This window comes from Notamacropus eugenii, chromosome 2 (assembly GCF_028372415.1).
Source record: "Notamacropus eugenii isolate mMacEug1 chromosome 2, mMacEug1.pri_v2, whole genome shotgun sequence".
NCBI lineage: Eukaryota > Metazoa > Chordata > Mammalia > Diprotodontia > Macropodidae > Notamacropus > Notamacropus eugenii.
The window spans coordinates 429,211,387-429,283,475 of NC_092873.1; positions in this window are offsets into that span (position 1 = coordinate 429,211,387).

Genomic DNA, 72,089 nt, shown 5'->3' on the forward strand with positions numbered 1-72,089 from the left:
AGAAATAAGGGTTATATGAGTCAAAATGGGTTTTGCTAGTATGTGTCTAAGGCTGGATTTGAACTCAGATCTTCTAACACTAAATCCAACACACCACCCTTAATAAATGCATCCTGACTGCCTTAATGACTGTCTTTAATTCAGGTTTAGAGCACTCAGTATTCCATTGTTGACTAATGCATAGGCCCACTCTGGGATCAGATACACAGATAACATTTCTTCAAACAAAAAAGATTCAGGGAGACCCATGCTTTCTCCAACTTGCTCCACTTTATACCAAGAATGCCAGTCTTGGTCTGGTTCTGGGAAATAAAGTGATCCATGTAATCACAACCCATCCAATGTCCTCTATCCAGACTACAGAGTGATTTGACAGAGGCAGTTAAGGACTGTGTAGTTCTAAACTAAGGCAGACAAAGGGAAATGGGACATTTTACAAATGCACCAAATGCAGAGCACAGACACCACTGCAGATGCCAATCAATTTAGGCTCAACAGAGTGGTTGAAATAATTCATTTGATGTCCAGGAGGCTCCATTCAGGGGTTCACCAGTCACATTAGCTGTTTCTGTCTACTTGTTTTCTCTCCTCACAGAAGGAGAAAGTCTAACTAGCTTGTATCATAACCAAGTCACTATCCTGATAAAACATGCAGTGACTATTTCTAGTAAGATAAAATAAAATTCATTAACCTAGAAATTACCTCTTTACAATTTGTCTCTAGCTTTCTCTTTAGCCTCATTGCACCACACTACCCTTTATACATTCCACTTTGTAGCCAAATTGAACTAATACCCTAATACTTTCCTGTATTTTCTAAGGTGCTTTCACATCTGTGCATTCACAAAGATCACCACCCCCATATCTCCATTTGTTGAAATTATCTTCCTTTAAAACCTTGCTTAGGGGCTACCTCCTCCATGAAACCTTCATTATTTACCCAGGTGAAAGTGATTAATTCTAGTACAGGATAATGGAAAGATGGTTGATATTTGGAAGCAGAGGACCTAGGTTTAAAAACTAACTCTGCCACTTGCCAACTAAAGCTGTCTGGGCTTCCCAATCCATCTGGACGCTTTTATCTCTATGGTTGAGAAGAATGAGGAGATAAATCTGTGTGAAACGGGGCTTGATTAGGGGAAGAAGTCTGGGTTACTTTTATGAGTCTTCTCTCTCTACCTCCAGTAAACCTGATGAGATTGCAAGGCTTGGAGCTTTGTCTGATGAACGTCTCCCATACAAGGAGTCAAATGCTTTAGTTCCTTGTTCAGACGAATCAGGGAACTCTTCTGATTGACTCCCAGGGCCCAGGGCTGCTTCCAAAATGTTTGAAATCTGGGATTTAGGGGAATGAAGATGAAGTCTTATTGGAAGAATCTCCCTCTGCTGTTTATAAAATTGAGATATGAAAAGGTTCATCCATTAAATGTACATGTGCTTTTTCTTTCCCTTGGTAAAATACTCTAGATTTCCAAGCAAGAGTATATCAAAGTAAGTGGTAGGAGAGGTTTCTCCCTTTTCTTCCTCTGAATAGCAATTACATCTGAAGCATCTGAATGGGGAATTAGATACCCTGTTACCTGCATTGGGGAAAACTTAAGCCTGAGCTATATGTCTATACCTAAGATTTATTTTATCTATCTGTCTATCTATCTATCTGTCTATCTATCTATCTGTCTATCTATCTATCTATCTATCTATCTATCTATCTATCTATCTATCTATCTATCTATCTATCTATCTCTATCTGTCTGTCTGTCTGTCTCTGTCTGTCTGTCTGTCTATGTATTTTTTCCCTCAATCAACTGCAGGTGAGAGCAATGAGCCAAAGGGAGAGGTTGACCTTTTGGGACTAAACCTGTCCTGTATGGATTCAGAGATCCTTAGGGGATTCTGGGACATGTGTATCATCTTTAGAGAACTGAATGATGTCCTGTCCCTTCCCTCCTGTTAAGACTCTTAATTAGGGTTTCTCCATTGATAACAGCCTTTACCCCAAGACATGGGCTGTGATGGTGAGATGGGAGGAACATGGAGAGGGGCCCTCAGATAAGAAGGCTGATGAATTTCTCTTCCCAGACATGCTCATACTCTTTCTTCTCCTCCATCTCATTCTATTGCCATTTTTGGGACTTGAGAGGCACAGTTTCTTATTCATTCCATATCTTGTGAATCAAAATAACCATGAAAAGATGGTTCACAGCTTTTAAGCCTTATTAGACATTCTCATCTAAGCATAGACTTGCTTCATCGAGTGAGGCACAATTAACCAGAGTCTCATATTGCTTTATGAAATTAATAAACCAATTAAATAAAAGCTACAGCAGCATGGCAGTTTCACTGAAAAATTAGAGGATTGTGTATGGGGAGGGGGAGGAGGTACAAAGGAGGTTGACAATTGTTCTTTTCTATCAATAGCATTGAATTGCAGAAGAAATGTTAACCATGGTCCTTTCTCCTCCTTTCCTTAGTTTTACCAGAAACTAGGTGCAGTGGACAGAGCAATGGGCCTGGGTCAGAAAGATCTGAGTTTAAATCCAGCCTTGGTCACTTGCTAGCCATGTAATCCCTAAGCAAGTCACTTAACCTTTGTCTGCCTCAGTTTCATCAACAGAAAGTGGAGATGATAATAATAACACGTCCTCTAGGTGTATTGTGAGGATCAAATGAAATAATATTTATAAAGTACTTAGCACAGTGCCTGGCATATAGCAGGTACTTAATAAATCCTTATTTCTTTCTGTTACTCTAAGAGTTATTCAGATTAATTTCCAATTCCATTGATCAGGAGTATTTATCCAACTAAGGAAAAAATAAGTTTAAAAAACCCTATTCTTCAATCTTTCAAAAACGAGAAATCAAACATATAAAACTCTCATAGAATCACAAAATCATAAAGTCTTTTTTTAAAACTTTGAACCAGACTTTTGATTTTATTGGTATGGAGAACTCTTGGTAAGGAACTTCCTGTCCCAGTGCAGAGAGGCATCTGCTTTGTAATTTACAGTCTTATTGAGTTGCCTGTGGCACTGAGAGGTCAAGTGATTTGCCTAGGATCATACAGTCTAGGTGTGTCAGAAGCAGGACTTGAAGCCAGATCTTCTTGACTTCAAGGTCAGATTTCTATCCATTGTACCACAGTTGTTTCTCAGAATCATAAAGTCTTAGAGATGGAAAGGACCTAAGAGATCCTCTAGTTTAGTCTAGCATTCAACTCAATGCAGGAATTCTCTCTACAGAAACCCTGAAAGATACTCATTCTCACTTTCATCCTTATGAGGCCTTGAGATACTCTAGTTTCAGGGCAGGAATGTGATGAGGTTGGTAAGGGAAACTCATAATTTTCAGGGCATATACTGACAGAACTTGGTGATAGAGAGCTCTCCCTTGAGGGAGAAGGCCTCAAATTCAGAAAGGGAAATGGACAGGACTCCTACTTTTTCATGGTTCCACCAAAAGTTAGAGCCCTCTCTAAGTTTCACTTAAAGCCCACTTTAAGTCTCAGTTTAAGAACCTTATTGTGTTCAGTTTAAATATTTTAATTTCCATCCTTGGCTTCTAAGCTTTCTACTCTGTATTCTTCCCTTACTCTAAAATCTTCTCCCAGTTCCCTTTATGGATTCAGACTATACCTATTTTTAAAAATAATATTTTATTTCTCCCAATTACATGTAAAAGCAATTTTTAACATTTAGCATTTTAAAAAAATTTGAGTTCTAAATTCTATCCCTCCCTCCTTTACTTTCCCCCTCCCTGAGAGAGTAAGCAAAGTGATATAGGTTATGCCTATGGAATCGAGTAAAACATTTCCATATTAGTCATTTTGTGGAAGAAAACTTGAACCAAAAAAGAAAAGAAAGAAGGGAAAATAGTGCGCTTTGGTCTGTTTTCAGATGCCACTAGTCCTTTCTCTGGAAGAGGATAGTATTTCTCATTATGAGTCCTTTAGAATTGTCTTGGAACATTGCATTGATGAGAATAGCTAAATCATTTGCAATTGTTCATTGTACAATATTACTGTTACTGTGTACAATGTTCTCCTGGTTCTGTTTACTTCACTTTGCATCAGTTCATGTAAATCTTTTCAGATTTTTCTGAAATCAACCTGCTCATAATTTCTTATAGCACAATAATATTCCATTATACTTAGATACTGCAACTTGTTCAGCCATTCCCCAATTAATGGACATCCTCTCAATTTTGCATTCTTAGCCCCACAAAAAGAAGTGCTATAAATATTTTTGCACAAATAGGTCCTTTCTGCTCTGCCTTTTTATCTCTTTGGGGTACAGACCTAGCAGTGGTACTGCTGCATCAAAGGGTATGCACAATTTTATAGCCCTTTGGGTGTAGTTCCAAATTGTTCTCCTAAATGATATAATCAGTTCATACCACCAACAGTGTATTAGTATCCCAATTTTGATTTGTCATATTAGCCAATTTGATAGGTATGAGACGGTAGCTCAGAGTTGTTTAATTTACATTCCTCTAATCATAGTGATTCAGATCATTTATATTTTGTAATCTTCTCTGTCTCTTTTTTGGTCCCAAATTCTTCCCTTAGCCACGTATCTAACAGGCATGAGAGATGAAACCATGCCAACAGCCTTCAGACACCATTTCCGATACTTTCTCCATGTATCACCTTAGACAAGTCACAACCTCCCTAGATTTCAGTTTCTTCATCTTTAAAATGAAGAAGATTGGACTAGTCTGACACAGAATAATCTTATTCCTGGATTCTAGTCACTAGACTTTATTTGAACCAATATTTCACGCATTCCACATGAGAGTTTGAGTTTTTCTATCTTTCATGCTCTCCTAATTTGCTTATGTTATCACTCTTTATGTGTAAATCATATACCCATTCTAACCTTATCTTGGTATATAGTGTGAAATGTTGGTCAATTCCTAGATTCTGCCACATTGTTTTCCAATTTTCCCAGCAGCTTTTGTCAAATGGTGAGTTTTTGTCTCAAAAGTGTGGAGATGATCCCTATTTTCAATGAGACCTGCTTGCTCAAAGGGAGAGAAAAAGCGAATGGTGTAGCAAGAGTCTTGTCAATCAGTAAATATTTATTAAGTGCCTATTATGTGCCAGGCACTGTAAGTGATAAGCAGTGAGGACACACACACACACAAAAGGCAAACGATTGTCCTGTCCTTGTCCTCATACATTCTAATGGGGAAAAACACATAAAAAGAAACTGAAAAGGATGTGGTGGGGAAGGAAATAAAGATAAGTACCTGGTGGAGGGGAAGCACAATGAAATAAAAGAAATCAATAGGTCCTGATTTCTAGATGGATGGTTAGATAGGATATAAAGCATGATCTAGAATGGCTATCATGGGTTACACGTGCTGGTATTCATTCACCTAGCAGGAGAGTTCAGCACTACGGAGAGTTCAAAACTTAAGCTTAAATAGGAAAGAGAGAGGGGCCTTGGTCAGCAAAGTGGCTATTCAGAGTAGTGATGGGGAAATGTACTGCACTTGAATTTGGAATCTGTAAGTTCATTTCTTCATCTATTTTCCTGCTGCCCTGCTTCCTTTTGTCTGAAAGAGCCACCTTCCTGACTTGAACTATCCGTGGTGCTGAACTGTGCTGCTAGGTGAATGAATGAGTGAAAACTCATGTAACCCACTATAGCCAGCCCATATTAAGCTTTATATTCCATCTTGCCATTCATCAAGAAATTGGGGCCTACTGTGACATCATGCCATCTATCCCATATACAGTCTCAATAATCAATATCTTGCTTCAGAAATGGTAATCAAATCAACATTACCATTGCTTCTGGAAAAGGCATGAAAAATGATTGCCCTAAGACTCCACTCACAGTCCCTCTGACTCCCCACACCAAAACTCCATTTATTGGCCACTACTACACTATATATAGTGTTATATTAGAAGTTCCTTGAAGGCAGGGAATTCTTTATGTTTGTATCTTTATCCTCAGAGCCTAACAATGCTTGGCATGTAATTGATGCTTAATAAATGCTTTCCCATCCATTCTTGTCCTGATTGCATCTTACTAACTGTGAACCTATGCAAATAACTCTTGATTTTATTTGAATGTCACTTTCACCATTTTCGGAGTGAGGATAACGGTACTTTCACTACCAGAAGCTTGTTGTGAGGAACAAATAAGATGGAGTGTTCCAGAAGACTTTGTAATCATAAAATGCTATATGAATGCAGAATCATAGTTGTAGAGCTGGAAAGGTCCACAGAGACCTGCTAGTCCTACCTCTCTTATTTTAAAGATGAAGAAACTGAGGTCCAAGGAGGCTATGACTTGTCTAAGGTCCTGCATGTAGAAAGCATCAGAAGTAGTATTTGAATCCATGTCCTATGCCTCTAGAGACACCAATATTTCCACTGTACCATACTACTATCATTAGAAAAAACCTTGATTTTAGCAATGGCCAACATTTCCACATTGTTCCAGATGGTGATGCAGTCTAGGGTTGACTAATTTGTGGAAAACAAAGAAAAACTCAAACTCTCATGTGAAATGCGTGAAATATTGGTTCAAATAAAGTCTAGTGACTAGAATCCAGGAATAAGATTATTCTGTGTCAGACTAGTCCAATCTTCTTCATTTTAAAGATGAAGAAACTGAAATCTAGGGAGGTTGTGACTTGTCTAAGGTGATACATGGAGAAAGTATCAGAAATGGTGTCTGAAGGCTGTTGGCATGGTTTCATCTCTCATCTAACTCCTGGAGTTTCAGATCTACTTCTGAAGGCACTTAAGTGTCACTTAATGTAAGTGTCACTAAGTGTAAGCATCACTGATGGGGGTAGACTTTGATCTCATTGGTTCTGTCATTTGTCAACCTGAAGGCACCAACATTGGAGACTTCTGCAAAGGAAACAATGGAGATTTCTTGCTTCAACAGTTAGGAAGATAGAATAGGGACAGTGAAGTCATCTTTGGTGGACATTAATCAGGTATTAAACTGGAATAATGGCTGTTAGCAAAATTTGGAGCAACTGCTAAAAGTTGCTAAAGTGTTCTTAGACTGTTTTAATAGGAGAAAAATGCCCCAGACAAAGGAAGTAATAGTTTGATTGCCACCCACGTGGTAAATTTAAGGTTTGCAAAATGTTTTGCATGCATTTTCTGATTTGACCTCTATAGCAGTCTTCTAAAGTACCTACACACATTATTATCATTCCCATTTTAATGATGAGAAAACTGAGGTTTAAAGGGGTTGTCACTTGTCCATAGTCATGCAGTATTAAAAGCAGGATTTAGACCCAGGTCTTCTGATCTCAAGTCCACTGCTTTTTCAACTATACTCTTCTGCCTTGGTCTGCTGAACTCTGTCTTGGTCAACTCCCACCTTGAATACTGTATTTAGTTCTGGGAAATACATTTTAAGGCATGGAAAAGCTGGAGTGTGTCCAGTGAGGGAAAAAGGATGCTGAGAAGGCAAGAAAACCCATCATATAAAAATAGTCAAAGGACCAGAGGATGTATAGCCTAGAAAAGAAAAGACTTAAAGCGGTTGTGATCAATGTCTCCAAATCTATGAAAGTTTGTCATGTGAAGAGGCATTAGTTTTACCTGCTTGACCTCCAAGGGAAGAATTAGAGCCAATGGATGGAATTTATGGGAAGACAGATTTTCACTTAATATAATGAAGAACTTCCTAGATATTAGAGCTGTCTAAAAATGGAATGAATTTCCTGCTATTGGAAGTATTAAAAAACTAAGACTCGATGACCACATGATAGAAATTTTCCCCAGTGAGTTAGGGGCTGGATTAGGATTAGTTAATCTCTTAAATCCCATCCAAATCTAAGAGACTATGGTTCTAGTATGTATTAGCAAGGACCCTGATATACACAGGAGGGTTTGCTATCACAGGTTCTTAGATCTGCATTTGTAAAAGGAAAGCAACTTTCAAGGGGTCAACAATCACTTTAATCAACCACATGTATCATTCACTTAGTTCAGGGGAAAAAAGTCAGCACCCTAAACTTCAGAGAAAATACAGAGAAACCAAAGGTCAACAGACACACTTCCAACTGTCTGACATAAGCAATACATACATTATAAATCAATAGACAGATCCAACTGTCTGACCATTACATACATACATACATAGTTACCAGAGAGGGAAGCACCAACATCTGGATTTTCAAATGGTGGAGGGGGACTGCTTAGGGGATTCCCAGAGTCTTCTCTAGACAAACAAAACTTTTCCAGTCTGTAAGCCCCAAAATAAAACCTCACCTTCAGAGGATTTATACTTTTTTAGAGCCAGAGGGCTCTAAAACCCTTGAGAACCAGTGTCACATAAAAAACTTAACAAAAGGTGTGGACCTTCCTACAAATCTTCCCTAATCAAACTCCCCTTAATGGGCAGGAAAGCTCTTTAATCACATTAAAATAATTAACAATACAAATATACTGTTTCACAGAAGAACTAGAAGAATAAAGAATAAAAACTAGAAGAACAGTTTATAAGACCTCATTAATATGATTACCTTCAAGTATAAGCCAGCTGAAACAATTAGCTCAAAATAAAGGCATTTATTGAAATTGCATAGCATAAACAGCAGTAACAAAACATTCTTCGTAGAGACCTAGGGTTCACTTTCCCACAAATATACACAGTTAGTAGGAAGAGTGCCTATAGAGAACATTAATAGAAATGCATCTATGTAGGGAACATCTAGCTAAAGCAACTCATACCTCTTGTCTTCTGTGGTGTCCTCATACTTTTCTACCTGGGCACGGTGTCTCCACTGGGCTTGTCACTGTGTTGGGCTTCCTGGGCTTGCTCCTCTCTTTTTCACTGATCCCCCTTGGTCTGCTCATTACCGGGTTCAGTCTTGCCCACCAATCCCGAAAGGGGTGAATCCTTTATAAGGTGAAAATGGGCCATTTCAAATTCTGTTCTTTACAATTTGTGATTGTGTCTCTCAGCAGATAAGTCACTCAAGCTTTTATTTCTTTTTATAAGCTGTAAATATAATTATTCAAAGTCTAAAAGAGGAAAAACTATAATACTTCATTTTTTCTATTACCAGGGGATTCAGTTGATGAGGGAGTCCCCAGTAATACCTTTCCCCATATTTGTACCGCCTACTTCACAGGGCTGTTTTGTGGTAAGCCCCTTGTAAAAAATAAAGCACTACGTAAGTGAAAGGACTTTACATTTATCCTTATTATATCATTTTGTTAAATTTGTCCCAGCCTATTAAAATCTTTCTGCATCTTGATTCTATTATTTTGTATGTTGGCTGTCCTTTCCAGATTCATGTCAATCATAAATCTCATATATATGCCCATCATATTTTCATTTAATTTACTGATCAAAAGGTATACTGCCACTCTGATACACAGGTTTGATTTTGTCCCTCAGTTCTATGTCCTCTTCAACTGAGGACATAGAGCAGATCTTCTTCATTTCTGTATTCACTCACTGTGCCTAGAGCAGAGCCTTGCATGATGTGTGTGCTCCATAAATGTTTGTTGGTTCATTGATTTATTTTTTAATCCCATATTGATTTTCCCCTGTCATACAGAATTCTCTCCAGCATCCCTTGACATCCCCTATCAAATGTGTACTCAATGTGCAAAAATATTTTCATGTTAGGCTAAGTAAAAAATAATTAGAAGAGTAAATCTGTCATAGGTGGGAAAAATCATATCTTGCATTTTCATTCTAAACATAAACGAATTTTGCATTGTCCATCCTGTGTTGCAATCATTCTTATCCTAGTTTTATCTTCTTAGTGTGAACAATGAAGATAATAATAATAGATTACATTTATATGCCTTACATAAAGGCACATACATTTATCTGCAGCTTCAAAAATACTCAGTGGGAGTATGGACCGTTTATGAGACACACATTCTGCTACCTAATGCACAGTACAAATGAGAGATAGTCACACACACACACACACACACACACAAATTCAGGCAGCTGTCAAGACCTTGCTCCCTTGCCTCTCTCAATATAATGACCCCAGCCCTCCCTCTTGTCTATGACAAGATGAGTGAATTATTTTTACTTATTTTCCACCTTAAGTATAGACTATGTGCCTGCTCACAGGGACTGCAGTTCCTACTAAGTACTCCCCAACCCCGAAGATGAGATAAATTTACATACCCCTTTTTCACTGGCACTCTCTGCTCCCATCATGCCATGGGCAGCTAGTTCCTGGGCCATGTATGTATGCAGACGTGCATACAATGCATACATACATACATACATACATATATCAAGCTTTGATAAGGTAAGTACTGGAATGAGAGGAGCTCAAGCTGCCTGATGCAGCTGACAGCATTATAGTGAAGATCTTTGTCTCTCTCTCACCCAAACATTATCTCATTTTATTTTTCCAACAATCCTGGGAGGCAGTTACTAAAGGTATATCTATTTCAAAGATGAAGAAACTGCAATTCAGAGATTTTAATGGGATTGTTGGATTTAGAACTGTAAGGGATCTTAGAGATTACCTGATCCATCCCATTACAGAATGAGATATACATTTTTTTTTTCTTTTATTTTTTTTTTTTATTTATTTATTTTTTTAATGTTTAACAATCACTGCCATACAATTGCGATTTTATCCCTCCCCACCCACCCCCCACTACCTCCCTCCCTCCCCACGACTGCATACAATTCTGTATAGATTCTACATATACTTTCCTATTGAGTATATTTTCACTATAGTCATGCTATGTAGTCAGACTAAGATAAATGAAAGAATCCGTATAACAAATCAGAACATGATACACAAACAGATACACATACACAAACATGATCTGCTACATTATGTGAGTGACTTCCATATTTCTCTCTCTGAGTGTGGAAGGCATTTTGCCTTGAGGTCCACCATTGGGATTTTTTTTTTTTTTTCAGAAGTTCTTGTGTTATTACAAAAATCTAAGTCTACCAGAAAAAGCTCTCACACACTGTGGTTGTTGCTGTGCATAAAGTTCTCCTGGTTCTGCTCCTTTCACTCAGCATCAGGTCATATAAGTCCTTCCATGCCTCTCTGAAGTCTTCTTGTTCATCATTTCTTATGGCACAATAGTACTCCATTACATTCATATACCATAATTTATTCAGCCATTCCCCAATTGATGGACATCCCCTTGACTTCCAGTTTTTGGCAACTACATAGAGTGCTGCTATAAATATTTTTGTACATGTGGGACCCTTTCCCATTTTTATGATCTCTTGGGGATATAGTCCTAGTAGCGATATTGCTGGGTCAAAGGGTATGCACATTTTTGTAGTCCTTTGGGCATAGTTCCAAATTGCTCTCCAGAATGGTTGGATGCGCTCACAGCTCCACCAACAATGAATTAGTGTTCCAACTCTCCCACATCCTCTCCAGCATTTATCATTTTCTTGTTCTGTCATGTTTGCCAATCTTATAGGTGTGATGTGGTACCTCAGAGTTGTTTTGATTTGCATCTCTCTAACCAATAGTGATTTAGAGCATTTTTTCATATGATTATAGATAGCTTTAATTTCTTCCTCTGAAAATTGCCTGTTCATATCCTTTGACCATTTATCAATTGGGGAATGACTTGTATGATTATACATTTGGGTCAGTTCTCTATATATTCTAGAAATGAGGCCTTTATCCCCGAGCTTAGCTGTGAAAATTTTTTCCCAATTTACTACATCCCTCCGGATTTTGGTTGCATTGGGTTTGGTTGTGCAAAAACTTCTCAGTTTAATGTACTCAAAGTTATCCATTTTGCATTTCATAATGCATTCTATCTCTCCTTTAGTAAAGAATTCTTCCCTTCTCCATAGATCTGATAAATACACTATTCCTTGCTTCTCCAGTTTATTCATGGTATCAATCTTTATACCTAAATCATGTACCCATTTGGACTTTATTCTTGTGTACGGTGTCAGGTATGGGTCTATGCCTAATTTCCGCCACACTGTTATCCAGTTTTCCCAGCAATTTTTGTCAAACAATGAGTTCTTATCCCAGAAGCTGGGGTCCTTGGGTTTATCAAACAGAAGGTTGCTATATTCCTTGCCTACTGCATCTTCAGTGCCAAGTCTATTCCACTTGTCTACCTCTCTGTTTCTTAGCCAATACCAAGTGGTTTTGATAATTGCTGCTTTATAGTACAGTTTAAGGTTTGGTAGCGCTAGGCCACCTTCCCAAGCATTTCTTTTCATTAGTCCCTTTGATATTCTGGACCTTTTGTTTTTCCAAATGAATTTTGATATTATTTTATCCAGCTCTAGAAAGTAATTGTCTGATAGTTTAATTGGTATGGCACTAAATAAGTATATTAATTTGGGTAGAATTGTCATTTTTATTATATTAGCACGGCCTACCCATGAGCAACTAATGTTTTTCCACTTACTTAAATCTGACTTTATTTGTGCAAAAAGTGTCTTGTAATTGTGTTCATATAGTCCCTGGGTTTGTTTTGGCAGGTAGACTCCTAAGTATTTTATACTGTCTACCCTAACTTTAAATGGGATTTCTCTTTCTATCTCTTGCTGTTGAACTTTGTTGCTAATATATAGGAATGCAGAGGATTTGTGTGGGTTTATTTTGTACCCTGCAACTTTGCCAAAGTTGTTTATTAATTCAAGTAATTTTTTACTTGAATCTCTGGGATTCTCTAGGTAAATCATCATATCATCTGCAAAGAGTGATAACTTAGTTTCTTCTTTGGCTATTCTAATTCCTTGAATATCTTTATCTTGTCTAATTGCTACAGCTAACATTTCTAGTACCATATTGAATAATAGTGGTGATAATGGACAACCTTGTTTCACGCCTGATCTTATTGGGAATGCATCTAGCTTATCCCCATTGCATATAATGCTTGCTGAAGGTTTTAGATAGATACTGCTTATTATTTTATGGAAAGTTCCCTTTATTCCTACGTTCTCCAATGTTTTTAGTAGGAATGGATGTTGTATTTTGTCAAAAGCTTTTTCTGCATCTATTGAGATAATCATGTGGTTTTTGTTAGCTTTGTTGTTGATGTGATCGATAATGCTAATAGTTTTCCTAATATTGAACCAGCCCTGTAGTCCTGGTATGAATCCTACCTGATCATAATGTATTAATCTCGTGATAAGATGCTGTATTCGTTTTGCTAAAATCTTATTTAAAATTTTTGCATCTATATTCATTAGGGAAATTGGTCTATAATTTTCTTTCTCTGTTTTGTCTCTTCCTGGTTTGGGTATCAAAACCATATTTGTATCATAGAAAGAATTTGGGAGGACTCCTTCTTCCCCAATTTTCAAGAATAGTGTATGTAGTATTGGAATTAACTGTTCTTTAAATGTTTGATAGAATTCACTTGTGAATCCATCTGGCCCTGGAGATTTTTTCCTAGGGAGTTCATTGATGGCTTGTTCAATTTCTTTTTCTGAGATGGGGTTGTTTAAGTATTCAACTTCCTCTTCTGTTAATCTGGGCAATTTGTATTTTTTAAAATATTCATCCATCTCGTTTAGATTGTCGAATTTGTGGGCATAAAGTTGGGCAAAGTAGTTTCTAATTATTGTTTTAATTTCCTCCTCATTGGAGGTGAGTTCACCCCTTTCATTTTTAATGTTAGTAATTTGGTTTTCTTCTTTCTTTTTTTTGATCAGATTAACCAAAGGTTTATCAATTTTATTAGTTTTTTCATAAAACCAACTATTGGTTTTATTTATTAATTCAATAGTTTTCTTAATTTCAATTTTATTAATCTCTCCTTTGGTTTTCAGTATTTCTAATTTGGTATTTACTTGGGGATTTTCAATTTGTTCTTTTTCTAGCTTTTTCAACTGCAAGCCTAAGTCATTGATCTCCTCTTTCTCTATTTTATTTATGTAAGCATTCAGAGATATAAAACTTCCCCTAATAACTGCTTTTGCAGTGTCCCATAAGTTTTGGTACGTTGTCTCACTATTGTCATTCTCTTGAATGAAGTTGTTGATTGTTTCTATGATTTCTTCTTTAACCCAATCCTTCTTTAGAATTAGATTATTTAGTTTCCAATTGATTTTTGGTTTCTCTTTCCATGGCCTTTTATTACATGTAATTTTTAATGCATTATGATCTGAAAAGGATGCATTGATTATCTCTACCTTTCTGCACTGGATTGTGAGATTTTTATGTCCTAGTACATGGTCAATTTTTGTAAATGTTCCATGTACCGCTGAGAAAAAGGTATATTCCTTTCTATTCCCATTTAATTTTCTCCAAAGATCTATCATATCTACCTTATCCAGAGTTTTATTTACCTCCTTAACCTCTTTCTTGTTTATTTTGAGGTTGGATTTATCGAGTTCAGAGAGGGGGAGGTTGAGGTCCCCCACTAGTATAGTTTTGCTATCAATTTCTTCCTTCAACTCCCCCAACCTCTCCTCTAAGAATCTGGATGCTATACCACTTGGAGCATACATGTTTAGTAATGATATTGCTTCATTGTCTATGGTGCCTTTTAGCAGGATATAGTTTCCATCCTTATCCCTTTTGATTAGATCTATTTCTGCTTTCGCTTTGTCTGAGATTAGGATTGCTACTCCTGCCTTTCTTACATGAGCTGAAGCACAATATATTCTGCTCCATCCTTTGACCTTTATCCTATGTGTATCCCCCCGTTTCAAATGTGTTTCTTGTAAGCAGCATATTGTTGGATTATGGCTTTTAATCCATTCTGCTATCCGTCTCCGTTTTATGGGAGAATTCATCCCATTCACATTCACTGTTATGATTACAATCTGTGTATTTCCCTCCACCCTCTTTCCCACCATTTGTGCTTTTAACTCTCCCGTCTCCCTTCCCCTCCTCAATAGTATTCACTTTTCTCCCCCTCCTCCTGCAGCCTTCCCCTCCTTCTTTTAGCCCCCCTTCCTTTTAGTCCCCTTTACTCTTATTGCTTCTTTCCTCCCTTTTAGCCTCCCTCCCCTTTCTTCCCCCTTCCCCTCCTACTACCTATAGAGCTAGTTAGGCTTATCTACTTAAGATTATTGTTCCCTCCTTTGAACAAATCAGATGAGAGTACCTCTCAAACAATGCTCATCTCCCTCCCCTCCTTCCCTCTACTATAGTTTTGTACTTCTTCATGTGATATAATTTGCCATTTTCTGCTTCCCCCTTTCCACACCTCCTATTACATTCCCTTCTCATACTTAAATCATATTTTTGCCATGACATCATTTACTTTATGCCCGTTCCCTCTACATATATCCCTTTTATCATAATAGCTGCACAGTTCTCAAGATTAACAGGTATCATCTTCCCTTACAGGGAGGTAAACAGATTGCCCTAATTGAGTTGCAAGTTTTTGTTTTTGTTTTTTCCCCTCTGTTTACCTTTTTATGATTCTCTGGAGACCTGCATTTGAAGATCAAATTGTCTATTGAGTTCTGGTGTTTTGGTCAGGAAGCTCTGGAAATCCCTTATTTCGTTGAATGACTTTCTCCTTGCCTGAAATGTTATGCTGAACTTTGCTGGGTAGTTGATCCTCGGTTGGAGTCCCAACTCCTTTGCCTTACGGAATATTGGGTTCCAATTCTTTCGATCTTTTAATGTAGAAGCTGCAAGGTCCTGTGTGATCCTGACTGTGTGACCTTGATATTTAAATTGTTTCTTTCTGGCTGCTTGTAGTATTTTCTCCTTCACTTGATAGCTCTGGAATTTGGCAACTATATTTCTTGGGGTTTTGAGTTTGGGATCCCTTTCCGGTGGGGAACGGTGGATTCTTTCGATGACTATTTTGCCCTCTGAGTCTAGTACTTCTGGGCAGTTTTCCTTGATGATTTCCTGGAAGATATTGTCCAGACTCTTTTCTTCATCATGGGTTTCTGGCAGGCCAATAATTCTTAGATTTTCTCTCCTGGATCTATTTTCCAGGTCAGTTGTTTTTCCAATTAAATATTTTAGATTTTCTTCTATCTTTTCGTTCTTTAGATTTTGTTTGACTGATTCTTGTTGCCTCATTGAGTCATTAGTTTCTACTTGCCCAATTCTAATCTTGATCGTATTGTTTTCTTCAGTTAGCTTTCGCATCTCCTTTTCCATCTGGCCAATTTTTCCCTTTAAGGAGCTATTTTCTCCATTTAATTTTTGTACTTCTTTTTCCATTCGACCAATTTTCCCAGTTAGGTTTTGGGTTTCCTTTTCCATCTGATCAATTTTCCCTATTAGGTTCTGAGTTTCCTTTTCCGTTTGATTAACTCTTCCTTTTAGGGAATTATTCTCTCCAGTTAATTTTTGAACTTCCTTTTCCATTTCTTCAATTTTCTTTTTCAGATTGATGTTCTCATCAGTGAATTCTTTTTTTATGGTTTTAAAATCATTGGCCAGTTTTTCTTTTATATCCTTCTTCAGATGTTCCAAGTAATCTAGTTGTGCTTGCGAGAAATTCATAGTCCCATCTGAGGTTTCAGATGGAAGTACAGTCTCAGCTCTGACCTCTTTGGTGTTTGTGTTTTGGTCCTTATCCCCATAGAAAGATTCTATGGTTTTTTCACTTTTCGTCTGCTTTTTCCGATTCATGATGTTGGCTGAGTGTTGTAGCTTTTGGTTCTTTCAGTCAGAAGATACAGATCTTTTAAGTTGAGTTGATGTTTGTCTAGGCTAAAAGCAGGCTTTTTTTTTTTTTGTTTGTTTCCCAGATCAACCCTGGGTTTAGCTTGATAGGTGTGTGGGAGGTGTGGTCTGGTCTCAGGATATCTCCTCAGCTGGCCTGAGGCAAAGGCAAGGTCCGGGGATGCTGATCCCAGCTTCCCTATTGTCTTCCCTTTCCCCTGGAGGGCTGGGGCACGCCTAGAGGCTAATGCGTGTTCCCGCCCCTCCTGGGGCTCGTCTCCCGGGCTGAGGCTTGCTTGGGTCTCAGTGCGAATTTTTCTCTGCCCTGGGTCGTCTGTCCCTCCAGATAGCCTCCACCACGGTAGGAAGAATCCCCCTTTGCCACCTCTCCAGCCTCTGGTGTTATGAGACCACCCGCCCCCTTCTGCTGTTCCTGCTGATCCAGGATTAATCTGGGGAAGAATTTTATGGTTCCCTCAGGGTCATCAGGGGGGAGGAGAGAGCACTTACTGATCACTCTGCCATCCCAGTTCCTGGAAGTTCAAGTAGTGACCCACCGAAGTCCGTCTTCAGGCTGAAGATTTCAAGGACTGCTGCGCTGATGTCTGGCACTCAGCGGCTCTCACCGGCTCGGCCTGGCTTATCTCCTGCTCCGCTGGTCTTGCCCGCCACTCTCGGGCTCCTCTGGTCCCCTCCGCCTTGCCGTGCCGACCGCGCTGCGCTGTGCGCCGGGGTCTTACCCCCGGGGAACAGATCCCTCCCGTGGACCTTCCAGTCCAGCCTGGGCTCCGAATCTGTCAAAGTCCGTCTCCCACTGGATTCTACCCCTCCAAAGTCTGGTCAGACTCTCCCCCCAGATATAATCAGAGGAGTTTTTCCAGGAGCTTAGGTGAGTCGTTGCTTTCACTCCGCCATCTTGGCTCCGCCCCTGAGATATACATTTTTAAACATGGCAAATGTGGGCATTTGTTTTGCTAGACTCTATTTGTTATGAAGGTTTTGATTTTTGCTTTGTCTCTCAGTGGCGATGGTAGTTTGGAGGGAGATGTGGCACTAGGCATAGAGTTACCCCAAAAAAAGGCAGAAAAATAAAAGACAGAAAAGAGGCTTATTGAAACATTTTTAAAGTGCACAAAAGAGAATAGAAGGTCAGCTTGAAGTAGTTACAGAATTATAGATGAGCAGGACAGCTTTGAATGTAACATATTGAGGCAGCTAGGTGGCATAGTAGGTAGAGTACTACACCCAAAGCCAGGAAGTCCTGAATTCAAATTCAGCCTCAGACACTTTCTAGTTGTGAGACCTTAAGTCACATAACATCTGCTGGCCCCAGTTTTCTTATCTGTAAAATGGGGATAATAATAGCACCTACCTTCCAGGTTGATGTAAGGACAAAAAGATATAATATTTGTAAAGTGCTTTGTAAACCTTAGGGCACTCTAGAAATATGAGCTATTATTTTGATGTTGGCTGGTTATATTATTATTTTATATTATTCAATATTTAAGTAATAAATACCGAGTATTAAATATTTGAAAAGAAAAATGCAACGATTTTATGTAAAAAAAATGCAACGATAACAATATGAATATAGATTACCCACCCCTTTCTTTTATTGATGAGGACATTGTGGGCCACAACGGTGGGGTGGAGCTTGCCCAAGATCTCACTGCTTGTAAATGACAGGATTGAGATTCAAATTTGGTGCTTTTCCATGACAATCTCCATTAACAGATCATGCACTCTAGATCCACTTGTTTGTTGTCTCCAGCCCTGAGGATTGCCTGGTCAGAACCTGACTGGTCCATAGAACATAGGGAATGTCATCACCACTTTAGGACCTTAGGAGATGGTGTCCTGTGTTCACTGGGAATGTTATATTCAGGATGTGAAGTACCTTGAGGATAATAAACTTGGGTCCAATTTGGGAGTCCTAGTGAACAATGGACTGGAGCACAACATGCTTGGAAGACACTGGGGAGAATCATTGGGTACTTTCCATGTCATTACAATAAATGATTGTACTTCAACCCATGTCTATATGAGGTAATCAGATTAATTATTTTGTCTGAATGGACTAGTCACAGTATCATAGAAATAGTGCTAAATCTGGAGTCAGGAGACTTGGGTTTTGACAATTACTATGTGACCATGAGCAAGTCACTTAACTCCTCTGAGTTTCCAGAAAGGAATAATCTATCTTACTTGCCTAACTCACAGGGTGTTTGTGAGGAAAACAATTTCTAAATCTCAAAGCACTACATAAATGTGAATTATTATTAATTCAGTGAAAATGTTTTTCATTGATGTCCCCTCCCAAATGAAGTATAGGGTTGTTGTTATGTAAAGAGACACACCTTAAGAAGACTGAAATACAACAGCACCTTCAACAGTTCTATGGCTCTGGGTCTGCGATGTTAGGCTCTGGGTTAGGATCTTTCAGAGGACTGTGTATTTTAATACATCAGAGCAGGTGAAGGGGGAAGGAGGAGCAGAGGAGGGACTATATACTTCTGAGCTTGGAATATACAAATCCTACTGACCTTGTTGCTAGATAACTCATCTGAGCAGAGACCCTCATCCCCTACCCCAAATGTCTTCCAGCTTTTCTTTGGTTTTTACCTGAGTTTCCATCACTTCTTAGTTTTCCTTTTTGGCTGGTTTACTTGTCTTTTAAGAATCCCCCACTCTCAATTAAGCATTTATTTTTCTCCTTCCACTTCCCCACCCCCTCGTTGGAAAAAACCCAAACTTTCCAGCTCTCACCAACTCTACCATTCCTCATTCATTGAATAATCAAATTCCATCAATGAAGAGAATCTCGTAGAGTTGGTCCTTTGAGTCACTCTTGTAACAAATAAGAGTAGTCAAGCAAAACCAGTTCCCATATTGGCTGTGTCCAAAAATGTGTGCCTTGTTCTGGATATTAATCCATCATGTCTCTGTCAGGAGGGAGTTAGGATTCTCCATCATCAGTCTTCTGGAATCAGAGTTGATACTTGTGTTGATCAGAGTTCTTACATCTTTCAAAATTGTTAATTTCTACAACGTTGATGTTTAATCAGATATTTTATCTCTTATTTGGTTGTGTACTTTGTGTATCTTCCCAGATTTGAGATGTCTATTATCTATTCCCCTGCCCCCCACTATCCTCCCTGTAATCTTCTAAATAACAACGGACATATAAGATTAACAATGTTGATGTTTTATTATAAATTCTCTCCTGGTTCTGCCCAGTTTACTCTCAACAATTCATACAAATCTTCTCATCTTTCTCTGAAATTATTTCTCTTCATTTCTTACAACACAGTAGTTTTCATTACTTTCATATACTATGCTTTGTTCAGTCATTCCTCAGTTGATGGGCACCTCTTTAGCTAACATTCTTTGCCACCACAAAAAAAACTGTTATAAACATCTTTGTTCCTATGGATCCTTTCCATCTTTGTTTAATTTCCTTGGATATTTGCCTACCAGTGGTTTTGCCAGGTGAAAAGATATGCACAGTTTAGTTACTTGCTTGTTTGTCTTTTCTTAGTTTTATGAGTCTGGCTTCATGTTCCTGACTTTACTCTTTTCAGATATGGTACTTCATCTGCTTTCCTCCCCTTAATCTTCCCTTTAATCTCCAAGACAACCTCATCCCTGCACCTATACCCCTCTAAATAAAACTAGATTGTATTCTGGAAGAAACCATCTGGTGCCATGCAAAATATCTGGGGTTTGTGAGTTAGGAGTTCAAGTTCAAATTCAAGTGCTCCCTAGCTATATTACGTTGGTCAAGTATTTCGTCTTTCCAGGTCAGGGGTTCTTGCCTTTTTTGTGTCATGGATCCCTTTGGTGGTCTGATGAAGCTATAGATCCCTTATCAGAATGTTCTTCAGCATATAAATAAAATGCATAAGGTTATAGAACACATATAGTATACCAGTACCATACCATAACCAACCAATCAACTGACAAGCATTTACTAAGCACCTATTATGTGCCAGGTAACATGACAGGCTCTGAGGGTACACAATGAAAAAAAAAGAACTGTCTCTTGTTCTCAAAAAGTTTATCATGCATTTACCTAGTTAGGGGCGAATTATATACACAATAAATACAAGGTGGACAGTACAGTCCCAGCAGCTCAGGGGAATCAGGAAAGGCTTCATACGGGAGGTGACCTCCGAGCTGAGCTTGGAAGAAAACCAGGGATTCTAAGAAGGAAGAATGAGGAGGCAGTTCGATGGCACAATGGATGAAGCATTGGGCCTGGAGTCAAGAAGACCTGAGTTCAAATCCAGCTTCAGACACTTACTAGCTGTTTGACCGTGGACATTCCCTTAATGTTTATGTTGGTTTCCTCATTGTAAAATGGGGATAATAATAGTACCTACCTCCTAGGGTTATTGTGTGGATCAAATGAAATAATAACTGTAAGGCACTTAGCATAGTACCTGGCACACAGGGAGTACTATATATTTATAGCTATTGTTATTGTTAAGTGATGACAAGGTCTTCAACACCTTCCCAGCTCATGTCACAGTTCTGCCCTCTTTTCCAGTGAAGTTTTGAGCAAGACAATTTCTCTTACTATTCCTATCTCCCTACACCTCCTTCCGCATTTGAAATGATTCAATGGTACCTTGAAAGACCCATATTAATTTTCTTCTCTGTCTCAAGTATGGGTTAGCCAAAGGATTCCTACCCCAGGACTGCAGGATGAATTTCTCTTTGAAATGATGCAACCAAGAAAGCATGCTGGGGATATTCATAATGGAAGGAGACACCAAAACTAGGTTTAATCAATTAATTATTCTATTGTCACTAGCCAGCCCAGCAGGCAGCTAACATCCATTGAAAGTCTGATGGTTGGAGTATCTCTGAATAAACTCCCAGAAGACTGGCCTATTCCCAGGGTTATTTGGTATCCTGTGCCCCCTATAGAATGCTGGTCATTCTCCCCAGTCTGGTCCAGTGAGATCAATCCTTTATGGTCAAGAGGTCTGGTTTCTCATTGCCCTGAGATGTGTGATTTCAGACAATTCACTGAAAGCTCTCTGAGACTCCTGCGAAGATAGAATCCTAGGAGCATAGATTCAGAGCTGGAAGGGACTTTAGAAGTCATTGTTCTACTCCTTTTATTTTATACATAAGGAAATGAAGTTTATAGAAATGAAGTGACTTGCTTGAAGTCACATAGATAGTAATTGGCAGATACAGGATTTGAATCCAGTTCCTCTGCCTCCAGATCCAGAGATTCTTCCACCCTACCATCACACTGTGCTGGGCAAGATGTAGAGAGGGAAGGGAAAACTCATTCCTCATTTTTCATCAAAACTAGATGTCATAGTACACCGAATGCTGGATTTGGAACCAGAAAGACTTGAGTTTGAATCCTGCCTCAGATGATTACCAGTTGTGTGACGTTTGGCAAGTCCCCTAACTTCTCTTAGCCTCAGTTTCCTAGTCTATACAATGGAAATAATAACAATAATATCTACCTTTCAGAACTATTTGACAAACATTGACGTGCTATTATTACTATTATTACACTTATTTCTTTCCTTCTATGAAGAGGATGAGGACAGATGGAATCATAGCTGTGAAATTAATTATACAAAGGTAAGATATTGTTTTAAGCCTGTACACCTCTAAGGGCTGACATAGTGAAAAAAGTATGAGATATGTAGACAGAAGACATGGGTTTGAATCTCCTCTCAGAAATGTACTTATCTGTGCCACTGTGGGCAAGTAATTTCATCTCTGGGGGTGAACAAAGTGTGGGTGGAGATAAATAAGAATAGGGATGCAACCCGAGTCTTCCTGGTACAATTTGAAAAGATGGAAGAAAAATCCCAGGACAAGGTTTGGTCACTTTGAAGAGTAAACACCTCTAGGTTAGGTTCTGTTTTTAACAAGTGGCAAGCTGCTAAAATAAGCAGAAAGCCTTGGGGTTAGTTGGTTTGAGAGGCTGCCTGGGCCCTAACCACAGAAAATCTCCCACACCCCAGTGGGAGGAGTTGGGCATTTGAGCCTAGGAACATAAGGAACGCCAGACCCAGATGTGCAGGAGCAAGAGCTGTGGGATGAGAAGGGATCAGCACATGCCTAGTGAGTGCAGAAGCAGCAGGATATAAAGCACCTGGCTGAGGTGGGAAGTTTGGCTTTGGTTCCAGGGTAGAGGAGAGAACTCAAGAACTGGGGCAAGAGGCATCATTTTCCATACCCCAGGGCTAGAAGTGATTATGAAAATTAAGCTATTACCACAAAAAAATCCACAGGCAAAGGAGAAAGAATCTAACCACAGAAAGCTATTAGGGGAATAGAGAAGACTGGGGTACATCTTCAGAGGAGGATATTGAAGTAAAGAAACCCCCAAAGAGTAATGTCAAATGGTCACCTGCCCAAAAAGAATTCATAGAACATCTTTAAAAAGACTTTAAAAATCAAATGATAGAGATGGAGGAAAAACTAAAAAAAAAAAAAAAGAATAATACAGAAAAAACAAGAAGGTTATGAAAGGAAAGTCAACCAATTAGAAAAGGAGATCTAGAATCTTAAGGAAGAAAATGACACCCTTGAAAATTAGAATTGGGCAAAGTGAAGCCAATGAAATTTTAAGAGATCAAGAAATAATTAACCAAAATAAGAATAATGAAAAAATAGAAGAGAAAGTGAAACATCTTATAAAAAACAACAGATTTGGAGGATAGATCAAGAAGAAAAAATATAAAAATTCTTGGACTAACTGAAAGTTATGATCAAAAAAAGAATCTTGATACAATAATACAAGAAATAATTAAAGAAAATTGTCCTGAAGCATTAGAACAAGGGTGGGGGAGGGAGGAGAAGAAATAGAAAAAATCCATCAATCACCATTTAAAATAGATTCATTTGGGGAAAACTCATAGGAATATCATAGCCAAATTCTGAAACCCTCAACTCAAGGATAAAATATTAAAAGCATCATAATTAAAACAATTTAAATAAGGTAGTGCCACAATTAGACTCACACAAGACCTAGCAGCAGAGATATTAAAGCACTACAGGTCTTGGAACACAGTATATCAAAGAGCAAAAGAACAGGGGCTCTGGCCTAAAATATCATATCCTGCAAAATTAAGTATTATCCTGAATGAAAAAAAATGGATATTTGATCAACTGTCAGACTTTCAAGACTTTGTTAGAAAAAATCCTGAACTTAACAAAAGATTTGACATACCAGAACCAAGAGAAATATAAGGTACATACCAAAGGAATTCATAAGGATAGAATGCTTGATATATATAATGTATGTCTAAGATTCTTATTAATAATTGGGTAGTTCATAAGAAAGATTGGGGTAAACCTGAGTATGATTTGAATTTAAAAAGTAAAATCATTAGGAACAGCTAAAAAGGGTAATTATTTTATACAAATGAGGTTCAAGAGGAGGAGTCAATACAGAGGAATTAGATGGGGGAGGAGGGCTGGTAGTTCTGGTAACCTACTTTTATCAGGAATGAGTTTAAGAGGGAACAATACATATATATTTAGAAAAGTATAAAAGTCTTCTAAATTCAGAAGAAATAAAATGGTAGGGACGTAGGGAGGGGAGAAAGGACAAGGGAGGGATCTTTAGAGGGGAGAATGAGGAAATAGTTAAAAGGGAGCCATAGAAGGGTGTTAGATTTATGGGAATAAGAGGATAGGGGAAGGATCCTTGGAGGGGGAATAGGCAAATAATAGGAATGCATGGTATTGGGTAGAAGTAAAGTAGAAGAGGCAGGAATGATAGGAAATGAGATATGCACAAACACAAAAACAAAGATCAGGAAAAGAACATGTTTGGGGAAATATATGTCTATGTATGTATGTATTGCTGACCTGAAAGTCTGGTTAAGAAAAGGCAACAGGCTAAATGCATACATTTTTATTATTCCCTTTAAAGTATGTAGATTATGTAGATCTATTATGCAGGTTACGTAGCTCTGTGGAGCCAGGATCAGACCTGACTACCCAGTATGAGAATGATCAGGCTTAAATACATTTTACCGTGAGAAAGGAACTCTCTTAGTTGAACAAATTCTAAATTTAGTGAGACAAGACAATTAACAAAGTAGTGTCAGTTGGAATTTATGATTCCAGGATGTGTGAACAGCAAATGTCTCTGTGACACAAGATAAGGAGAAAATCCCACCACTCTGGTGGCAGGCATCCTGTCACCAACAGGTCCTTGAAACTGCTGACACAGGAAAGGGTATTTTTTAACAGAGCTGACAGAGTTTCAATTGAAATTGCAATTCAGGATATCGGTGTTTTCTTTAAGGAATGCTGTCAGCCCCATCTGCTTTGTTTTCCATAGCAAAAGGCATTTCTCTGAGTTTACTTTAGAAAACAAAGAGGCTATGAGGTCTGAACTCTTTTTAATTCAAGCTCTGGACCTTATTAAAGTCCAAAATTTATATTAGATATTATCAATATATGTGTATATGTGTATGTATATATCTATAGCTATAGAGAAACATATCTAAACTTTATTATATCCTTCTGGGGGGGTTGGGGAGAGGGAAAAATGAAATCATAAAGGCAACAGCAACTGAGGGTCAGTTAAAAAGCATTTATTAAGTACTTACTATGTGCTAGGCACTGTGTTGAGTACTAGGGATATAAAGACAGAAACATGGTATCTATCCTCAAGAGACTCATTCTATTGGGGAGACCACATGCAAATAACTGTACACGCAAGATATGTGCAGTGTAAATGGAATGCAATATGAGGGACAATATTAGCAGTAAAGGGCAGTTTGGTGGCATTGTGGATACAGTATTGTACCTGAAGAAAGGGAGGCTCATCTTCCTGAGTTTAAATGTGGTCTCAGACACTTACCAGTTGTGTGACCCTGGGCAAATTATTTATCCTTGTTTGCCTCAGTTTCCTCTTCTTTAAAAAGGACTGGAGAAGGAAATAACAAACCTCTCTACTATCTTTACCTAGAAAACCCCAAATAGAGTCATAAGGAGTTAGACATGACTGAAAAAGGACTGAATAACAACGACTAACAGTAAGGGGTGGGGATGGAGATAAGTACCTAGAAAGGTTTCCTCCAGAAGGTCAAATTGCAGCTGAATCTTAAAATGGACCACAAAAGCCAGGAGACAGAGACAGGGATGGCCTTGAAAAGGGATGGAGTCAGGAGCTAGGGCATAGTGTTAAAGACACAGCAAGGAGGCCAGTGTGGCTGTGTCATAGAATGTATAGAGGGGAGTAAAAAGACTATTAAGGCAGGAAGGGGTCAGAGCGTGAAAGGCTTTAAATGCTAAATAGAGATCTTTATATTGAATGTTAGAGGTATTGGGGGTAAAGGAGTGGTTGTATACAAATGAAGGAGCCAAGCCTGCAGTTAACTTGGTGTTAAGTGACTTGAGCAAGGTCTTACAGTAAGCCTCAAAACTCAGTGTTTTTCCAATTACACCATGGATGCCTGTGTTGGATCTTACCATGGAGATCCTCGTTGTCTCTGTCTCTTTCTCTGTGTCTCTCTCTTTCACACAAAAGCATAGAGTTTTATGTGCACTAAAACAGATAAGATTCTCCTTCCTCCACTCCCTGCCCCCACCATCCCTACTCCAATTCTAGAAGAGAGGTTAGTGACTGAACTATTTTTATTCTGTCAAGACCATAAGACAAACATTGCTGTTGTGCTTTTTTTTTTTTTTTAAATAAAAAACAGAACATTTTATGAAGTCATTCCCTTTGGTTCTTAGTAATTTTTTATTTTTGTTTACTCTACTGGGAAACTGTGACAGAAAAGAAAAAAAGCTTTAATAAGTCCCCGTAAGTCAAACTAGCCAAAGAAAGAAACCAAGAGACAGGCTCCAAATGGGAGAAAACTCAATCCATGTCATTTGGGACTGTTTCTTAGATAGGGTATCTATGGTTGTGTTCCCTAAGGTTACAACAGCAGATCACAGGTTTGTTTCACCCCCTTGCACAATGTCAAACAATTGTTTTGGCTGATTATCTCAATTGCAATGAATGTTTATTTTAGTATTCTGGAGAAACAGTTTTTGTCTGTCTTTACATTTCTATTATCTCTCACTGTGGGTACCAACACCTAAGGGTGTCTCATTCATATCTCTCTCTCTCCCTGCCTCTTTCTCTCTCTCTCTCTCTCTCTCTCTCCCTCCCTCCCTCCCTCCCTCCCTCCCTCTCTCTCTCTCTCTCTCTCTCCTCTTTTCCTCTGTTCCTGTGACTATACATATTTCTAACTCTTTTTTTCTTTTTTTTATTGTGTTTATTTATTTTTAGATTTCGACATTCATTTCCACAAAATTTTGAGTTCCAATTTTTCTCCCCATCTCTCCCCTCCCCCACCCCATAATACCTTGCATTCTGATGACCCTTCCTTCAATGTACCCTCCCTTCTATCACACCCCACCCTTCCCTTATCCACATCTTCTCTCTTTTCTTGTAGGGCAACATAGATTTCTATACCCCATTACCTGTATTTCTTATTTCTCAGTTATATGCAATAACAATTCTCGACTTTTTTCTAATACTTTGAATTCCAACTTCTCTTCCTCCCTCCCTCCCTACCCATCCCCACTGAGAAGGCAAGCAATTCAATATAGGTTATATATGTGTCATTTTGCAAAAGACTTCCATAATAATCATGTTGTGTAATGCTAACTATATTGCCCTCTATCCTACCCTGTCCCCCCCCCTTTTTTATATTCTCTCATTTGACCTTATCCCTTCCCAAAAGTGCATACTTCTGGTTACTCCCTTCTCCCATTTACCCTCCCTTCTATCATTCCCCTCACCCCACTCGTCTCCTCCTCCCCTACTTTCCTGTATTATAAGATAGATTTTCATACCAAATTTAGTGAGCGTGTTTATTCCCTCCTCAAGCCATATGTGAAGAGGGTAAGCTTCACTTTTCCCCTCTCACCTTCTTCCTCTTCTCCTCAATTGAACAAGATTTTTCTTATCTCTTTTATGAGTTATAGCCTGCCCCATTCCATTTCTCCCTTTCTCCTCCTCCTATTTTCCTCCCTCATCCCTTAATTTTTATTTTATTTTTTTTAATGAATATCATCTCTTCTGATTCAACTCAACCTGTACTCTCTGTCTATAGGTGTGTGTGTGTGTGTATGTGTGTGTGTGTGTGTGTGTGTGTGTATAAAATTCCTCCACCTACCCAAATATTGAGAAAAGTCTCAAGATTTATAAATATTATCTCTCCATGTAGGAATGTAAACAGTTCAGGTTTAGAAAGTCTTCTCTTTCCTGTTTACCTTTTCATGTTTCTCTTAATTTTTGTGTTTGAAAGTCAAATTTTCTATTCATTTCTTGTCTTTTCTTCATCAATGCTTGAAAGTCCTCTATATCATTGAATGATCATCTATTCCCTTGAAGTATTTTTTTGCTGAGTAGGTGATTCTTGGTTTTAATCCCAGTTTCTTTGACTTTTGGAATATCCTATTCCAAACCCTTCAGTCCCTTAATGTAGAAGCTGCCAGATCCTGTGTTATCCTGATTGTATTTCCACAATACTTGAATTGTTTCTTTCTAGCTGCTTGCAATATTTTCTCCCTCACCTGGGAACTCTGAAATTTGGCTACAATATTCCTAGCAGTTTCTCTTTTTGGGTCCCTTTCAGGAGGTGATGGATGGATTCTTTCAATATTTATTTTGCCCTCTGGTTCTGGAATATCAGGGCAGCTTTCCCTGATAGTTTCATGTAAGATAATGCCTAGGCTCTTTTTTTGATCATGGCTTTCAAGTAGTCCCATAATTTTTAAATTGTCTCTCCTGGGTCTATTTTCCAGGTCAGTTATTTTTCCAATGAGATGTTTCACATTATCTTCTATTTTTTCAAACTTTTGGTTTTGTTTTCTAACTTCTTGGTTGATCTCATAGTCATTAGCTTCCCTGACCTTGATTCTCTCTTTTAAAGAACTATTTTGTTCAGTGAGCTTTTGAACCTTCTTTTTCATTTGGCTAATTCTGCTCTTTAAAGCCTCCTTCTCCTCATTGGCTTTTTGGACCTTTTTTTCCAATTGAGTTAGCCTCTTTTTAAAGGTATTATTTTCTTCAGCATTTTTTTGGTTCTCCTTTAGCAGGCTTCTGACATGATTTTCAAGCTCTTCTATGGCCTGAGTTCATTTCATATTCATTTTGGAGGTACTGGGGGCAGAAGCCTTGACTTCCTCTAACAGTATGCCTTGTTCTTCCTCATCTGAAAGGATGGAAGGGGACACCTGTTCACCAAGAGAGTAACCTTCTATAGTCTTATTTTTTTCCCTTTTTTGGGCATTTTCCCAGCCATTTACTTGACTTCTGAATCCTTTGTCAAGAGGAGGGTCCTAGTGCTCCTCCTCTCCCCAGTACCATGCTCAAGTCTGAGATTCAGATCAGCTGCTCAACTCCCTCAGGGGCTTTGAGTGAGGGTAGAGCCACCACTGAGGGATGAGGTTGAGATCAGCTGCTCAGTTCCACCAGAGGCTTTAAGCTGAGTTACCTGGACAAAGGACCCAGGGTGCTTCCATATCCACTGCAGCTGCCTACCACCAACTGCTGCCACTGCCTGGGCTAGTGCTAGGGGAACTCCATTCCCCTCTCTCCCAGCTGGGAAAATCCTCCCACACTGACCTTTGGATCTTTCTTTGTTTCTTGTGAGTTGAGGGATCTGAGACCCTCCCTGCTGGAAATTCTACCCAGCAGGTCTGTTCAGGTCCTGCTCCTCCCACTACCACATGGCCAAGGCTGGGCTCCACTCCACTCAGTGTCCCATGAGATAGACCTTTCCTGTCAGCCTTCCACGTTACCTTTGGCTGGAAACCTCTTTCACTTTGTTGTTCTGTGACTTTTGCTGCTCTAGAATTTGTTGAGAGTCATTTTTTACAGGTATTTTGTGGGCTATGGGGGAAGCGCTAGAGTATATGTGTCTTTCTACTCTGCCATCTTGGTTCTGCCCTCCCATATTTCTGACTCTTGTGTTTCTCTCTCTATCTCTTCTATAGGGGGAATTTTTATTCTAAAATTTCTAGTTCTGACTACTGGATTTAGATTCCTGATTCAAGATGAGAATTCATATCATTAGTTTCTGGTGGAATCATCTATCTTTTCAACCCCAAGTCAAATGCTAACCTCCTCCATGAAGTTATTTCCTGATCCCCTCAGCCAGTAGTGATCCTTCAGACCTATTAAATCTCCTAATACTCCATTTTTCTTTCTCTTTTGCATAGCCTTTAATCTATCTTTATGGCATTTATTTATGTTCCCTATTCACCCTTCTAACTAGATTTAAAACCCCCTTGAAGACAAGGACAATGGTTTATTCATCACAGCATCACCTTAGGTATAATGCACAGAACCTTGATTAGGACTCAATACACTTTAGTGAATTATTGATTCCCCAAAGAGGAATGTCACCTGGTGCAATAACACTGCTACATCTCTACCTTTTAATGCATCCAGGCTAAGGGTAAAGAAGTGATTATTCCAAAACAGGACCTTTTATTTAGGAAGAAAGCATGGTATAATGGAAAGACCACTAAATCTGGAGTAAAAGTACCTTGTTTTAAATCCTAGCTTTGCTACTTACTGATAGTACCACTTTGGGCAAGCTGCTTAATTCCTACAGACCTCAGTTTTTTCATCTGTCAAATGAGATGGTTGGGTCAGATAGAAGGTTGTTAACAGTTTTTTCCCAGCCAGGATTCAGTTGTACCATTCCACTTTTGAGATCCAATTCTCAGGGAAAGAATAGAGTCTCTTTGCTCTTCTAGAAACCTCATTTTTGTTCTAACTAGAGCTGAAGGTCCTGAGGTCAAGGGCAACTTACTCTAAGATAGTCAAAGGAAAGGAAGAGAGCAGTCTTCCTTTTTTCATCCTCTCTTTCCACCATGACCATCAGATATTAAGTTCCCTTTTCTAGAAGAAAAAAGAAAAAAATGGAAGGGAGCTCAATTTGAGAAAATGGAAATTATACCATTCCTCTATGATCCTTTCCACTTCACCAAGAAGCAGAGTTCTCTGCAGTTCTCTGAATTTCTCCTCTTGTCCCTGCCTCACAAGTTGGCTTTTCACAAGGGTGTGTCTGGGCTTGGTCAGCTGGTGAAGTTGGGCAGCCTTGCTTTGTCCTATGATAGATGAGGGTGCTCTATCCTTCACCCTGCATGCTAGAGAAGGGGCAGATTACTGGCTGGGGAACCTTGGGAAGGAAAAGTCTGAGAACGGGGCCACTAGAAACAATGACTGGATATTAAATGGGAATATTTCCTTTTCTTGCAATTATTCTGAATGGGAAAAGGAGAAAGATGTCAATTTATACTAAGAAAGCACTTCCCAAACATTATGTAGAGGAACGAAGCTATTTTAAAGGCTTTAACTAGAGGAAGAATCCTTCACTAAGTAGAGTTTACCAAATGCCTTATTTGGAAGCATAGCATAGAGAAAGGAACAGATTTAAAGAACTGAATTAGGACAATTTTAAAGAGGCAAAGCATCAGAAAGCAGAAAGGGTTGCTAGTCTGGGAGGGTGGTTTGGCATTTAGGACTCCTAAGGTCTTCTAATCCTGAGCACCTGATTTTCTAAAGAGATAAAATAAAAATAATGATTTTTTTAAAAGATGGAACTGTGATACCTTGAGATGGCCTTTAACTTTTAAGTACTACCAAAAGAACTAAAAATGTCACTTGAGGATATAAAAGAGCAGAATTAATACAGCAGAACAAAAAGTCTGGGATGCTGAAGACATGTCAGCACAGCAAAACTGAATCACAGTTACTCAATAAACACATGATGGTACAGGAAACTCAAGGGCTAAGACAACAGATCAGAGGGATGCCATTGCAAATACTGAGGAACCTGGAGGAAATAGGAAAGGCCATAAATGTGGAAACTTTATCATTCCAGAGGAATTTCCTTGAACTAAAAAATGAAACAAAACCTTGTGACTTTGGCCAAATTATATACCCTCTTGTTAATTTCCTCACCTAGAATGAAAGATGATCTCTTCTAGATCTTTGATCTTATGATTCTAGGGGATGGATGCATTTATTAGTCACCTCCTATATGCCAGGCACTGTGTACTAAGTGTTTTACAAATAGTATCTCATTCAATCTTTATAACAGCTCTAGGAGGTAGGCACTGTTATTAGCCCCATTTTACTGGAGAGGAAACTGAGGGAGAGAGAAAGCAAGTGATTGTCCACCACAGGGATGGGGGAACGTGTGGCCTCAGGTACCATATGTGACTCTCTAGGTCTTCATGTGTGGCACTTTGACTGAATCCAAGTGGTCCTGGGTCATGTAGCTAATAAGTATCTGAGGCCAAATTTGAACTCATACGTTCTTGACTCCAGGTCCAATGCTCTATTGATTGAACCACTGGCTGCCTCTTGACCTAAGATCTGGGAGAGTAGTTGCTACATCTTAGACTGATGAGTCTAAGGGAAAAAGATATCAGGGGCTTACGAACATAGGACTCAGGACAGATATTTACCCCCAATACCTTTGTCAGTGCTTAAAGATCATGGTATGTATGTAATTGTTGGCCATACATCTTAGAGTTGTAGAGCCTTTGAGTCTAGGTGGCATAGAACTTCCTGAACACTAACAAGGAATTACCTAAGTATTGTCCATAAAGGCCTCAATGGGAAGAGAGAGGACAAGGCTTTCCTTGATCTACTCATATGATCTATTCATACTCTGAGGCCCAATCCATATTCTATTGCCTCCATGAAGCCTTCTCTGATTACCCCCAGGCTATATTTCTCTGATTCCATATGGCATTTAGAGTATATAAGATATTATCTGCCACTTAACTGTATTCTGATTGTCCTGTTATATTTTCTAGTTCAGTTCAAAAGAGATTTTTGTAATTTCTACCATATTCCATATCCTATATAAGAAGCTAGTGGTTTCAAATGCAAGGCCCCTATCTTATCAACAAGAATAAGCTCCATGAGGTTAAAACGTTGCTCTCTGTGCTTCTTTTGTATTGCTTCAGGAGTTAGCAATGGCACTGGGTGTCATGCATAATAGGTGCTCAATAGATACTTGTTGACTTCTGAAATCAAGCTCAAGGCAAAGATCATTTATGTAATAATGGAAAAAAATCTATAGCACATAATGATCTAGGGTGACAATTGCTTAGACTATCATATGTAGTGGGATAGACAGCCATCCACTGGTACCTATATAATGTTAATAACTGACACTTAAATTGCAAAAAATTTACATACACTATCATATTTGAATCTTATAATATAGTGGGTACTACTGGCATTACTATCCCCATTTTTACAGCTGAGGAAACTGAGACCCAGAGAGGTTAATTGATATCATAGATTATATTGATGAGGCTAGTCAGTGACAGTGGTAGAATATGAAGATAGATATTCCTGACTTTGAGTCCAATATGCTAGTCACTCTACCCCACTACCTCTCATTATTGAAAAGGCACTGCAGCTTGAGAGTGAGCTACAGTGCATAGAATTGAATTAGAGGAGAAGATAAGACTGGATTGCATTGGGAATGTAGGAAACATTTTCAATGGCTCCAACCAGGTCACTGTTACAGAAACCCATGTCTTAGACATCTAGTATTTGCCCAGGGATGCAAGATGGCTGCAAATACAACACCATTTCTGAATGAATCAAAATTAAAATCCTCTGAAAAGGCAGTGAATGCAGAAATGTGTGGCAGGTATAAATAGACTGCAGGGTGTTACCAATAGTAACTTGTGCTCTAGACATTGTGTAGGAGATGCCACTGAGGATTATATATAACCAGAAGAGGAGATGCACTAGTCATGTAACAAAAATGAGGAATCGTATTCAGACAGCTCGAGTATTATACTGCTATGTCATTCATTCAACAAGCATTTATTTGTCAGGCACTGTGCTAGGTGTTGGAAATACAAAGACAAAAATGAAACAGTCCATGAACTCAGTGAGCTTATATTCTACTTTGATGGATTGGTAATCTCACTGATGTGTTCACTTACTCTTGCAATTTGTATTGCCACCCAACTGTGTCCTGTCATCCTGTGTGACTCCTGTCCATGTATTTCCATACAACCTCCACAGGAGTTCCACTCAGTATGCCTTCCCCGCTATCTCTTGATGTTTCATGGATATCAAAGGAGCAAATGGGCTATCCACCAATTATTTCTCACTCTTGTTATGACTGACTTTTTTTTTCTGGTCATACATCTCTCAGCTGACATCTTTGTTGTCTGTAGACTATGATTGTATTGTAATTTTTACTTGTGTTCTTGATTTCAAAAGTCAATAGGTATAGTATAGCCAAAAAAATATGAAAAGAATTAGAGGAATGCTTCTGGAATATTGGGTTGCTCTCCTATGGAGGGTATTTAGCCATAGACCATCTTCTGAGCTACTTTCCTAGAGAATGTCTCCTACTGCTAGGGTCCTGGGGGTACTATGTGGATATAGACTTCCTATATAGTTCACAAACTACCACCAATGAGCTTCCTTTTAATAATCAGACACAATTAATTTATAGAAAAGACATTTAGTGATAAGAAACAATAGTTCCAAGATATTCTTCTCCATAAGTTTGAGGTACATTCTCCCAGAAATACATAACATGAATATTCAGGAAGAGATGGTGCAGACTTAGAGTACAAGAGTAGTGAGGTACATATTTGGAGGACACATGTGGCCAGGGTCACATATGTCTTTGGAACTAGAGGGTCTTAATTACCCATTTCTCTTTGTAGAGTCCTCTCTGGAGATTTCCCCTAAATATAGCACCTCTGTTGGGCAAGTTGTTCAGATAAGTTGCTAGAGTCTGCTCTTTATTATTTCTTATCTGACTAGACAATATGTCTGTGGGGCTTGCTGAATGCATCTCAACTGTACCTTGGACTCCACTGAAATGGTGAACTCTCAAATTGCTGAGTGGAATGTCTTCTACTGGGTAAGGAACTCTGATGCTACATACCATGGATGATGGACATGAGTAGGAAGAGAACCCTCCCCACCCCCATTCTGTGGTATAACCCCACTAAGCTTCTCTGAGCCTGGGCTGACCAGATTGCACTGACTCTATTTTAATGGGTTAATTGCAAGGCCAATGGCTGTCCCTCCCTTTCTAATTAAAGGTGGAATTTTTTTGCACTTCATATAGGGATAACAGCTTGTTTGTGACCACATATTTAACTAGATGAATACCTCATTAACACTTTATAGTTACATTTTGGGCTTTCTGGACTAGGTAGTGGTAGATGATCAGCTCCCCTACATATTTAAAAATGTGGTTAAGAATTGTACAAGATTAGTAGGCACAAGAGGGCTTAGATATGCATTGGTTCATAGTACTTATGTGACTTTGAGTAAATTATGGCCTTTCTGGTTTCCTCTTCCGTAAAGTGAAAAGGTTGGACGGGATGATCTCTAAGGTCCCTTCCAGCTCTATGAGATGGCATTTCTCATGGAAGTGTTGACGTGGGCTTCATCCAGTGCTTCTGGACCTCTTAGGCCAATGTAGTTCTGTGTCTATGGAAAGAGCTGATAAAAAGTTCAGATTGGTAGGTTGATTTTAGGATTGGAATATCTAGGTCTTGATTAGTGCAAATAATGAATCTCTTGAAGTCGTCATGCTATTTGAATTTACACTGTATTGGGTTGGAACCAATGACTACACTTTATGTAACTATAACTTTGAACAATCTGATTTGAATATAGGCAACCGTACCATATCATTTCAAGGCATTCATTATTCGCATAGATTAGGACCAAGCTGTGTCTCATTTCCATCTAGGTAGCAATCAATAGACAAAGTGTAATGACTAGGCTGCCAGCAGTTTGAAACATTTATTATGTAGGGGAACGATCTGGATATAGAAACTTGTAACATAAATAAGCAAAGTGATGGTCAGAGTACAAGGAGGAAGTTCAACTCAGAGAGTGAGAGTGGAAGATAGCATGTCATTGAAACCAGCAAGAACAGTATTAAGGAAGTTCAAACCAGCCAATTCAATTCATTTCAGTTCAGTTCAGCCAATTGAGTCTCTGTCCTTAAGGACCTTATACCCTTGTAATGTTAATTAGATCTTCCTTGCCCATTAATAGGCCTCACAGTACCTTTTGTTAATTTCTATTGAGTTACTGGGTCAGAGGGTCCTGTCCTCCTGCTCTGAAAAGTGTATAAATATTCTGAGGTAAGGTTTTATTTTGGGATTTAGTTTTTTGAAGAAGATTTGTTTGCCAGATGAGACTCTGGGAAACTGCCAAGGAGCCCCCTGCCCCTTCGAAAACTCAAATGTGGGTGCTTCTCCCTATGGTAACTATGAAAGTTTTGCTTATGATCAGACAGTTGGTAGCCCTCACTGTTGAACTTTATTTCTCTGTTTGTATTTTCTCTGAAGTTCAGGGTGCTGACTTTTCCCCCTGAACTAAGTGAATGATGTATATGCTTGATTAAAGTGATTGTTGACTCCTCAAAAGTTGCTTTCCTTTCAGAAAAGCAGATCTAAGAACCTGTGCAGCAGCCCCTCTTCTATATGCCAGGATCCTTGCTGATATACCCAAAGAGGGGACATAACAAATATACAGATAAGAAAATTCAAAGCACATAAAACCAATATAAAGTGAGAGAGAGAAGGAGGGAGGGAGGGAAGGAGAGAGAGAGAAAGAGAGAGAGAGAGAGAGAAACAGAGAGAGAGAGAACAATAAGAGAATGAGGAAAGGGCTTATGTAGAAGAGCTATCTGAGTTATTTTGAAGGGAGCTAGGGATTCTATGACACAGAGGCAAAGAGAGAGTGTATTACAGTGTCATATGCATAAAGGAAGGAAGGGACGTGAGGGAGTGGCATATATGGGGAAAACTCCTTTTGAAAAGAAAAGCAAGCGAGTGAAGGGGAGCGATATAAACGACTAGCACAGGGATTCTTTTTTTATGTTGTGGACCCCTCTAGAACATGGGTGAAGTTATAGATCCCTTCGTAAAGTCATGATGTTAAATGCACCACATAAAAGACATGGAATAACATAGGATTATAACTATCAATTTAGTTGTTAAAAACAAGTTCCTAGACCCAGGTTAAGAAATCCTGAACCAGAAAGTGAGATGGGAGACATATTCTATAGAGCTTCAAAGGCTAGGTTGAGAATTTTGTATCTTATCCTAGAGGCACTAGGGAGTTACTGAAAATTTTTGAGTAGAATGAGACTTGGCATGTTTAGAACTGCATTTTAATATTATCAGTTTCATTACATATTTGAATCAGAGACATAGGAATTGGCAGACACTAACTGAAATGGGGAGGAAGAATTAAGTTGAAGGGCTGGGAAAGTCAGATCAAACTAGGAGTTTGTTATTGAGTCATTCTTCAGTCACATCCAACACTTTGTGACCCCATTTAGGGTTTTATTGGCAAAGATACTGGAGTGGTTTGTCATTTTCTTCTCCAGCTCACTTTACAGATGAGGAAACTAAGGCAAATAGGGTCAAATGACTTGTCCATGGTCACACAGCTAGTAAATGTCTAAAGCTGGATTTGAACTCAGGAAGGGAGATCTTCATGACTCCAAGTCAGGCAGTCTATCCACTAGGCCACTTAGCTACCATGGGATTTGTTGCTAGGTATTAAGGAAATAACAGTTTATTTATATTTATATCCCTTCTGTCTGTGGAAGGGGGTGGGGCACTCAGAAGCTGGGGCTTTTACTACTTAGAGTCAACCATCCTAGAGAGAATGCATCACCCTAGATCGAAGTAATAAAGTAGTAATATTAAGTGATGATTGAATAATCCAAAATGGCAAGATGGGTTGGGGTAAGGGGAGAGAAGGAGGATGAAGAGAGGTATGATAGAGTGAACAAAGTTTCTCATTCTTAGGCAGTCTAGCTCAGTCTCGTTTTTTGAGTTTTTATCATCTTTTTTAATCCCTTTAGCACCAAGTATAAAAAACAACAGGAAGAACCAATAATGGCTGCCTGGTGGAGGGAGAAAGCAATGATTCAAACATGAGAATCATTTCCTTATTGATCTCCTTTTTCTTCATCTCCTTCTGACCCTTAGTGGTTGCAGCACCAGCCTCACTATTCAAAGAAACCATAACTCAGACCTTACGATTGGACTTAGTTTAAGAAAGTGCTTAACATTTTTCTTCTTACAACCCAGGGAACTGCAATTCAGGTGTTTAATCATCTTTACAGCCTGCAAATATTGGGGATTTATGGAAAGCGTTTAAACTCAGTTGAAAAATAAAAACAGAGTGTTCTAAATTTGGGGTAAATTCTTACTCTCGTTATGGGTGTTAATTTATGATTTGACAATGATTTCAAGGTTTTAGCCCAAATCCCATGGGGCTTGTATTTTCTCATTATTCAGCCTGGTTTTATTCTTGTTGTCAAATTAATCATATATTCAATCACACACAACTCGATGGGTGTTTTTCCTGCTTCTCATTATTCACATTCATAGTCTAAGGAACTATGACCCCCATGGCAGAAAGACCAAGCTAGCTCTTATGATGTCCCACTCACCATGGTGATGGAAAGGCCTGAGCTTTTAAAGCTTATTTCCAGAGTGTTCCAAGGCTTCTGAATGTCAAGGACCCAGACTAGAGTTGCCCTTGACTTGGATTGTCAAATCCACCCTGGGATTCCTGACTAGTGTACTATAAGTAGAATGATTGCAAAGAAATGAAAGGATTTCTGGGGAAGAGGAGGGCTGTGTAGTCACTGCTCGGAAATTTTAACTCCTTTGATTCTGCAAAGGTTCATCCCCTGTACTGTGTTGTAGAGGCTTGCTGGGTGTGTAACCTAAGCACCTTGTCATCTCTATGTCAGTGGTTTTTAATCTACATAGTAGGGATTTAATAAATGCTTATTTGAGTGAATAAATAAATCATTCAGGCTAACAAATTTCAAAATGTGAACAATTTTATTTACAAGTTGATGGCAACATAGGATTCACATACAAGCCGATAAGGGTAACAATCCACTTTAGTGAAGAGCTCTTGTTGCAGTCACAACTGACCCTTCCCCTCTGACCTTTGCTTTTTCCTTTGTTGTCGCTGATGTTTGCAGACCTCGCCAGTTGTAGGGTTAGTTATTGGAACTGGAGCTGTGCTTTAGGGGAGTCCTCCTCAGCTGTGGGTCCTTTTTACGTTCCCCTATCCCCATTCTTCATAGTTCTCTATTCTGAAATTTTCCTCAGCTCCCAGCACACCATCCCTCATTTCTCAGTCCTCCTTGTTTCTGCCTTTCTCCTTGGTTTCCACCAGATGGTGCTTTCTGCCTTTCCAGGAGACTTGTGAAGACAACCTCTAGGTGTGTTTCAACTCAAAAATATTCCTCTGTTATTCTTAAACCTCCCTTTACATGCAAGAGCAGTCTCTCAGGGACTATAGAGATGGTCTGACTCGCAATTCACAAACAAGTTTCTGTCTCCAACTCTGCAAAGCCTTAAAAGGACTTACTTCCTTCAGACTAGGGCTTTATCCTAGGAGAGCTGATCCAGGATGGAGAAATTTGCCCCAGGGTCAGAGATTTAAAGGGCATCTGACTGTAAATTTTATTCCTCCAAAGCTAGGAGGCTACAGAGAGGGATGGAAGGCCAGGACCCATCTGTGGACAGTCAAAGCCTGAGGCAAATTAAGTTCATGAGAGTGTTCCTTAGGTTTGCTCCAGGCAGGCAGGATCTAAGCTCTGGGAAGGCCTTGGGTTCAAGAGGGATCCAAGTCCCTTGGTCCAGTGAGCTTCTGGTCCTCTCAGCGCTGACCATAGTTTGGAAGGCCATGACTTCCTAGGAACACCATTGCCTTTACATTTTGTGATCCTTGTATTTTCTGCTGAAGCTTTATCGTCTCCAGCTTCTCAGCTTCTTCTTTTCCAAAGCTTGCGAGTGTGTGTGGGTAGTCGTCAAGAGGAAAGGAAGAGATAGGATGGGAGGGCCAGGTTGAAAGTGCAAAGGGAAAAGGAAGGCACTTTAGGCCACTGGGTACTAAAGGGGAAAGGAGCTGAGCTGATGTAGAGAGAATAAAGTGCTTTCCCAGGTTTAAGATTCTCTGCATTTCTCATCTCAAACTGCCAAGGGAGAAGGGCAGTGAAGCGTGGGACTCTTAAGGTGGGAGAAGGGGCCCAGCTTCATGCCTTCCTGGAAAGTCTCTGCTTCTGGACCTGAGCAGGGTATAACCAAGTAAAGAAATTCCCTCCACAAAAGGTAAGCTGGCACCTTTTCTGCAAATTAGAGAACACTGAGAAATTAAATCTCTTGCCAAGGCTCCTACAATCAGAATGTGACAGAGATAGAACTTCAACCTAGGTTTCTAGTCTTTGAAGTCAGTCTTTTCTCCACTACATCCCACTGCCTGCTCTTCCCACCTCACTCCAGTTATGCTTTTCCTTTCCCCAGAGGAAGTGTGTTTATCTCCCATTCCCTCCTTTTTTTGTCTTAAATTGAGACCTGGACTGGCTGCTCTGCCAAGGCCCTCAGAAGTCATCCAATTCAACTGTCTTATTTTATAGCTGAGGAAACTTGGGCCCAGGGAAGTCAGTGACTTGCTCCATATCATACAGCTAGTGGCAGAGATGGAATTTGAACCCAGGACCTCAGTTTCTAGCTCTTTTGTTCAGTGTTATAAACCTGTGTCAATCTCTCATCCAGTTTCTTGTTGCTTTTTGACCTCTTTTTCTTTACAATTTTCTCTTTATTTTTCACGTCCACCCCCTTTCCCCAGAGTATCAACTAAGCCTAGACCTCCAGGGCCTAGTTACTATTCTGCACCAAGAAGGGGGTCAAACTGATCCAATCCTCTAGACTCAGGACTCCTGACCTTGTTACCATGGAGTATTAAAGCTCCAATTTACATTTCAATTACTCCCATCCCAGATATGTAGGAAGCATTTTCAATCCAATCATGATTTTTAAGGAAGAAATTTTCTGCATAAGTGGCAACTCTGATTAACAATGGATGAAACAGCCTTGGCCTTTGCCCCACCTTCATTTCTCTGGCCACTCTACCAAGGCCTTAGGAACTCTCCACTGGAGAACTGAGACTCCCAAAAGTACACCACTCCTTGTTACAACATGCCAAACCTCTCTAGGCTTTTGTAAATAACCTGTTCCCTCCTTCTGTACCCCAAAGGGTTGGTTAACTTGGTTCTTTACAGAGCCCTAATTAAGCCCAGAAGTAAGCATTTGCTTAAATCTGCTGTCTATTAGTGCTTAATTTTTCAGATCAGCTCTTTGTGAGCTCTTAAGGACTTGTCATCTCCTATTAAGGTTCAGTTTTAATGCTTGGAGCTACTGACTCAAGAGGAAGCTAAAGAACAGGACGGAGAATCTATGGATGCAGAAATCCGGGATGATAGCAATAGCTCTCATTTATACGATGCTGTAAGGATTGTAAAGTGCTTTGCATGTATTATCTCATTTAATCATCTTGTCAACCCTGGGAGATATTATCTCTGTTTTACAGATGAGGAAAATGAGGCTCAGACTGCTTATGTGATTTCTCCAGGGTAATACAGGTGGAATTTGAACCCAAGATTTCCTAACTTTTAAGTCTGGTGTGAGGAAAGCCATAGAGCTAGAAAATTATGCATTAGCCAATTATTCATTAGCCTTCCTTAAAGTTTTTGGTTTCAAGAACCACTTACACTTTTAAAAATCATTGAGGAGTTTTTGTGAATTATATCTATGGATATTTACCATATTAGAAATTAAAACATTTTAGCATTATTATGAAAATATTTTTGACCTCATGGATCCCCCTGAAAAGGTCTTGGGGAGCTCTACTTGTCCCTGAACCACACTTTGAGAATCACTGATAGGTTATAGACTCAAACCCTGCTTTTCTGACTTCAAATTCAGGCTTCTTTCTACTATATTCCTTGGTGAAAAGGAATGATAACCACATTTCTACAGCCTCCAGTCTCAAAAACAGGATTTTTTTCCATGGGTGCTCCATCAATACAAATTCCTTTTGGTTTGCTTTTGTGGAAGAATGAGCCCTTTAACTTCTGCTGACAAAGCAACCAATTGAGGCTGGTTTGGGAGCTAGATGGGCATGTATGAAGATTTTGGTTTGGTTCCAGTTGGCCCCTCAAATCTGTCTTGGATGCCCATATTAAATGATACTAAGTGCTTCCAACCCACTCAAACAAGTTGTAGAGGCTATGAGTATGAGTCAGGGAGTGACTGTGTATCACCTGAGTGAGAGAAGGCCTGTGAATGGAAGTTGAACATCAGGTGACGAAGTCATTTCACTATATAAACTCATGAAGAATGGTCTGTTGAGGCTTGGAAACGTAGTTTTTCCCAATGAAACAAGACGGTTTCTTTTCTCGGGGAAAGTACCCATATTCCAAACTGTTTGAAAATGGAATTCTTTGTGGGAAAGTAGGAAAAAACACTGGATATGGAGTCAGATGAGCTGGCTTTGAGACATCATGTTTTCACTTGTCCACTCTCTGCCTTTGGCTATGTCTTTAACTACTTGGATCCTGTTTTATCACCGGTAGGCAACTAGACAACTAGATGGCTTATTGGACTTAGGTCTGGAAGCTCAGAATCTGATTTTTGCTTTAGGCACTTGTTTACTCCATGACATTAAGCAAGGGAATGAGCCTCTTAGTCCCAGTTTCTTTACTGACAAAATGGGGAAAAATTAGGGTCCCCCCCAGCCATGAATGCATTCTTCTATATTGTTTTTCATTGAATCCACCTCTTGGCCTCTGTCTTCATCTCAGGACCTTGAAGAGAAGGGTCTTACTTCAGTCTGTATTTGGACCACAAGACTTTGTCCTTTTCACTCTAGAAACTTCCCATGGATCCTTGCTTCAGTCCTCATCTGAATCACCCATTTCTGACTTTTTCTCACTAGAGATTTTCTAGGAAGCCCATGCCAGCTTGGATCTAGGCCACCTGCCTTGGGCCTCTTTGCTACAGGGACTTCTTCCATTCACAGAGGCCTTTTCGAGGTCTGACCTACCTTGAATGGTCAGCTCCTTCTTTCTGACTGGGGTCCCCTAGGCTATTCCTTTATTTGTTCCTGCCTGTTGTGGGGCAGGCCTCCTGGGCCTCACAGTACACATCACCAACTTGCCATAAGACTGTATATTGAGGTAAGGGCTAGAATATGCTTATCACCTTCCTCCCTCAATAGACCTTTCTCTAGCCTCTGATTTCAACCGGGCTCATTCCTTAATGGTTAGCTTGCTCCTTTTCTCTGATAGACTCCCTATTCCAGAGATTATGAATGCTTCCCTCTCATTGTACAAACCCTGTTCCCATACCAAACTATCTGTTCTTTCATTCTCCTTTCCCTCTAACTTTAACTCCCCTCCCCCAATTTCCCATTTTATATTTATCCATCTCTTCCACTGTGCTCTCTGGAATGTCTGTTCCATAGTTAGCAACCTTGCTTTCATCTTAAACCTTTTACTTTTTCACTCAATTCCTTTATTGGCATTCACTGAGACCTGACTCTCTCTTGATGACAAGGCATTCTTGTCCACCTTTTCCAGCACTGGTTGCACCTTTACTCAGGCTTCTTTCCCTCTCTTCTCTCCTCATTGGCTGTAGTTGGGAAGTTGAAATATTCCTTGATCCTCATTACCACTTCTATACTCTTTCCTTACTATCATCATTCAGCAACACCTCCTTTAAGGTTCACACTATCCAAATGTATCACCGAATCCAGATTTTGGTGACCATTATCCATAAACCTCCAAGATATTTTCCTTCCTTCCAATCAGTGGCCTCAGTGCTTAGCTTAGTCTTTCTTTCCTCCTTAATTATATTAAATGATACAATATTATTTATTAACAATCAATGATAAAGAATATACAAGTATAATTATTATAAAATAGTTTCTTAATTATTAATATAATAATTATTAAATTATATAATATTATATGATATCATCTTCTTATATTAGGAGACTTCAACATTCTTATTGATCCTCCTTCACATACCCTAACTACCCAACTCCTTAATCTACTTGATTCCCATGACCTACTCCTCAGTGGAAATAGGGATGGTCATACCTTGATCTTGCCATCACCTGCAAGTGTTCCATTTCCATGTTGTTGAACTCTGACATTCCTTTGCCTGATGATAAACTTCTATCATTCCATCTTTCTCTCAGCTTTATAACCCCTAATTGTAGAGATTCTTGATCTTCATCTTCACTGTGACCTCTACTCCCACTTTTCATTTTTTCCTAAGTCGTCACCCTTCCACTGGCTATGCTCTTCTCCCCTGACTATCCTGATCTATTGGTGAGTCGTTTTACCTCTATACCATCTTTTACATTTGAAGCTCTTGCTCCCTTGTCCTAACATTCATAATAATTCACCAAACTTTAATGTTGGATTCATGCTACTGAAGAGAGCTGGAGAAAATGATGAAAATATTCTGACAGGATATATAAATTTATGTCACATAATCTCAACTGGGTTTTTTTTTTTTATTGAAGTAAGCCATTATACCCCTTTCAATGATATCTCACTCACCACAATAGCTATTCCAAAAATTTTCATCCTTCCTCAAGACTTTCAAGGAACCCCTCCCCTGTTCTCTCTGCTGAGGATTTTTATACTTCACTGAATAAAGTTGAGAATGCTAACCTTTTCTTTTTCCTTCCTTATTTCACATCACTCAGATATCTTCTCCTGCTAGTTCCTCCCTTATTCTTGTCTCTCATGAACTGGTAGCCCTTTTCTTTGCCACTTTGGCACCTCCACATGCATCCTTGACCTCATCCCATCCCCTCTTTGACAGCAGATTTTTTCCTCTATTATCGGCACTCCTTCTGTAATTTTCAGTCTTTCCCTTTCTACTGGCTCCCTCCATGCTGCTTACAAATTGACTCATGTTTACCCCATCCTTAAGAACAAAACAAAACAAAACCCTTCCTTGATCTGACCATCCCTGACATCCATCATTATATCTCTTTCCCCTTCTCAGCTAAACACCTTGAGAAATCCATCTACCATCATTGTCTCCATCTCCTTTTCTCTCACTCAATTCTGAACCCTCTGCAGGCTGGCTTCTGTCTTCATCTTTCAACTGAAATTGCTCTCTCAGAAGTTACCATTGTTCTCATAATTGCCAGATCTAATGGCTTTCTCTCAGTCTTCATCACACTTGACCTCTTTTTAGCTTTTGACAGTATTGATCATCCTCTCCTTAATATTCTCTTCCCTCTAGGTTTTTGTGACACTGTTCTCTCTTGGTTTTCTTCTACTTATCTGACTACTTCTTTTTAATTTCCTTTGCTTGCTCTTCACTCATGTTGCTAACTATGGGTGTCCCTCAAGACTGTCTTGGATCTTCTCCTTTTCTCTCTCTGTATTATTTTGCTTGGTGATTGAATCAGCTCCCATGGGTTAAATGATCATCTTTATGCTGATCATTTACAAATCTTTATATCCAGCTCTAACTTCTCTCCTGACCTCTAATATCATGGTTCCAAATGTCTTTTGGTCAGCTCAAATTGGATGTCCTGTAGGTGTCTCACACTGAAAATATCTAAAAGAAAAATTATCTGCTCTCCCCTTCCAATTCTCTGCTCTTCCCAACTTTCCTATTAATATCATCCTCTCAGGATCACAATCTTTGTATCCTCTTTGATTTCTCTCTCTCTCTCTCTCTCTCTCTCTTTTCTCTTTCTCTCTCTCTCCTTTATTTTGAAGTTCAAAATCATAATAAAACTATAAGCCCTAAAGATACAGAACACTGTCTCGCAAAGAAGCTTAGATTATGGTGCTAGCCAAGGCAACTCATGAAACAAAATTTCATGTTTCCAATTTTCTCTTCTAAAACTCGATGCCAGAAGTAGATAGATTAAAGCATTTATTAAGGACTTACCCTGTGCTAGTTATTGTGCTAAATGTGTATTGAGAATATAAATACTGGCTACAAGGCAGTCCTTACCCTCAAGGAGCTTAGATACTTTTAGGTAACACAGAAAGGGAAACTGAAAATCAGGGGAAAAGAAGCAGTGCACTTGAGGGAGCCAAGGTAGTGATAATACTTCTATTCATAACATTATAACTTGTGATTGGGTGTGACTTAGCTTGTTTTGGAATTGGGATGGCCTGCCTCTAACAGCGCTGGCTGTGTACCCCCTCAGTGCCCTAGACAACTCTTTTACACTATAAAGATTATAGTGTATGTTTATCTATATATCTATATATCTATATCTATATCTATATATTATATAAATAACAGATGCTGGTCTACATTAGCAGAGAGATTTTCTCACTGGGAATTCCCTAAATCAGTGAAGTAACAGGTCCAGCCCAAAACAAAAAATATACATACAACTTGGGGTCACATTTATTGAAATTAACAAAACATACCCTATCACTAATTTTATCCAAAAATCTCAACAAGACAGCCTATTTCTATCAAAGGTGTCAGTTTCATGATTGGTATATTTTTCTTTAGAGACAGAAAATTTCCAAAACATATAATGATTTCCCCTTGCCAAGGTCACCTTTGTTAATTATGTAAGTAACAAGAATAGGAATGAGGCATCACATGAGAGGGAGACCACTGGACAGAGACTTTTCTTAAATGTAATCTACCAAGTGGGACAGATAAACAGACATCCTGAGAAATACCAACCCATGAGGTAGATTTCACTTCTATCAAACCACCCACCACCTCTATGTCCCCACCTCTTTTCCCTTGCCAATTGAGGATACATTTTCCAAAACCCAGACTCTGGGTCTGACGGGGAGGAGTTACCTCGGTCAGGGAGTTGGATTTATTTAGAAACACCTAATTAAGCTCCAGAGTAAACGAACCATCAAGACACCTAATTGGCAGCATATGATTATTAGAAGCTAATTAAGTTGTCCTTTCACACTTTAATTAATGTTTGCCATTAAGCTGGTTGGACTAACTGGTCCAAGGTTAACAAAAGCATGTAGGACCTGAATGGATATGATCCTATAACTGGAATCAGGGAGAACTGAGTTCAAAACTCACCTCACATATATATACATATATAATATACACATACATACACCAACTGTGTGACCTTGGACAAGTCACTTGGCCTCTCCATGCTTCAGTTTCCTTATCTATAAAATGAAGGGTTGGAATTGATTTCTAAGTTCTAACTCTAAATCTAGGATCTTACAAATCACTATACATTTGTTCCAGCCTTGATTGGGCATGAAACCAAGTAGAGTTCCAAGGACATAAGGAGCTATTCATGCTGCTTTCTACTTTTGTCAGGGCCAGGATGGTAGTTTTCAAGGAAAACTCTCACTCATTTCACATCCTTAGGATAGCATGTTTAAAAGGCATAATTCATTTATTCAGTCAATCAATAGGCATTTATTAAGTGCTCACTATGTGCCAGGCACTATGTCAAACACTGGAGATATGAAGAAGGGCAAAAATAGCCTTTATTCCAGACATGTACAACCTGTGGCTCACCAAAGGATTTTAGGCAGCTCTCAAAAAGCATAGAGGATGCCAAAGGATTTCAGGTCTCTTAGTGGCCTCTATATTTTTCAAGGGCTGCCTGAAATCCTTTAGCAGGCTACAGGTTATGTAGACCTGCCCTGCTTTCAAGGATCTCACATTCTAATGAGGTCAACAAAAGGCAAAAACTATATACGTATAAGGTATAGCATACAAGGTAAATTGGAGGTAATCTCAAAGAGAAGGTACTAGCAGCCTGGAAAGAAGATGGGCAACTTCAAAAGCTTCTTGGACAAGTCATGAAGGAAGCCAGAGAAGCCAGGACTTGAGGGACAGTCAGTGAAAGTATATGAAGTCAGAAGATTGTCTTATGTGAGGAACTTCAAGAACACCAATGTTACTGGATCACAGAGTATGTGGGAGGGAGTAAAGTGAAAAAATACCGGAAAGGCAAGAAGGGGACAGAAAATTCTCTATATATGCATGTATGTATATATATGTATGAATATACATGCATACATAATGCATACACACATATACACATGCATACATGTATGCAAATATATGTATGTGTGTCTATATTTATGCATCTATATAGGTATGTATGATATGGGCCATAAGCATTGTAGAAGGGCTTCAGAGAATGGAAAGATCATTGAGGACTGCAGTAGTTCCTTGTGATAGTGAGCTCCTTGAAGGCAGGGACCATTATTTTTGCCTCTTTTTGCATTCCCAGTGCTTAGCACAGTGCCTGGCACATAGAAGGCTTAATAAAAGTTTATTAATTTTTTTTTTCGATTGGAAAGCTTCATGGAAGAGTTGGGACATGGGCTGGGTCTGGAATTAAGGACAGCATTTGGAGAGGCAGAGTGCAGTATCACAGTGTCTACAAGCCAGCATGGCTGCTTGGGTCTTGTGCAAAGGGAAAGGTATGGACACTACCAGAAACCCAAGGTTGGTGCCAGTACCTCTTACTTTAATATGAGATTTTCCAGGTAGAAGGTGCCCCTCTAGGCGAAAGAATTGATGAAGAGGCCATTTTATTCCTCAGAGTGCCCAGCTTTACATGTCTCCATATTGCCTCCTTACAGCTACTTCTTCAATGAAAATAAACAAGCCTGGAGACTGGGTGGTGAGGTGTTGTTGACACAAAGCCTGAAACATATACACACATCCATACCTCTTCGCAGACATGGCCTCAGGTTTCTATGATCTCTATTTTCCAAAAACTGCCTTTAATGGTAGATTCTGGCCTAGCTTAGGTTCCCATGCAACATGGGATTGGTTAACCAGTGGGAGAGAAAAGCACCAAGACTGAGACAAAGAAGGAAGGAGAAAATTTAGAGAAAAAGTAAATGGCTGCCATAACTAGAGGGTCTCACCAGTCACATTTCATTTTTCTTTGATGTTGTAATCATAGCTATTTTCCCATTCCTGCTCTTTGATACACTTGAGGGCCCATGTGGTAGCTTTGTGTAAACCAGTGAAGGATGTTTCTCCCATTTCCATAGATGCCAGGCCTGAGGTGTTCAGCACTTGAGACATTACCCTTCATTTAGTGGTGCCAAGATTGAAAGATTCGCCTGTCAATTAATAAACATTTAGTAAGCACCTACTATGTGCCAAGTACTGGGTTAAGTGCTGGGGATACAAACCTTCAAGCAGTTTACAGTCTAATAGGGGAAAACCATGCAAACAAACATAGAAAGCAAGCTCTATTCGAGATAAATGGGAAACGATTTGCAGAGGGGAAGCACTGAAATTAAGAGGAATTGGGGAAGACTTCCTGTAGAAGGTAGTATTTTAGAAGGGACTAAAAGGAAGCTATGAAGGTCAGTAGTTGGAGCAGAGGAAGGAGAGCATCCCAGATATTGACAGAGAAAATGCCCAGAGCCAAGAGATGGAGTGTCTTGTTAGTGGAAGAGCCAGAGGTCTGTGTCATTGGATTGATGAGTGTGTGTCAGGGAGAAAGGTGTAAGACTGGAGAGGTAAGAGGGGTCTAGATCATGAAGAACTAGGAATTCCAGAGCACTTTGCATTTGATCCTGGAGGCAATAGAAGGGCAAGAGGAATCGCTTGCCTTGGCCTTGAGGTCTAACCTTTAGCTCAGCTTCAGGGCTTTTTAGATTCAAAGTCTCTCCTACAAAGGGCTCTCAAATATGTTTCTCTTAGAAACATCATTTTATCCCTGACCTATGTGGTAAGATGGGCCACAATGGTGGTCTGGTGCTGAAAGACTGATGTTCTAAAGATCCCAGGTTTAAACCCAGGCTTGGGCCATGGAGATGCCTTTTAAAATTTAAGGAAAGCAGCAGGGTATAGTGGAAAAAAAGCAACAGATTTGAATTGAATCCATTAAGTGACCCAATCATTTAATCTCACTGGACCTCACTGGACTTCTATAAAATGAGGGCTTTGGTCTGGATGATCTCTAAGTCTCCTTCCACTTTTAAATCTATGATTCTAAGGACAGATACCACATACAAACCCCCAAACAAGGAGATGGGGGCCAGAGATTCCAAACAGTGAGAATCCATTTGAAATTTCATTGGAGCTAGATTCCCTTCTAAGGCTGGTGAGGCCTGAGTTGATGTAAATAAACATTTCTTAAATGCACTCAGTGAAAAATCAATTACACAGCAAAGTGGTTGAGGTTTGGATAAGCAATCTAATTGTTCCCCCTGAGGCTGCTGGCAGGAAGCCTCACTCTCTAACCACAGAATCCCTTGAGTTATTATGGATTGAGCAACCTCTGACCCATCCACCTCAGAGGCCTGGGTTGAGACATGACAACTTTTGGTACTGCTTCCGCTGCACTGCATGTGAACTGAGATCGAGCAGGGTGCTCCAAGGGTGGGCAGGCAGCAGGGTAGTAATGATCATTGTTAAAATGTGATATGCTTGTGTTAGACCTTCCAACAATAATTCAGATTTGCTTGATGATGCCTCCGGATCTTTCAGGTGGCTGGTTCTAGTTGGCCAAGGGAGATTGGCAAGGCTCAGCAGGGATAACCCTCTTGCACAGAAGTGCCAAAGAAGAATTCCCTTTCTCAATGCACAAAGCCCACCTAATGAGCAAAACTCGAATAAAGGGCAAGGAAGGTAGGCTTCTGCCTAAAGGCAGGAAGGACTCTTTAGATAGGAACGTGAATTTTTAATTTCCCCAAATTCAGCTTTTCATGGCACATCCATATTTAATTTGTGATGAGTGCTACAGATGGGAAAACTTTGGTCCAGAGGCATGAAATGTTTTGCCCATACATATAAAGTAAATGGAGATTAGGCCTGAATGGGGAACCCTGGGAATCCAGGGAACAGCATGAGAGCACTGGGTACCTATATAGTGAAGTATTAAAAGAGAGTTCAAGGACCCCAAAACGAAATTTACTCGTTGTTGCAAATTTGCTTCTGCTCAGTCCTAGTTGTACAGAGAACAAAGCCAAACAAATAATTTACACAGGTATAGTCAAATAATCTTCAATACAAAGCAATTCTTGCCACAGACATTCATTTAGTTTTTACTACACTTCAAGTTCTATGCTAGGTATCAGGATGACAAAGACAAAAATGAGACAGTCTGTACTCTCAAGGACTTTGCATTTGATTGGGGAAATATAATACATAAAAGTACAGGCACAGACAATTTGAGGAGGGAAGGAGCATCAAGAAAGCTGGAAGAGGTGGAAGGGAGGGAAACCCAGAAAAGCATTGTGTAGGATGTGAGGATATGAGGAAACTAGGGTGTCTGAAAGGGGTTGATCAGGAGCAAGTACATTCATGGTGATGGCAAGGCATACAGACAGGTAAACAACATATTGAGGGTAGAGATGAGACATGGAATGCCAAGTTCAAGGAAGAGCCCATGTGCCCATTTGGCTTTAATGTAGGGTACAAGAAGGGGAACAATAAGAAATGAATCTGGAAAGGAAGGATGGAGGCAGATTGCAGAGAACTTGAACTGACAACTTTAGGAATTTGTCAATCACTAAACAAGCATTTCTTAAGCAGTTGCTATATGAAATCATGGGGATTAAAGAAAGATAAAAACACAGTTTCTTCCCTCAGTGAGTTCACATTTTAATGGGAAAGACAACATGAAAAGAACTCTTTCATTGTTGCTGAGTCATTTCAGTTACATCCAACTCTTAGTGACCCTATTTTTGGGGGGGATTTCTTGGATACTATGGTGGTTTGCTATTTCTTTCTCTAGCTCATCTGATAGATGAGAAACTGAAGGCAACAGGGTTAAGTGACTTGCCCAGGGTCACATAGCTGGTAAATTTCTGAAGCTGGTTGTGAACTCATGAAAATGTATCTTTTTGATTCCAAGCTCAGTGCTCTATCCTCACCTAGCTACCAAACAACTCTATTCAGAATATATTGAAAATAATTCCAGAGGGAAGATAGTTGAAGGCACTGGGAAAGGGCTCTTGCAGAAGATGGGATTTGGGTTGAGTCCTCAAGGAAGCCAAGAGAGCTAGGAGGGTGAATTGAGAAGGGATAGTGTTCCAGAAATGAATGAGGGGCTGCGGTACAAAGGCATGAAATTTGGAACATAAGAGTGTTACAAGCCAATGTCACTAGATTATAAAGTACGTAGAGGGAAATAAAGTGTGTGAGGATGGGCTTTAAATGCTAAATAGAGGATTTTATATTTGATCTTGGTGGTAATAGGGAGCCATTGGAGTTTTGATTGGGGCAGGGACATTCAGGGACATAGCAAAATTTGCACTTTAGGAAGATCATTTTGATAGCTGACTGGAGTAAGGAGACACTTGGAAAGACAGAGGAGGTAACCTTCTGGAGAGGACAGGAAGGGATGTGATGGTACCTGATGAGGGGTTTGCTTTGGCAAGGAGAAGGACTACCTCTTCATTTAAGATAGGGGTGAATGAAGACATAGTAGAGGAAGATATCTGAGGGATGTGAGGCAAAGAAGAGAGGAGAGGGAGCTCTTGGTGAATGTCTTCAATTTTTCAAAGTCAAGTTTCATGTGAAGTTCTCAGATGAGATTGTGGGGGTAGGGAGTGTCTTGGGAGGTTTGAGGAGGGAAGAAAAAGTCTGGAGCAACTGCGGTGGTGATGAGAATATTTGAAACAGCTGCAGTGGTGAGAGGGCAAGCAAACTGATTAAGGAGATGTAAAAGGATTGCCTTGCTTCAGTGAGGGTTCACTTGAGATTATGTCACATAAATTTGCAGTAAACCCAGTCAGTAATTTTGTGATTTTTCTCTAGTTCTGTTTGAAGCCTGTGAATAGGAAAAATATTGGTAGTTGGTGGGAATAATCCAAGGCTAGGGTGCGATTGTTGATAAGACAAGGGGGAAAGATATTTAACAGTAGAGGATAATATACATTCGAACTGTTTCACCAAGGTGGGGAGGAGATAAAGAAGACAGTAGTCAGTTCAGGGGTGAGGGCTTGGGAAAGAACTGAAGTATGGAGGAAATTTATATTTTATCCTAGAGGTGATCAGGAGTCTCTGGGAACTTTTGATCAATAACATGGTTAGACTTGCATCTCAGAAATATTATTTTGGTTGCTATGTACAAGATGTGCAGGAGAGATTGGGAGAAGAAAAGGAGACCAGTTAGGAGAAAATGCAGTAATTCAGGCAAGAGGTGATAAACATCTCCAACAGGATAGTAAGCATGCAAGTTTCTCCAACATCTATATTTTTCAGGGTATAATAATTATTAATAATAAAAATAACTCACATTTACAAAGCACTTTAACCTTTATTAACTACTTATATACATTATATCACGTAATCATTAAGGTAGACCTGTGAGATAAGAACTACAGAATAATATCTTTTTATAGATGAGGAAAAGGACTTTTTTCCCATGGTCATGTAGCAAAAATATGCCAGAGGCAGGGTTGAATTCAGCTTTAGAAGAAATCCTTTAAAGAAAAATCAACTTGGTCCTTTTGGGATGTAGCTACCATTGGCATTCCTTCAAAGATCTATGAGGCCAAGGAGTGAGCCTCTGAGAGTGAGAGTTTGCCAGGCACAGATCCTGATGCTCTGTCAGCTTAATTGGGAGTCCATATCTTTGTTAGTGTCTAGTATACTGAGAGATTAATGATTCAAGTGACAGTGGCCAGTGAGAATTCTGGGTAGCTTATGAAGTTTGGCCCTTTGATTGCTTGGTCCTTGGAGGGTTGGAAAACCAATTATGAACTGGTGCCATTTGTGAACATGTGTGAATATATCCTGGGCTCCACTGGTGATTTTCTGTCATGTAACTGAGCATTTGTAGGTCATGATGAAAAGCCAATTCAGATGGCTCAGTTTTGGATTGATACAGCAACTGAGTCCAAAATAGGTGATTGGGAATTTAGACAGCACTTGGGTATATGCTAAGAGAGAGTGTGGAAGAAAGTAAGAGTGGGGTCTGGAGTGGTTGTCTTCAGCCCTTCCTTGGTCCCTTTCCTTTCCCATCCACCTCTTTGAGATTTCCTGCTGCCATACTGCCACATTCACTGATTCCCAATTTGTACTGTCCATAGTCTATCCCCTGGAGCCCCTGCCCATATTGATCTCTTGATTATGAACTTCATTTCCAAAATAATAGCCAGCATTAATATAACAAGCAGCATTATTTCAAATGAGATAACATATCCAAAGTGCTTCACAAACCTTAAAGCCCTAGTTAATGGAAACTGTTATTTCTGTTATGTCTTTGGATCCTCAAACACTCTGTGAAGTCAATACCTGAGTTATTATTCTTTCTTCAGGCCAGATGAGGAACCTGAGAATGGGAGGGATTAAATAGCTTGCCCATGGTCTCCTATCTAGGAAATAGGAGAGACAGGATTTGAAGTCAAGGTTTCCTACTTCTTGGCCTAGCATAAAGAGTCATCATCCCATGCTGCCCTTCTCCTAGAGCCTTTATCTACCCATAACCTCATCTTACTACAAGTTACCAGTTTCCTTTTATATGACAATGACTTTCACCAACTCATCATTTAACAGTGGGCCTCCTTAGGGTCAAGACAGATCATATTTCTGGGATTCCTAAAAACTTAAAAAAAATTCTTTCTTGCCACCCATTTGCTAGGATCAAATTTCCTGTACTAGCATTCTTTTTTTCCCCTTTGGCCCTTCTTAATAATAATTAGGCAGCAAAATAGTCCAATGCCATGGTTAGGAAAACTCATCTTCCTGAGTTTAAATGTAACCTCAGATACTACTCTCTGAGGCTGGATTTGAACTCAGGATGATGAGTCTTCCTGATTCTAAGACCAGTGCTAGGTGGTGCAGAGGGCCTCAGACACTGACTAGCTATGTGATGCTGGGCAAGTCATTTACTACTGTTTGCCTCAGTTTCCTCATCTGTAAAATGAGCTGGAAAAGGAAATGACAAACCCCTTCAGTGTCTGTGCCAAGAGAACCCCAAATGAGGTTACAATGAGTCAGACACAGCTGGAAAACAATGATAATAATTACTCACATTAATATGGTACTTTACATTATTACCTCCTTTGATTCCCACAATAAACATATAAATGCTAGATACAATAGATATGATTATACTCATTTTGCAATTGAGGAAACCAAGGTTCAGAGAACTTAGATAACTTACCCATGGTCACACAGCTAGTAAGTATCTGAAGCCATATTTGAACTGAGGTTTTCCCAAATCCAGCTACAGTGCTCTATCCATTATAATAGGCTGTGAGCATATGCCCATTTTACAAATGACAAAACTGAGGTTTGGAGAAATTAAGTGACTTGTCCATGGAAATTGCATTGATAAACGCCAAAGGTAGGCTCATAGATCTCTAAATTTCAAGTTTAGTACTCTCATTTTTTAAAAAAATTATTTATTTATTTCAGTTTTCAACATTCATTTCCTTTTTTTAATTTTTTATTATTTTTTATTTTTTAATGTTTAACAATCACTGCCATACAATTGAGATTTTATCCCCCCCCTACCCCCCACTACCCCCCTCCCTCCTCACAACTGCATACAATTCTGTATAGATTCTACATATACTTTCCTATTGAGTATATTTTCACTATAGTCATGCTATGTAGTCAGACTAAAATATGAAAGAAATCGTATAACAAATCAGAACATGATACACAAACACATACACATACACAAACATGATCTGCTACATTTTGTGAGTGACTTCCATATTTCTTTCTCTGAGTGTGGAAGGTATTTTGCCTTGAGAACCACCTTTGGGATTTTTTTTTTTTTATAAGAAGTTTTTGCGTTATTACAAAAATCCAAGTCTACCAGAAAAAACTCTCACACACTGTGGTTGTTGCTGTGCACAAAGTTCTTCTGGTTCTGCTCCTTTCACTCAGCATCAGGTCATATAAGTCCTTCCAGGCCTCTCTGAAGTCTTCTTGTTCATCATTTCTTATGGCACAATAGTACTCCATTACATTCATATACCATAATTTATTCAGCCATTCCCCAATTGATGGACATCCCCTTGACTTCCAGTTTTTGGCAACTACATAGAGTGCTGCTATAAATATTTTTGTACATGTGGGACCCTTTCCCATTTTTATGATCTCTTGGGGATACAGTCCTAGTAGCGATATTGCTGGGTCAAAGGGTATGCACATTTTTGTAGCCCTTTGGGCATAGTTCCAAATTGCTCTCCAGAATGGTTGGATGCGCTCACAGCTCCACCAACAATGAATTAGTGTTCCAACTCTCCCACATCCTCTCCAGCATTTATCATTTTCTTGTTCTGTCATGTTTGCCAATCTTATAGGTGTGATGTGGTACCTCAGAGTTGTTTTGATTTGCATCTCTCTAATCAATAGTGATTTAGAGCATTTTTTCATATGATTATAGATAGCTTTAATTTCTTCCTCTGAAAATTGCCTGTTCATATCCTTTGACCATTTATCAATTGGGGAATGACTTGTATGATTATACATTTGGGTCAGTTCTCTATATATTCTAGAAATGAGGCCTTTATCCCTGAGCTTAGCTGTAAAAATTCTTTCCCAATTTACTACATCCCTCCGGATTTTGGTTGCATTGGGTTTGGTTGTGCAAAAACTTCTCAGTTTAATGTAATCAAAGTTATCCATTTTGCATTTCATAATGCTTTCTATCTCTCCTTTAGTAAAGAATTCTTCCCTTCTCCATAGATCTGATAAATACACTATTCCTTGCTTCTCCAGTTTATTCATGGTATCCATCTTTATACCTAAATCATGTACCCATTTGGACTTTATTCTTGTGTACGGTGTCAGGTATGGGTCTATGCCTAATTTCCACCACACTGTTATCCAGTTTTCCCAGCAATTTTTGTCAAACAATGAGTTCTTATCCCAGAAGCTGGGGTCCTTGGGGTTATCAAACAGAAGGTTGCTATATTCCTTGCCTACTGCATCTTGAGTGCCAAGTCTATTCCACTTGTCTACTTCTCTGTTTCTTAGCCAATACCAAGTGGTTTTGATAATTGCTGCTTTATAGTACAGTTTGAGGTCTGGTAGTGCTAGGCCACCTTCCCAAGCATTTCTTTTCATTAGTCCCTTTGATATTCTGGACCTTTTGTTTTTCCAAATGAATTTTGATATTATTTTATCCAGCTCTAGAAAGTAATTGTCTGATAGTTTAATTGGTATGGCACTAAATAAGTATATTAATTTAGGTAGAATTGTCATTTTTATTATATTAGCACGGCCTACCCATGAGCAACTAATATTTTTCCACTTACTTAAATCTGACTTTATTTGTGCAAGAAGTGTCTTGTAATTGTGTTCATATAATCCCTGGGTTTGTTTTGGCAGGTAGACTCCTAAGTATTTTATACTGTCTACCCTAGCTTTAAATGGGATTTCTCTTTCTATCTCTTGCTGTTGGACTTTGTTGCTAATATATAGGAAAGCAGAAGATTTGTGTGGGTTTATTTTGTAACCTGCAACTTTGCCAAAGTTGTTTATTAATTCAAGTAATTTTTTACTTGAATCTCTGGGATTCTCTAGGTAAATCATCATATCATCTGCAAAGAGTGATAACTTAGTTTCTTCTTTGGCTATTCTTATTCCTTGAATATCTTTATCTTGTCTAATTGCTACAGCTAACATTTCTAGTACCATATTGAATAATAGTGGTGATAATGGACAACCTTGTTTCACCCCTGATCTTATTGGGAATGCATCTAGCTTATCCCCATTGCATGCTTGCTGAAGGTTTTAGATAGATACTGCTTATTATTTTATGGAAAGTTCCCTTTATTCCTACGTTCTCCAGTGTTTTTAGTAGGAATGGGTGTTGTATTTTGTCAAAAGCTTTTTCTGCATCTATTGAGATAATCATGTGGTTTTTGTTAGCTTTGTTGTTGATGTGATCGATAATGCTAATAGTTTTCCTAATATTGAACCAGCCCTGTAGTCCTGGTATGAATCCTACCTGATCATAATGTATTAATCTCGTGATAAGATGCTGTATTCGTTTTGCTAAAATCTTATTTAAAATTTTTGCATCTATATTCATTAGGGAAATTGGTCTATAATTTTCTTTCTCTGTTTTGTCTCTTCCTGGTTTGGGTATCAAAACCATATTTGTATCATAGAAAGAATTTGGGAGGACTCCTTCTTCCCCAATTTTCAAAAATAGTGTATGTAGAATTGGAATTAACTGTTCTTTAAATGTTTGATAGAATTCACTTGTGAATCCATCTGGCCCTGGAGATTTTTTCCTAGGGAGTTCATTGATGGCTTGTTCAATTTCTTTTTCTGAGATGGGGTTGTTTAAGTATTCAACTTCCTCTTCTGTCAATCTGGGCAATTTGTATTTTTTAAAATATTCATCCATCTCATTTAGATTATCGAATTTGTGGGCATAAAGTTGGGCAAAGTAGTTTCTAATTATTGTTTTAATTTCCTCCTCATTGGAGGTGAGTTCACCCCTTTCATTTTTAATATTAGTAATGTGATTTTCTTCTTTCTTTTTTTTGATCAGATTAACCAAAGGTTTATCAATTTTATTAGTTTTTTCATAAAACCAACTATTGGTTTTATTTATCAATTCAATAGTTTTCTTAATTTCAATTTTATTAATCTCTCCTTTGGTTTTCAGTATTTCTAATTTGGTATTTACTTGGGGATTTTCAATTTGTTCTTTTTCTAGCTTTTTCAACTGCAAGCCTAAGTCATTGATCTCCTCTTTCTCTATTTTATTTATGTAAGCATTCAAAGATATAAAACTTCCCCTAATAACTGCTTTTGCAGTATCCCATAAGTTTTGGTATGTTGTCTCACTATTGTCATTCTCTCGAATGAAATTGTTGATTGTTTCTATGATTTCTTCTTTAACCCAACCCTTCTTTAGAATTAGATTATTTAGTTTCCAATTGATTTTTGGTTTCTCTTTCCATGGCCTTTTATTACATGTAATTTTTAATGCATTATGATCTGAAAAGGATGCATTGATTATCTCTACCTTTCTGCACTGGATTGTGAGATTTTTATGTCCTAGTACATGGTCAATTTTTGTAAATGTTCCATGTACCACTGAGAAAAAGGTATATTCCTTTCTATTCCCATTTAATTTTCTCCAAAGATCTATCATATCTACCTTATCCAGAGTTTTATTTACCTCCTTAACCTCTTTCTTGTTTATTTTGAGGTTGGATTTATCGAGTTCAGAGAGGGGGAGGTTGAGGTCCCCCACTAGTATAGTTTTGCTATCAATTTCTTCCTTCAACTCCCCCAACCTCTCCTCTAAGAATCTGGATGCTATACCACTTGGAGCATACATGTTTAGTAATGATATTGCTTCATTGTCTATGGTGCCTTTTAGCAGGATATAGTTTCCATCCTTATCCCTTTTGATTAGATCTATTTCTGCTTTCGCTTTGTCTGAGATTAGGATTGCTACTCCTGCCTTTCTTACATGAGCTGAAGCATAATATATTCTGCTCCATCCTTTGACCTTTATCCTATGTGTATCCCCCCATTTCAAATGTGTTTCTTGTAAGCAGCATATTGTTGGATTATGGCTTTTAATCCATTCTGCTATCCGTCTCCGTTTTATGGGAGAGTTCATTCCATTCACATTCACAGTTATGATTACAATCTGTGTATTTCCCCCCAACCTCTTTCCCACCATTTGTGCTTTTAGCTCTCCTGTCTCCCTTCCCCTCCTCAATAGTATTCACTTTTCTCCCCCTCCTCCTGCAGCCTTCCCCTCCTTCTTTTAGCCCCCCTCCCTTTTACTCCCCTTTACTCTTATTGCTTCTTTCCCCCCTTTTAGCCACCCTCCCCTTTCTTCCCCCTTCCCCTCCTACTACCTATAGAGCTAGTTAGGATTATCTACTTAAGATTATTGTTCCCTCCTTTGAACAAATCAGATGAGAGTACCTCTCAAACAATGCTCATCTCCCTCCCCTCCTTCCCTCTACTATAGTTTTGTACTTCTTCATGTGATATAATTTGCCATTTTCTGCTTCCCCCTTTTCACACCTCCTATTACAATCCCTTCTCATACTTAAATCATATTTTTGACATGACATCATTTACTTTATGCCCGTTCCCTCTACATATATCCCTTTTATCATAATAGCTGCACAGTTCTCAAGATTAACAGGTATCATCTTCCCTTATAGGGAGGTAAACAGTTTGCCCTAATTGAGTAGCAAGTTTTTGTTTTTGTTTTTTCCCCTCTGTTTACCTCTTTATGATTCTCTGGAGACCTGCATTTGAAGATCAAATTGTCTATTGAGTTCTGGTGTTTTGGTCAGGAAGCTCTGGAAATCCCTTATTTCGTTGAATGACTTTCTCCTTGCCCAAAATGTTATGCTGAACTTTGCTGGGTAGTTGATCCTTGGTTGAAGTCCCAACTCCTTTGCCTTACGGAATATTGGGTTCCAATTCTTTCGATCTTTTAATGTAGAAGCTGCAAGGTCCTGTGTGATCCTGACTGTGTGTCCTTGATATTTGAATTGTTTCTTTCTAGCTGCTTGTAGTATTTTCTCCTTCACTTGATAGCTCTGGAATTTGGCAACTATATTTCTTGGGGTTTTGAGTTTGGGATCCCTTTCGGGAGGGGAACGGTGGATTCTTTCGATGACTATTTTGCCCTCTGAGTCTAGTACTTCTGGGCAGTTTTCCTTGATGATTTCCTGGAAGATATTGTCCAGACTCTTTTCTTCATCATGGGTTTCTGGCAGGCCAATAATTCTTAAATTTTCTCTCCTGGATCTATTTTCCAGGTCAGTTGTTTTTCCAATTAAATATTTTACATTTTCTTCTATCTTTTCATTCTTTAGATTTTGTTTGACTGATTCTTGTTGCCTCATTGAGTCATTAGTTTCTACTTGCCCAATTCTAATCTTCATCGTATTGTTTTCTTCAGTTAGCTTTTGCATCTCCTTTTCCATCTGACCAATTTTTCCCTTTAAGGAGCTATTTTCTCCATTTAATTTTTGTACTTCTTTTTCCATTCGACCAATTTTCCCAGTTAGGTTTTGGGTTTCCTTTTCCATCTGATCAATTTTCCCAATTAGGTTTTGGGTTTCCTTTTCCGTTTGATTAACTCTTCCTTTTAGGGAATTATTCTCTCCAGTTAATTTTTGAACTTCCTTTTCCATTTGTTCAATTTTCCTTTTCAGAGTGATGTTCTCATCAGTGAATTCTTTTTTTATAATTTTAAAATCATTGGCCAGTTTTTCTTTTATATCCTTCTTCAGATGTTCCAAGTAATCTAGTTGTGCTTGCGAGAAATTCATAGTCCCATCTGAGGTTTCAGATGGAAGTACAGTCTCAGCTCTGACCTCTTTGGTGTTTGTGTTTTGGTCCTTATCCCCATAGAAAGATTCTATGGTTTTTTCACTTTTCGTCTGCTTTTTCCGATTCATGATGTTGGCTGATTGTTGTAGCTTCTGGTTCTTTCAGTCAGAAGGTACAGATCTTTAAGTTGAGCTGATGTGTGTCTAGGCTAAAAGCAGGCTTTTTTTTTTTGTTTCCCAGATCAACCCTGGGGTTAGCTTGTTAGGTGTGTGGGAGGGGTGGTCTGGTCTCAGGAGATCTCCTCAGCTGACCTGAGGCAAAGGCAAGGTCAGGGGATGGTGATCCCAGCTTCCCTATTGTCTTCCCTTTTCCCCTGGAGGGCTGGGGCATGCCTAGAAGCTAATGCGTGTTCCCGCCCCTTCTGGGGCTTGTCTCCCAGCTCTGAGGCTTGCCTGGGTCTCAGTGCGAATTTTCTCTGCCCTGGGTCATCTGTCCTTCCAGATCGCCTCTGCCACAGTAGGAAGAATCCCCCTTTGCTATTTTTCTAGCCTCTGGTGTTATGAGACTATTTGCCCCCTTCTGCTGTTCCCGCTGATCCAGGATTTGTCTGGGGAAGAATTTTATGGTTCTTTCACAGTCATCAGGGTGGAGGAGAGAGCATTTACTGATCACTCCGCCACCCTAGCTCCTGGAAGTTCAAGTAGGTGACTTACTGAAGTTTAGTCTTCAGGCTGAAGGTTTCAAGGGCTGCTGCGCTGATATCTGGCGCTCAGCGGCTCTCACCGGCTTGGTTTGGCCTGTCTCCTGCTCTGCTGGTTTCGCCCACCACTCTCGGGCTTCTCAGGTCCCTTCCGCCCTGCTGCGCTGACCGCTCTGCGCTGTGCGCTGGGGGCTTACCCCCGCGGAACAGATCCTTCCTGTGGACCTTCCAGTCCAACCTGGGCTCCGAATCTGTCAAAGTCTGTCACCCACTGGATTCTACACCTCCAAAGTCTGGTCAGATTCTCCTTTCAGAGATATCCAGAGGAGTTTGTCCAGGAGCTTAGGTGAGTCGTTGCTTTCACTCCGCCATCTTGGCTCTGCCCCCCTCAACATTCATTTCCACAAGATTTTGAGTTCCAGATTTTCTCCCCATCTCTCCCCTCCCCCCACCCAAGATACCATACATTCTGATTACCCCTTCCCCCAATCTGCCCTCCCTTCTATCACACCCCTCCCTTTCCTTATCCCCATCTTCACTCTTTTCTTGCAGGGCAAGATAGATTTCTACACCCCATTACCTATATTTCTTATTTCCCAGTTGCATGCAAAAACAATTCTCAACATTCGTTCCTAAAACTTTGAGTTCCAACTTCTCTCCCTTCCTCCCTTCCTCCCCATCCCCACTGAGAAGGCAAGCAATTCAATATAGTATTGTGTATTTATGCAAAAGACTTCCATAATAATCATGCTGTGACTAACTATATTTCCCTCCATTCTATCCTGCCCCCCATTTACTCTATTCTCTCTTTTTGACTTTGACCCTCCCCAAAAGTGTTTATGTTTAATTACTCCTTCCTCCCATTTGCCCTCCCTTCTATCATCCTCCTCATGTCCCACTTATCTCCTTCTCCCCTGCTTTCCTGTAGTGTAAGTTAGATTTTCATATCAAATTGAGTATGCATGTTATTCCCTCCTTAAGCCAAATGTGATGAGAGTAAGCTTCACTTTTTCCCTCTCACCTCCCCCCTTTTCCCCTCCATTGAAAAAGCTTTTTCTTGCCTTATTTATGAGATATAATTTGCCCCATTCTGTTTTTCCCTTTCTCCTCCCAATATATTACTCTTTTAGATGTCATCCCTTCCTATTCAACTCACCCTGTTGCCCTCTGTCTTTAATATATATATATATCATCCCTCCAACTATCCAAATACTGAAAAAAGTCTCAAGAGTTACAAATATTATCTTTCCATATAGGAACGTAAACAGTTCAACTTTAATAAGTCCCTTGTGATTTCTCTTTCCTGTTTACCTTTTCATGCTTCCCTTGATTCTTGTGTTTAAAAGTCAAATTTTCTATTCAGCTCTGGTCTTTTCATCAATTTTTCATCTATTTCATTGAATGATCATTTTCCCCCCTGAAGTATTACACTCAGTTTTGCTGGGTAGGTGATTTTTGGTTTTAATCCTAGTTCCTTTGACTTCTGGAATATTATATTCCAAACCCTTCGATCCCTTAATGTAGAAACTGCTAGATCTTGTGTTACCTTGATTGTATTTCCACAGTACTTGAATTTTTCTTTCTGGCTGCTTGCAATATTTTCTCCTTGACCTGTGAACTCTGGAATTTGGCTACAATATTCCTAGGAGATTTTCTTCAGATCTCTTTCAGGAGGTGATTGGTAGATTCTTTCAATATTTATTTTACCCTCTGGTTCTAGAATATCAGGCCAATTTTCCTTGATAATTTTATGGAAGATGATGTCTAGGCTCTTTTTTTGATCATGGCTTTCAGGTAGTCCCATAATTTTTAAACGATCTCTCCTGAATCTATTTTCTATGTCAGTTGTTTTTTCAATGAAATATTTCACATTGTCTTCAATTTTTTCATTCTTTTTATTCTGTTTTGTAATTTCTTGGTTTCTCATAAAGTCATTAGCTTACATCTGTTCCATTCTAATTTTTAAAGAACTATTTTCTTCAGTAATCTTTTGCACCACCTTTTCCATTTGGCTAATTCTGCTTTGTAAAGCATTCTTCTCCTCATTGCATTTTTTGCCCTCTTTTGCCATTTGGGTTAGTTTACTTTTAAAGGTGTTATTTTCTTCAGCATTTTTGGGGTCTCCTTTAGCAAGCTGTTGACTCATTTTTCATGATTCCCTTGCACCTCTCATTTCTCTTGCCAATTTTTCCTCCACTTCTCTTACTTGATTTTCAAAATCTTTTTTGAGTTCTTCCATGGCCTGAGACCATTGCATATTTATTTTGGATGTATTGGATGTAGAAGGCTTGACTTTTATGTCTTTCTCTGATGATATGCCTTGTTTTTCCTCATCTGAAAGGATGGAGGAAAATACCTGTTCATCAAGAAGGTAAGCTTCTATAGTCTTATTTTTTTCCCTTTATTGGGCATTTTCCTAGCCAGTTACTTGACTTTTGAGTCCTTTGTCAAGTGGAGGGCATATTCTAGGGACCCATAAGTTCTCAGTTCCTCCAAGGTGGCACAGTCAAGGGAGAGGAGTTTACTCCTCTCCTGTCCTGTGCTCTGATCTGTGAGCAATCACAAGATTTTCTGCCCAAGATCCTCTCCAAAGCCTCTATCAGCTCCACCAGCCAATGCTCCTCCTTACCCCAGGACTGTCACTCAGGGCTACAATCAGATCAGCTGACTAATTCCCCCAGAGTCTTAAGGCCGAGGGCTCCAAAAATGGAGGCTGTGCTGCAGTGACTTCTGCTGCCAGGGCTAGGGCCAGACCCTGCTCCTGTCTCACCCAGGTGAAAGAGCTTTCTCACTCACCTTTGAAGCTGTCATTTGTGGGTTGAGTAATCTGGGAACCATAGTTGCTGCCCGGGATTCTGGCACCTGCCCTAGTTCTGTCCCTGCTGTACTGCATGGCCAAGACTGGGCTATGCTTTGTGGGCTGCGCTCTGCTCTGAGCCCAGTGTGACAGACCTTTCCTGTCAGCCTTGCAGGCTGTCTTGGGCTGGAAATCTCTTTTACTTTCTCATTTTGTGGTTTCTGCTGCTGTAGAATTTGTTTAGAGTCATTTTTTACAGATATTTTATGGATTTTGTGGGTAGAATTAGAGGAGGTCTGCCCTTCTACTCTGCCATCTTGGCTCCACCCCCTTAGTACTCTTTCTACTATGGCTCATTGCTTTTCTGTTAATTTTCAGCCTTACCATCTCTGTGGTGCCTCTTTGTCCAAATACTAATTTTAATTGCAAGCTGACTAAATTTACATGAAGATGGTTCATCCCAGTCAAACAGGGGTATACTTAGACTACAACTTGTGGAGTCATCTTTCACTGCTTTCCTACTCCCATCCCCATCAACTGCTTCCTGCTTATAAATATCTCCCTATATTTCACAGTGACTGAAATTGCACCATTAGGTATCTATACCTTTAGGTTAAAGCATTGTATCTATAGGAGTTTCCTGTTAAACCAATTACCAAACATTCACTAATATGTCAGTGTAATTTTTTTGGAGGAGAGAGGGAGTAAGATATTAAATGATTATTGACCATTATAGCCTTATCACAAGTTCGCCAACCAGACTGGTTTCCCACAGGATAACCAACAAATACAAGAACCCTGAGTGAGTCTGAGAGACAATGGGTAAGTTTTTCAGGATAGGTTCATGGTATAGGATGGTGCTTAGGGTTTTCACAATTGGGGAAGGGCTCTGGGGAGCTGGAGGCAACTGGATATCTTGAAGAGGGTGTTGTTGAGAGTTGGGTGAGGAGCTCTGAGAAGGGAAATTAGAAGGGGGTCTAAAGACCAACTTTCTGTAAGTCATAAATTTGCCCTGAATTGGTCTTTGTTTCCATTTGCAGCAACCTTTGAAATGTTCTAGTCCACTTCTTCGCTTTTTTGCATATGAGGAAACTGAGGCCCAGAAGGGTTAAATAATTTCCCTGAGGTTTCATAGGTCATAATTAGTAACTTTGGGATTTGAACCCAGTTCTTTTCAATCTACCCTCTGCAGCTTTAAATTCTATTTTCATATGCTATAAATCCAATTCTATTTTCATTATATCAGAAACCCTCCCGTAGGCTTTGACTGTATTTGGATGGAAAGAAAGCTCTGGCTCAGATGAAAGGCTTTGCAAGCCCTCAAACACAATTTCTATTAGCTATTATTTACAGGGTTGCTGCAAGGCCTGAATGAAATGATATCTATGGAAATCCTTTGCAAATTGTTAAGCATTCTACCAAGAAAGTGTATAAGTACTATTCTTTTTATCTTTATTTAGAATTTTGGGCTGTCCCTGGGAGGTAGCAGTGTTTATAAGTTTTAGGCACAGACTATTCCTGCGTCAGGGATAGGCGATGGAGACTATATTCCCAACCTCATAGATTGCACTTTCTTCAGGTGGGAGGGAATAAGTATTGATGGGGAGAGAGTGGGTGCTATCCTGGCAGTTCACACACACTCAATTTCAAATCTGGCAAATGAAAACAAGAGTGAGAAGAGGCCCCAGATCGTAAATCTAGCCCTAGCTGGGGTGACTTTCCATTACAAGGGATGAGTAATTGCATTGGCCGCAAATAAGGTTCCATAGCCCATAACTTTCAAAGGGCCTGGGTTTGTAATGATGAAATTCTTTTAGCAAGCTCCTTTTCCTGTGTGAGACCCTGAGTGGGTAGCCTGGCATGGTGAAAACAAGAGCAGACTGGGAATCAGGAGAATCAGCATTTTTCATGTACTACTCATGTGGCCCTGAGCAAGTCCCTTCTCCCTGGGACAGAGTCTGATCTTTTGCAAGATGGTAGGTTTGGACTAGATGATGTCTAAACTCTCTTGCTGCCCTGACATTATATTTTGCCTCCATTCTCTGTGGCCAGCTGAGACACTGCTTATCTTGATGTAAACAGATGACTTATCTGATGCTATTGATTGGACCCAGAATAAAAGTTCATTTCATCTGGGTTCTTACTGATGTTGGAATGACCCAACTTTTTCCAAAGGTCTAGAATATCTCAAGAGGAGTAGAAAAGTCTGGTAAATAGGTTCTTCTAACTAATTTTCCGTGAGTCATCATAATATGCCCTTGAGTCATCAACACAAGATGGGTTCTAGGGTTGTACCCCAAGGAGATCATAAAAATGGGAAAAGAACCCACATGTACAGAAATATTTATAGTTCTTTTTGTGGTGACTAAGAACTGGAAATAGCAGGGATGCCCATCACTTGGTTAATGGCTGAACAAGTTGTAGTATATGAATGTAATGGAATACTACTGTGCTATAAGAAATGATGAGCAGGTGGACTTCAGAAAAACCTGAAAAGAATTATATGAACTAATGCTGAATGAAGTGAGCAGAACCATGAGAAAACATTGTACATAACAACAGCCATATTGTGTGATGACTAACTTTGATAGACTTAGCTTTTCTCAGCAATGCAAGGATCTAAGACAATTCCAAAAGACTCATTATGGAAAATGTTCTCCACTTCCAGAGAAAGAACTATGGAGTGTGAATGCAGATTGAAGCATACTATTTGCTGTCTTTTTTGTTTTATTTTGTTTTTTCTTATGGTTCCTCCCATTTGTTCTAATTCTCCTATGCAACATGACTAATGTGAAAATATGTTTAATAAGAATGTATATGTAGAGCCTATATCAGATAACATGTTGTCTTGGTGAGGGGAAAGGGGAGGGAAATGGATTTAAAATTTTAAACTTATGGAAATGAATGTTGAAAACTAAAAATAATTTGTAAAAGAAAAAAACATAAGGTGGGGGTGAGAAGACAGGCCTGGTGAGTTGCAGAAGTAGGAAGGCAGCAGCTGATTAAAGTGGCAACAGTGAGAGATCATTAAGATTTCAAAGGAAGAGAGCCAGACTTCATATTCAATGTTATCTAATTATTTTGGTTTATGGATAAAATCCCTCTGGGAGCAAAATAGATTTTTCTACTGGTAAAGATATAGGACAAAGACACTGGGTTTTAAAAAGGTAGGAATGTATACTAGGTTGGTAGAGAATGATGACTTTGCCTCCTGTGCTCACGTCTTGTCCTTTTTCAAATTCATTTGCATGCCAAGTCTGAGTAGAATTTGGGAATTTCTAATGTGAAATTAGATATTTGAATGGGATAAAGGTTTAGGATTTTATATTTATCTTTAGATAAAAGAAAAGAAAATCTTAGCCTAAGGGTGGTGAGTGGTGGGAGGCATTTCCATTCACAACCTCTGAATCATCCTTTGCTCTTCACTCTATATCAAATCATTTGCCACATTTGTCAATTCTGTATTCACTCCCATATCCATTACCTTCTTTTTGGTCCCAAGAACATTGTTCTAGCTCAGCCCCTCATCCCCTCTTGCCTCCAATATTACAACAGCTTGCTTTCCTTGCCTCTCTCTCTTATCCATCCTCCTCATGACTGCCAAAGTGATAGTACTCTAGTACAAGTCTGACCCTATCATGCTCAGTAAACTCCAATGGCTCCCTATTATTTCTAGAATAAAATACAAACTGCTCTGTTTAGTGTTTAAAGTATACATTCCTTTCATGTGCTTTTTGGTTCAGCTAAACTGACCTTGCAACTCCTCATATATGGCTTTTTGTCTCTCAACTTCAATTCTTAGAGCAAGACACCCTATGCATGGAATGCATTCGTTTCTTACCTCCACCTCTTAAATTCCTCATTTCTTTCAAAGCTCTGCCAAAATGCTACCTCCTACATGAGCTTTTCCTCACCATCCCAACTGTTAGTGTGTATACTTATATAGGTATATGTTACATACATTGAGCATTTTGTCTTCCCCTATAGAACACTATTTCCTTGAGGACAAAGATTGTTGATTATTTCTTATTCCCAATACCTGGCACATAGTGCTTAATAAATTCTTGCTGACTGATCAGTCAGGAAAAGGCTTCCTGGTCATCACATAATAGAAAATTTAAACTGAGAAAATGAACATATTGCTTTGAAGAGATGAAGCCCATAAAATTGGAACCAGTAGCATCTGCTGGCAGAGACCAATGAAATGTTACACCCTGTATATAATACACTAGCACATGTGACTCATTCCTCTATGCATGTTGTTTCTGTCATTAGAATATCAACCTCTTAAAGACAGAGTTTATCTTTTTTTTAAATTTTTAAAAATTATTTTATTTGTTTTCAGTGTTCTACTCACTTCCATATATCTCAGAAATTTTTCCCCCTACCTCCCCACTGCCCCTGTGAGATGGCATACAATTTTATATAGGTTCTACACATACATTCCTATTAAATACATTTTCACCTTAGTCATGTTGCATAGAAAAATTAAAATGAATGGGAGAAATCATAAAACAAAGCAAAACATAATACAAAAGAAAATGGTCTACTTCATTCTGCGATCAAATTCTGTAGTTCTTTCTCTGGATATGGAAGGCATTTTGCTTCAAGAGAAAACTGGGAATTTTTTAAGTCCTTGCATTGAAATGAAGGACTAAGTCTACCAGAAAAGTTCCTCGCACACTGTGGTTGTTGCTGTGTACAGAGTTCTCCTGGTTCTGCTCCTTTAACTCAGCATCAGTTCATATAAGTCCTTCCAGGCTTCTCTGAAGTCTTTCTGTTCATCATCTTATAGCACAATAGTATCCCATTACATTCATATGCCACAACCTGTTCAGCCATTCCCCAGCTGAAGGCCATCCCCTTGATTTCCAGTTCTTGGCCGCCACAAAGAGAGCTGCTATAAATATTTTTGTACGTGTGGGACCTTTTCCCGTTGTTATGATCTCTTCGGGACACTCAGTATGTATTTCTTGAAGACACATCACAAATGAACGTTGACTTTGGCTTGGAATTGACCAGGAAAAGGAGAACAAGCTGAATTGCCTTTGGGGTAGTATACAATTCTACCAATGACTTGAAGTTTCATTCTGAAATAAATGCCTATCTTTCTTTTTAAAACACATTCTGGAGATTTTGCAAAGCTTGTTGTTGGCTTTAAAAGCCAAATAGAGGATTTTGTATTTGGTCCTGGAAGTAGTGTAATAGATAGAGCACTGAGCTTCAACTGGGAAGGAAGACCCGAGTGTGAATCTTGTCTTAGACATTTACTATGTGATGCTGGGCAAGCCACTTTTCTGAGGCTTAGTTTCCTCATCTGTAAAATGAGGATGATAATAATACTTACTTCACAGGGTTATTGTGAGGATAAAGTGAAAGAACTAATGTAAAGCACTTGGCTAACTTTAAAGTGCTACTATATCAGTGCTAGTTTTATAATAATAAATTTAGTTCAATCGTATCTAATTCTTTGTGACCCTATTTGGGGTTTTCTTTGCTTGAGTGGTTTGCCATTTCCTTCTCCAGCTCTTTAGACAGATGAGGAAACTGAGGCAAACAAGTTTAAATGATTTGCCCAGGGTCATACAAATAAATGTCTGAGGCCCAATTTAAACTCAGGAAGATAAGTCTTCCTGACTCTGGGTCTGGCACGCTATCCACTGCACCACCTAGCTGCCCCTATAATAATGGTAGTAATTATTATAATCATCATTATCATTATTTCTTGAGGCCTTTTCTGATATAGTCCACGTTCCCTTAATAAAATAATAGTAATTATTAATAAATAATAATAATAATACTATTCACCATTATTTCTTGGGGCTTTTTCTAATATAGTCCATGTTCCCTTAATAGAATAATAGTAATTATTAATAATAATCACTGTATCATCATCATTATTTCTTGGGGTCTTTTCTGATTTAGTCCATGTTCCTTTAATAGAATAATAGCAATTATTAATAATAATTATATCATCATCATTATTTCTTGGGGCCTTTTCTGATATAGTTCATGTTCCCTTAATAGACTAATAGTAATGATTAATAAATAATAATAATTATATCATCATCATTATTTCTTGAAGCCTTTTCTGATATAGTTCATGTTCCCTTAATGGAATAATAATAATTATTAATTAATAATAAGAATTATTATTATATTCATCATCATCATTTTTGGAGGCCTTTTCTGATACTGCCCACACTCCCTCAATACTCTACTTAATAGCATCGGCCACTGAATAGCTCAAATGACAAAGTACCAAAGCACAGACAGTGTCGTAGTTTGTGAGAAACTCATTTACTCTTAGCAAGTCATCAGTGCCTCCTCTTCCCTCCTGCCTCTCTCTTTCTTGGTCTCTCCATCTTCACCCTCTTCCTGGCTCCCATTATCTTATCATTATATTCCTGCACACTTCTCTCATCTACAGTTCATTTCTTTTGATTCAAATCATTAACTTTACCCCATTCCATTCTCTGCATCAGATATCAGATGACTCCTTTTCCTCTTAAGACAAAGCTCCCCATCAGCTTCTCTGTCCGCTTCACTGCAGCTTTCTTATTTGAGGCCCCTTTTGGAATCAGACCCATGTTTCATTGCTAGAAGGAATTCCAAGTGGGGAAACTCCCTTTACCAATGCAAATCCCCAACTCTTCTGCAAGTTACTAGTTTTTGAGAACTGCTTTGGAGGCACTGAGTGCTTAAATATCTTGCGCAGTTAATATGTCACAGGCAGGGGGAATTGAAACTAGGTGAACTTGACTGAGGCGAGTTCTAACTACTCATATTGCCTCTCCATGCCCTTAATGTTGAAATATTTTGCTATAATTTGAGGAGAGGGTGGACCCTAGATCAGAACTTCACAGATGAGTAAACTCTTCATAATTGTATGGCTATGTGTCACAGTGGTTAGAGGGTTGAATCCAATGACAAGAAGATCCAAGTATGAATCCCTTCTGAAACATTTACTAGCTGTATGACCTGGGCTAGTCACATAACCTCTCTGGCTCAGTTTCTCCATCTGTAAAATGAGGGTAATAATAATATTCATCATCTTACAGGGCTATTGTGAAGATTAAATGAGATAATATAAAGTATTTTTCAAACCTGGGCTACTCTAATAAGGTTAGCTTTTATTTATGGTTGTAAAAGATAAGCTTATAGAGTTATAGACAGAGCTAGAAAAGAGGTTAGAGGTCATCTAGTTTAACCCCCTCATTTAAAAATAAGGAAATTGAGATTCATGGTATTTATCTACCAGAAGTGTTGAACATGTGCCCAGTGCTCCAGAATGGAGCCAAATTAAAATATAATTGAAAAATATTTAACAAAATGAAAATATAATAGAACAGAGATAATGTTACAATGTGGTTTTCTCGGTTAACGTAGCTGGTCACTGGATCTAGATGGCTCAGGAAGAGAACGTGAGACTGGTGACCTTGCACAGCCCTCTCTCACTCAAAACAAAGTCAAGTGCAAGTCATGTCATCATTTCTCTGACGTCAAGGTGTTCTTCGAAAATGAAGGACAAACACAACAACAACATAGATTCTTATAGACTATTTAGTGGCTCACATTTCCATTTGGTGGAACCTGGTGATACATTTTATAAGTGAGTTGGCCAACATCGAACGAATCAGGATCTGAAATCAGGTCCTCTGATGACATTCCAGCACTGTTTCTTCTGTTCTGTAATGCCTGTGTTGAATTCAGAGCCAGAAAACTTGGGTTATTCCTGGTCCTATCACTGACTTGTCCTGGAGAAATTACTTAACCTCTTGGTGGCTTAGTTTCTTCACCTGTAAAATAGGCATATCCTGGTTACCTCATAGAGTTTGTTATAAGGATCAGTTGGAATAAAGTATGTGAAATGTTTTCAAAAGTGTATTATGAAGTATGTCCAGTATAGTATTCTGC